Source organism: Sciurus vulgaris (assembly GCF_902686455.1).
Source record: "Sciurus vulgaris genome assembly, chromosome: 2".
Lineage (NCBI taxonomy): Eukaryota > Metazoa > Chordata > Mammalia > Rodentia > Sciuridae > Sciurus > Sciurus vulgaris.
In genome coordinates, this window is record NC_136462.1 from 156,244,714 (window position 1) to 156,316,802 (window position 72,089).

The following is a 72,089-nucleotide window of genomic DNA, read 5'->3' on the forward strand; positions in this document are numbered from 1 at the left end:
TCTGGGCTCCTCACATGCAGTCCCCAGGTCTTGCAGCTGCCCTGGGTATCCTGCAGCTGAGCACATTGCCAGCCTTCTTCTGTGAGATCCTTAGTTCCTTCACCTTTTCAGCTGGCCGAGGATTCAGTCCTCTCCTCCAGACCCAGTACCGCCTCCAAGGAGCATAGGTTTTTGGGAAACACAATTAGGCAACTCCGCCTATTTTGCAGATAAATTCTTCTTTCCTTCTGCCACAAACCTCTGGTGTAAGCAAGAGTGGGACTTGTCTCTCAGCTCAAATGGGGAAAGTAAAAGGGGAACATGTTGGAGGATGTGGAATTCTTGGCTGGGGCTGTGTGGTGGGGTCCTTGTCTGTGAGAGTATTCCTAACTGGTGCCGCCGACCTGGGGTCACCTTCCTCAAGTTCCTGGTTTCCATTTTTATAATTATTTATTTGTTTGTTTGCAGTGCTGGGGATTGAACCCAGGGCCTCCTGCATGCCAGGCAACTGCTATACCGTTAAGCTACATCTCTATTCCACCAGGTTCCTGGTTTGAGGGAGGAGAGTCTCCCAAGTAGGAGGTGATGTTGGAGCCCTGGGTGTCGGTTGAGGTCTGGGATGCAGAGCGAAATGTTTTCTATACAATTGGACAGTTTCCACTGCCTCCTGATGAGCTTAGACATAAGATTAAGAACAGTGCTCCTGACTGTTGACTTTGGGGACTTTTCCTGCATTCAGCCATTTCTTTACCATTCTTTCCTTTATAGATAAGAAAGGAAGTTTTTAAGTCCTTAAGTTTTAAGAAGACTAAGATTTCTAGTTTTTTTTGCGTTTACTCTTTCCTTAGTGCTATAGTGTGGATCTTGAGTGTACCCCAAAGGCTTATGTGTTGAGTGCTTGGTCCCCAGCCTATGGTGTTATTGGGAGGTGGTGGAACCTTTCAGAGGTGGGGTCTAGTGGAAGGAAGTTATGTGGGTGGGTGCGTCCTTGAAGGGGATATTGGGACTCTGGTCTCTTCCTGTTTCTTTCTTTGCTTCCTGGCTGCCATGAAGTGAGCAGTCCTCCTCTACCATGTGTTCTCACCAAGATGACCTGTGCCATCTCAGGCCCAAGCAGCAGGGCCAAATGACCATGGATTGAAAACTCTAAAACCATGAATCAAAATAAAGTATGTTATCACAGCAACAGAAAGCTGACAAAACAGTCTTGAATTTCTATTTCCCTACAAATTACGTACTCTCTTTTAATTGATAGTCACAGTGTTGCTTTGTTTTCTACCTGGGAAATTGCAGAGGAGTTCAACAGAAATATTCAGAAAGTCATGAATGTTGACTCTCTCCCATCTCTGCCTCACCTGGGTCCATTTCTCAGAGGTATCTACTGCTGCCACTATCTTGTCTTCCACAGGTAGCAGCAGGTTCCGAGCCCTGGTCTGAAACTGGATTTGTTTTATCTTGTCTTAGAGATTATTCCATACTATTGGGAGCTGTCTTGGTTTTTAATGATGGCATAGTATTGCAGTGTATGGTGATTTCATAGTTTGTTTAATTAAACCACTTTTAATACAGACTTCTATATTATTTTCCTCAGTCTACATGATGATCTACAAATAATTCTTCATTATTTATTTAATACCTCCATATGTGCATTTTTCTTTTTTTATCCTTAGATATGTTTTCTCTGTTTTGATTCTTTATTTCCATTTCATTATTTCTCCTTTCCTAAAAAGAAACTGTGTGTGTATGTGTGTGTATCATAAGTTAGTCAATTTTCATGGACTGAAGAGAGGGGAAAAAAACACAATATTTTCTGTCCCTGTGTGATCCTTGTCGAGTAGGACAGAATTGGATTGCTTTTATATGACTCCTACTCTCACTGTGATTTTGTTGCCAAATATTTTATATCTGGTATAAATTTATCCTGGAAATTTGTGGGCCTTTCTTGTCAACTCAGAGTTTGGTCTTGTAAGAAGATATAAAGCAAAAAGCCAAATTTCATTATTGACCTGACAGAGCCATGAAATTTTGTGCAGGCAGAGTAAGTAGGGTGACTGTAGTACAGAATAATCTACTATATATTTTATCAAGAACTAATAAAGAGAGCTCAAAGACTCCAACATAAAGAAATTATGAAGAGATGGGAATGTCGATTACCCAGATGTGATCAATTCAATTATATAGTTGTATTGAAATATCACACTGTACCTCATAAATATGTATAATTTTACATGTTAGTTAAAAAAAATTTTAAAAAGGGAATTTTATGCAGTGATAAACACCCTGAGTTTGCCATCACTAGTTAAATGAGTGTGGGCCACTTCTCCTTTGTTGGAGTCTCTGAGTCTTCCTGGTTTCAGATTAACTAGGGAAGTTTGGAGAACCTGCCTTAACTTCAGACTCTCTTGAGGAACTTTTATAAACACCTGGAGAACTTTATAATGCCCGGCCCTAGACATTTCATTGGGTGTGCGTTTAGGGTTGAACATTCCTGGAAATGTGTGACTTTTGAAACCCTTCCCACCTCTGACACCCTGTGACAAAATGCCTATTGTCAGAGGTTGACAATAGAATCAGAGGTCTTGTCAAACTTGACCAACTTAAGCGGTAGTTCCTTACAGTTTTCATGTTTTCTGCCCTGAGTGTTGTGAAATACTTTCTCCTGAGAGTTTCATCTCTGAAGTTTTCCATTGCTTGGCTAAATAAGAAAGTTTGGGATTTGCTTCCTTCTCTGGAGAATAATGAGCTGGAACTCAACTTTTTCAGTGACCAGCAGAGGGATGAACATAGCTGAGCAGCTGGACGGACTTAACTTTCTAGTAACTAGGATTACAGGAGAGAATGGATAGTTTGGGGCAGCATCCCAAGACTGGAGACCGGGTCATTGAACTTCCATGAAAATCTTTTCACCTCTTAATTTGGCTAGACCAGGTGCAATTTCATATTTCTTGAGGTTCGGATGATATCCCAGGTTAGAATCCCACTTTCCTGGGACCTCAAAGGGGGACCTGCTCAGACATTTAGAATAATTCTTCAGCCTATGGTTTCACTCAATGTTCCTTGAGCATTGGTACACTGTGTTGTCCTTCCCTTAGGAGGAGATTGCTTACCACTATAGTGAACATCTTCTCTTTAATGGAAGGAAACCTGCTGCTCTTTCTCAAACCTTCATTGGTACTTTGCCAGAACATTATTTGCCTTCACTGTGTAGTTATATCTGTTCCCACTCTAAGATTATCAGTGTGACAAAACACAAGATACTGAACACAGGGCAGACAAAATTGATGTCAACTATACTATCAACCTGGGGGAGGACACAGTACACTACAAGGACAACAGCACACTGCACAGGGGGTGTATTTGGGCTGGAAGAGGTAGACTTTACAGTGTCAAGAAGGTGAGGGGACCCCTGGTTCCTTCGGGAGGATGTGGTTGGCTTATATGATTATTTCCATGGATTGGCAGAGAACTGAAGCTTAATACTAAGTGACAAGCAAGAACTGCACCTGATCTCTTTGATAAGGAGTGTTGTCTAGCGAGGGATCTTATCCAAGGGAGTGGAGTGGGGAGGGGAACTTGTAGTTAAGTCACCTGAGATCCTTTCAACTTCACCAGATATCAAGGCAGAATACAATACTGGACTCTAAAGGCTTATCCAACAAAGGATAAATGGAAGAAGAGAAAGGAAGAATGGATGGGTGGATGGGTGGATTGACAGGTGGGTGTATGGATGGATAGATGAAATAGGTGGAAGAATTGCAGAAAGGATGGATGATTGGATGCATTTGTTAATACCTCAATCTATGGACCTACATAGGAGTTGAGGGATTGGTTTTTAATCTGCTGTATGTTATCTATGTGAATTTGGATAAGTTACTTAACTTGTCTAAATAAAATTCTCCATCCCAACCCCCATATTGTGAAACATGGATCTGGTAGTACATATCATAGAAAGTATTCTTTTCCTTTTACTTTTTTGGTATAGGGGATTGACCCATGGTTTACCATTGAACTACATCCCCAATACTTTTTATTTTTTATTTTGAGACAGGGCCTAAATTGCTGAGGCTGACCTTGACCTTGTGATACTGCTGCCTCAACCTCCCATATTACTGGGATTACAGGCACACACCACCATGCCTGGCTCACAGAAGGTTTTCATAAGGATTTAATTTAGGGTGGCAGGTGAAGCACTTTGCATAGTGCCGAACAGTGAATATTCCTATTATTCCATTATATCCCCAAAAGGATTTGACCTAACTTTGAAAATACTCACAATATAGGTGTTTGAAACTTCTTATTCAGGTATACTTATTACATTTATACTTCTTTTTTTTATTATAAACAAATGGGATATTGTTGTTTCTCTGTTTGTACATGGCATAAAGGCATACCATTTGTGTAATCATAAATTTACATAGGGTAATGTTGTTTGATTCATTCTGTTATTTTTTCCCTTCCCTCCACCCCTCCCACCCCTCTTTTCCCTCTATACAGTCCTTCCTTCCTACATTTTTGCCCCCCTCCCTAACCCTAACCCCTCCCACCCCCCATTATGTGTCATCATCCACTTATTAGCGAGATCATTCGTCCTTTGGTTTTTTGAGATTGGCTTATCTCACTTAGCATGATATTCTCCAATTTCATCCATTTGCCTGCAAATGCCATAATTTTATCATTCTTTATGGCTGAGTAATATTCCATTGTATATATATACCACTGTTTCTTTATCCATTCATCAATTGAAGGGCATCTAGGTTGGTTCCACAATCTGGCTATTGTGAATTGAGCAGCTATGAACATTGATGTGGCTGTATCTCTGTAGTATGCTGATTTTAAGTCCTTTGGGTATAGGCCAAGGAGTGGGATAGCTGGGTCAAATGGTGGGTCCATTCCAAGTTTTCTAAGGAATCTCCACACTGCTTTCCAGAGTGGCTGCACTAATTTGCAACCCCACCAGCAATGTATGAGTGTACCTTTCTCCCCACATCCTCGCCAACACCTGTTGTTGCTCGTATTCTTGATAATTGCCATTCTAATTGGGGTGAGATGGAATCTTAGGGTGGTTTTGATTTGCATTTCTCTTATTACTAGAGATGTTGAACATTTTTCCATATGTTTGTTGATTGCTTGTAGATCTTCTTCTGTGAAGTGTCTATTCATTTCCTTAGCCCATTTGTTGATTGGATTATTTGCATTCTTGGTGTAGAGTTTTTGCATTTATACTTCTTTAGCAATATATTTTGTCAGGCACAGTGGGGCATGCCTTTAATCCCAGCAGGTCAGAGGCTGAAACAGGAGGGTGACAAATTCAAGGCCAGCCTGGGCTGCTTAGCAAGACCCCAAGAAACTTAGTGAGACTCTGTTTCAAGATCAAATTCAGGGCCTTGTACACTTGCTTAGCAAGTACTGTACCACTGAGCCGCACCTGTTATTTTTCAGATAGTCTATTTTATTAATCTTATTTTGAAGTTGCTATTTTTGTATACTATTTTTGAGAATTGCCTCTCCCAAGGTCATAAAATACATTCTTTCATTTTTAAAAGAAAACTTTATTTTACCTTTCAAATTTCATCTATAACTTATCTAATAATGATTTCTGTGTATCATCTGCAAAAGGTCAGTGTTCATCTCTTTTCCATATGGAGGAACAATTGACCCAGCACTTTATTGAAGAGAACACCATTTCCACATTGTCTTTCTGTAGGTCCTTTGCTGTAAAGTAGGTGGGGCTCGTTCTGGATTCTCTAGTCTTTCTCATTGTTCTTTTATTTTTGCCCCATTACCCCACTGTCTTAAGGACACATGTTTGGCATATACAAAGAACCTGATGAGAAAAAGATGGACAACCAAATAAAAATGGGCTGGTGCATTTTACAGGCACTCGAATTCATTCAAATTCTTCACCTGTAATTGCTGATTTGACATTTGAGGGCTTATGATTCACCATTCTGAAATAGCAACATGTACTGCTTCTATTAATTTATTTCATTTAACTCTTTACCAATGCGCTTTTCACTTTTCTTGTCAATGGTATATGACAAGTCAGAGAGGGAAATGTCTAAAGATTTTGAAGGTTTAGAACTTGGGTCATAAATGGAAACAGAACCGTTGGTGAAGGCAGTGGGACCAAGTGTGGTCTAGAAAGCCGAGGGCATGCAGATGGCTTAGTGCTGCCCCAGATGACAGGTTATATTTCTGTTACAAACTGGAAAAAGTCCAAGTGGAATGCACACGAATTAGTAGATATGGAAACTGAATATATAAGGCATTTCAAAACAAACTATAGCTCTCTTACTTTGGAAGGAACAGGGGACAACAAACCAAAGCGAACCAGAAAATGGGTGAAAGTAGAAGGCACAAATGACTAATAGTTGGTTCTCAATTGTATGCAATAAAAGATTTTTGAATTTTGAATCTAGTGTTACTTTCATTTCCACTGTAAACATCCCAGGTGTGCAAGAAAAATTGCAATCCCCATTTCTGAATTGTCCTGGTGACCATTTATGGAAGATATTTGTAATGCTTTACCCAAGGATTTAAATATCAGGGATAGCATGCAATTGCGTTTAAGATTAAGATAGAAATATTTGGTTACAAATACAGTATGCAATAGCCAGAAGATCAAAGTTATAAATACAAGGTGGGTGGAAAGGAAAGAACTGGGAGTACATGGGTTTATTGGTCAGCTGGGGAATCCAAACATTACAAAGAGGCATTGACATGATTTCTTAAAACATCCCAATTCAGAGCTGAAATATGCCTGTTTTTGTGATATGGCATTCAGTAGGTTCAACAGGAACATTTGACTTTGAAGACAAGTAACCAAGTAACCTTAAAACCAAGTTTTAACTTTAAACCAAGCTTCTAGAAACATCTTAAAACAGAAACTTACAACACTGAAATATGGGTTCTTTCTCAGCGTGTGCGGAGAGATACCTTTCTTGTTCTTTTCAGTTTGGAATATGAGTCCCCAAGGATTTGGGCAACACTGAGTTTTCTGAGGGATGGAGAATGCAGCCAACTTCAACCCTCAAGTGAGCCCTGAGTCACAGTGAATGTGGCGGGTGTGGTTGTGCAGGACGTTTAGCTCTGCATCCCCTCCCCAGTGGTTGTCAGAATTGGTCTTCACATAAGCACAAGCACTATTTTTTCCCAGGTTCTTGAACTTCTCTCTCTCTCTTTTTGTACTGCCTTACATCATTGACTTTCTTTTTTATTTCTCTTTGAAAATTTTATTGGTGTACTCTAATTGTATATGATAGTGAGATTCCTTGTTACATAATTGTACAAGCACACAATATAGCTGTAATTTGGTAAATTTAATTCCCCAGGACTTTTCCTCTCCCTCCCCTCCTCCTTCCCTTCCTCCTTCCCTTCCTCTACTTTACTGAAATCCCTTTCTGTTCTTATGAGATCCTCTTGCCATTTATTTCCCTCTCTAACTTTCAGATATGAGAGAAAACATACAACCATTGACTTTCTGAGTCCAGCTTATCAATCCATTTTCCTACAAATGACATAATTTCATTATTCTTTATGGCTGCATACTGGCTTTAATTTTTTAGAATAAATACTGAGTGGTATAGCTTGGTCATAGGGTGGTTCCATTCTTATTCTTTTGAGGAAATTCGATACAACTTTTTGTAGTGGGTGTGCTAATTCACAATCCCACATCTTCTCCAGAATTTTTTATTTGTTTAGATTTTTTCTTTTTTTATAATATATTGTTTTAGTTGTAGGTGGACACAATACCTTTATTTTGTTTTTATGTGGTCCTAGGATTGAACCCAGAGCCTCATGCATGCTAGACAAGCACTCTGCCACTGAGCCACAACCCTAGCCCCTAATATTTGTTTTCTTGATGACTGACACGTTAATGAAGTGAGATGAAAACTCAGCATAGTTTTGAGTTGTACTTTTCTGATAGCTGAAAATATTGAACATTTCTTTGCATACTTATTAGCTGTTTGTATTTTATTTTGAGGGGTATCTGTTTAATTCATTTGCCCATTTATTGATTGGGTTATTTGGGGGGGGGTGGTGTTAAATTTTTTGAGATCTTTATATATTTTGGATAGTAATCCTTTTTTGGAAGAGTAACTGGCAAATACTTCCATTCCCTAGGCTTTTCTCTTTATGCTTTTAATGGTTTCCTTTGCAAGGCAAAAGGTTTTAAATTTGATTCCATCCCATTTATTAATTCTTGGTATTATTTCCTGAGTTTTAAAAGTCTTCTTGAGGAAATCATTGCCTGCACCTATATGTTGAAGCATTGACCTTATGTTTTCTTCTAGCTGTTGCAAATTTTCTGGTCTAATTTCCGAGTCTTAGATTCACTTTGAATTGACATGCACAAATACTATTTTCAGCTTCCTGGGACAAGGGAGAACATTGACACAGACACCATGGAACTGCTTGGTATAATAGAAAGATGTGTAGGATTAGAGTCTTGAATCTATCCCTACAGGGCATACTGGAAGGGTCCTCTGCTGTAGAAACTTGTCCTCACCCAACAGATAAGCAAATGACATAAAAATGCTTTATACACTGTAAAAAAAATGAACATTTTGTGGTGAATAAAACAGTCAAAGACCAGCAATGTTTCACTTAAAAGAATGGTTATTAGAATATAACGAACACATTGATTATTTTTATCCATCATTTCTTCATTTGAATATGTCTGCTCATACACCAAAAACAATCTTATTTTTTAAATTAACTTTTATTAGTGCATTATAATTATACATAATAGGAATTAATTGTGACATATTTGAACACGCACATAATTCACCAAAAGCATTATTAAGTTGTGCAACAAGTATTATATTAAGCCAAAAATAGAACAGATAAAAAAAAGGTCAGGATCAAGAAAAGAACAGAGACTGATAAATTGATCAACAAGTCTATGAATTTGCAAGGCTATTAAAGAAATATCTCCTTAATCAATGAAATTGGCATGTGTATCAAAACATTAATTTGGTTGCATGTAGCAGAAACAACTTGAATTGAAATAGCATCTTCCCATGCAGAGAGAGGACCTAATTCCACAGTTTTGGGGTGACTCGGAGTAAAGAATCTCAAGGTTGAGAAGGTTATTACACAGTAAGAAAGGAAAGAAACCAGAAGATGGAAAGTTTTTAATGCCCAGACAGTAGTATCTCCATCTCTTGGATCTCTCTATTTCTAATTTTTTCCCCACACTCCCCAGATGCACCTCTGCTAATCACACTATGGGAGGAAGATGGTGCTCCACCTGCAAACAAATCTGCATGTGGCATCCTGATATATCAGGACAACCAACTCCAGAGTCTTGAGAGTGACTACTGGAGTCAGTTTTCCTCCTTGTCACCACAGACCTATCTGCTGTCAGGGTTTATCTTCAGGTATACACTCAGTGGCACCAACCAACACTTGCAATAGTGTGTATATTGATTGATTATTGATTAACTTGGCTTAAAGAACAATCAGACTAAATGTATTACTCTATGCCTATTTTGCTTTACATAATTGATCTTAGCTCCTTTCATTAAAGTATATATGGTTTACTTTATGACTTTTTTTGTTTTTCTTTTTTTTTTTTTTTTTTTTTTTTTGCGGTGCTGGGGATTGAACCCAGGGCCCTGTGCTTGTAAGGCAAGCACTTTACCAACTGAGCTATCTCCCCAGCCCCTACTTTATGTCCTTTACTAGCTGAATAGTATTCTGTAGGATGTGTTCTATATTTCATTTTACTGATCCCCCATAATGGGTATTTAGGCTATTTCCAATGTTTCTTGTTATGTACAGAATCACATTCATCATGCCCCTGTTTATCTTTACATAATTCTAGATTGTAGAATTCTCAAAATGGGACTGCTGGATCAAAGGTATTGTGAATTTTAAATTTTAACAAATATTATCAAATTGGTCCCCAAATTGTTTTGAACGATTAGCAAATCTACCAATACAGTATGAGAATGACTATTTCTCATCACCTTCCTAACTTTGTGTATTAGTAATTCTGTTAATTTCCTCTAATCTGATGGAATACTATCTACTTATTGTTTTTATTTACACATCAAATTGTTGTTTTTATTTCAAGACTAGGGAAATGGAAAATACTTCTACATCATACATATTTATTCTCTATCTGAATTTCTTCAGTAAATTGTTCACTTTTCTTAATTTTCTTAGAAAATTTACACTATTCACACTTTTTTTCCATTTGAAACTGTCAAAGATCTTTATATATTAACGAGCATGGCTCTTTATTAAGACATTGTATATTTTTATTTTTGTTTACATATTTGGTATTATGCAAAAGATTTTTTACCACAAAGTAGTTAATTATATGATTATTCTTTTCTCCCAATTATTCGGATTTTATATAATTTGTTTTTAAAAGAAATGTCAGAGCCTCTGACCCCTGTGACCCTGTCTCTGTGTCAATTCTTTCATTGCTTTGGAGCCAGATCTGTTTCTGTTTCTGTCAATTTTGGTTTATGTACTGACCGCCCTCTTAGAACCTTCTGCCCATGGGACATCTCCACTCAGGGTTTGAGAATGTACCAGCTTTCTTAACTGGACCAAGCTAGTTGAATTCTCACAGTTACTTGAATTGAGTTATTAATCAGTGTGATGTTTCTTCCATCTCTTCCAGTCTAGACAGAGTTGGAAGTCAGGGCCACTGCCCATCAATTATGCTGTAACTTCCCCTGGAAAGGCCAGCTCTCAGTCTGCCTGCTGGCCCCTCCTGAGTCCTGGGCTCACAGCTGGAGGTCCTGAGCCTGGGAACTCCAGTGCCTCTGACCTTTGTGCTCCTGGCAGGGTGAGGGGGACAGGGTCAGTAAATGTGTTTCCCTGCAAGACACAGAAATCATCATTTATGATCTTATCAAAACTAAGAAGCAGCTCAGTGAGAGGAGATGTTGGTTAAAGTGTACAAAATGTCATTTAGATAGGAGAAACAAGTTAGAGAAATCTAGTGCACAACATGGTGACTACAGTTACATGTAATATATTCATGAAAAATGCTGAGAGTAGATTTTAAGAGTTCTCACCACAAAAAGAAAAGTATGTGAGGTAATGCATATTAGCACAATTAATTCAATCAAGCCACTTCACAGGGTTTGCCTATTGAAGACATCATATTGTACATGATGAATATATATGATTTTAGTCAATTTAAATGACTTTTAAAAAGAAAACAGTCAAAAAATTAAAAATCCTAATCTAACTCAATAAACTAAAAAAAAAATTACAACAGGAAGATATAAGCAAATACATTTTCATCTGTAACAAGGAAGAAGTTTTACTTCATTCTTTAGGTTCTTATCACAAGATTCAAAGCAAAGCTGTAACTCATCTCCCTGCTTCTCCTTGAGCTAAAGGAAGACATGTTAAACCATGTAGCTATGGTGGCTGCAGGTATGGTCCCTGAAATGGGAGCTTCCTCCCTCCCTCCCTCCCTCCCTCCCTCCCTCCCTCCCTCCCTCCCTCCCTCCCTCCCTTCCTTCCTTCCTTCCTTCCTTCCTTCCTTCCTTCCTTCCTTCCTTCCTTCCTTCCTTCCTTCCTGACATATATGAAGGAGCTGGGCATAATGGCACACATCCATAATCCTGGGTGCTCAGGAGGCCAAAGCAGGAGGATCACAAGTTCAAAACCAGTCTCGGCAATGAAGTGAGACCTTAAGCAGTTTAGGGAGAACATGTCTCAAAATAAAACATAAAAAAGACAGGGGATGTAGATCAGTGGTTAAGTGCCCTGGGTTCAATCGCTGATACAAAAAAGTTAGATATTTATGAAAGATGGGTGTTACACTATGAAGCAAGAAAGAAAAGAGATATTTTGTTTCCTATTTTTATTTAGTTTTAGGTTTTATTTAGATTTAGGTTTTCAAAGAACCCAGGCAATCTGATCTGCAAGTCTGAATGCCATGGAACTGTTTGTTTCCATCATAGATTGAAAATAATATTGAGAACTATATGGTATTTGGTAACCAGAAGCATGGTCACCCCCCACCTGCATTCTGCTTACTCTAGAGAGAAAGATCTTTTGTTTCAGTATAGAACAAAGTGACTTTGCTTAAGAACATATTGATTTTTCTTAATTCAAATAAGTATAGATTTATGACTCTCACAGTCTAATCATTTTACTTCTAAACTTGCATTGTCTCACACATAAGCTTTTAGGGAATACACTATATATTCAAACCATAACAAATGAATAGGTCAGATCTGTGGAGTCAATCAACCATGAATTGGACCTCTGAGACCATGAATCAAAATAAACGTTTTCTCTTCTAAATTGTTCTTGTAGGTTTTGATCACAGTGATGCAAAGTTGACTAACACCATTTCAGGTAAAGAAACATGAGCAGCTGATGTGCTTCTTGAGGGAAAAAGGAACATGGAATAAGTAACAGAAGAGGGTAATTGTAAATACCAGCTACAACCATGTGACCAAACAAAAATATTGTTTCCTTTCCTTTCTTTTGCCTTTATTATGTAACAGAATCTGTATTGCCTTCATATCTTAGTATTGAAGTGTTGGTAATTTTCTTAAACTTCACAAATTATCAAAGAGAAGGGTAAATATCACTCAAGGATATTACCCACCCTATATTCTGGGGAAGGGTTAATGCATTTTATATATATATATATATATATATATATATATATGTATATGTATATATGTGTATTATATATAATATCATTATAATATATTATAAATGTATATTAGGATATATCAGATATATCATATCATGCAGAATTATGCCCTTGTTATGAAGCTGCCTAATGGGTTAACATGTACATTTTCCTATGAAAATTTGATTTTTGTGGTTTTTTTTCACCTTTTCCCATCGTTTTAACTTCTAAAGAAAATTCACACCTAAATGACAGAGATAGTAACTCGAAGAGTCAACTATTCCAAGAAAAAAGGAACAGGAGAAGTATCGGTTTTAGACCAATTGTTCCTATTCTTTAGATTTACAGAACCCAGAACATCTCATAACCTTTAGATAACATCAGAATGTGTATCAAAGAAATGGATCACTGCAGGATTAATGATTACTTTGGTACCCACCTATCTGTGACTTAAAGTACACTCTCTTAAATTTCTTATATAAGTTCTTAATTTCCAGTTACTAGCTAAGCTGGTCCTTTAGGCTGCTATTTTTTCTAATCATTTAGCTCGCTATTTTAAAGTTCCTTTGCTATCACCACCTTGTCTCTCAAATAATTGATTTGTGTGGTGAGCTGTCTGAGCATTTGCATGGTAAATTTACTGTCTTTATTTGGATACTAAGAAAGGTTTAATATGGATGTTAAGTTGACAGTGTGAACTTGTGATAGTTAATCTTGTGTGTCAACCTAACTGTGCTACAGGATGCCCAGATGTATGATCAAGTTTTTTTCTATGTATGTCTGTGGGGGTGTTTCTGGAATCTATTAACATTTGAATTGGTGGATTGCACTTCCAATGTAGGTGGATAATCTCTAATCCATTCAAGGTCTGCATGGAACAAAAAGGTAGAGGAAGGTGAAATCAGGTCTCTTCCTGATTGCTTGAATTGGGCCATCAGTCTTTTCTCAGAACTTCTGATTTCAGGGCCTCAGGTCTAGAATAGAATTTATACCATTGGCTCTCTGGCTCTGAGGTCTTTGAACTGTAGTACCCGATTTCCTGGGTCTCCAGCTTGCACATGGCAGGTCAGGTGACTTTCTGGGCTCTAAGTTACTATAATACCTCATATAATCCCATACTATAAACCTCTCCTACTGGTTCTGTGGAAGGAACCTTAATATAGATTCAATCATTGATACAACATTTAGCATAAGTAGGTGCACAAATGACAGTGGAGCAGGATAAAATTTAGAATTACTCTGATTTGAATATGTCCCCTCCAAATTCAAGCAAATGACCGTCGTAATTTTATTAAGAGGTAGGATCTTTAAGGTTATTAAGTCCTGAAGGCTCCTCCCTTCATGAATGGGATTAAGGCATTTATAAAAATAAAATCTGTACACAGTGTTCAATTGCCCTTTTGCACTCTACCATGTGAGGACACAGCTTTCCTCCCCACTAGAGGATGTATCATAAGGCACCATCTTGGAAGCAGAGAGCAGCTCCCATCAGACACCAAACTTTCTTGATCTTGGACTTTTCAGTCTTCGGAACAGAAGATACATTTTTGTTCTTTATAAACTACCCAGTCTCAAGCATTTTATTATAGAAGCACAAAACTGACCAAGATAAGAATGCTCTGACTTATGTCCAATAATTAATTCATTTACTAATCACCAACTCTACAGTGGCATCCTGGTGACCTTATGGATGTCCACTTAGGCCACACAGGCAAAGCTATGAAGAGTCTTAGCAGGACATCTTTTAATCTCCTAGACTATGAGAAGTTGGGAAGCCTGTGAGGACCTCATGTCCATCTCCCACTATCATCCTCATCCTTTTAGGAGACTGCCTTGATATGGTTCTTTTTGATGAGGTTTGGGGCCTTTTGCTGCCTCTCATGGGTGCAGACATTGCTTCTCCACCCAACATGGCATTGACCCCCAGGGAAGCCCAAAGTAGTCATCTAGACCCTTTTATGTTGATTTGTCTTGTTTAGGGGACAATAATCTAGGGGCTGGGACCTTTGGGTATTCTTCCTTTTTCTTTGTAAGTTTTTAGAACTGTCTGAGTCTAAAAGTGGCTCATTTTCTTTGGCCATGGCCTTTGCTCTGAGCACCTTTTCTGCCCTGAGATCCTCTGATGAGCCACCTGTCCTTGGCCTCTATCCCCATGAGCCCAGTTTTCTCTGTGCCAACAGTGATGACAGCTTTATCAGAGTTGGCACTGGATAATGCACTGAGATTAGCCCTGACTTCTGATATTCTGCAAGGTTTCTTAGAATTAGGACTTGTCAAAAGTCTCTCTAAATACAGTCTCTTATTTCAAAGTGGGTCCAGTTTCCTTATGAATGGTCTATTGAAAAAACATGTGTGGACAGAAACATTTGCACATTAGTCCAGAGATGTGAAATCCATGCACATGGAGACAAGGCCTCGCTTTCATGGCATGCTCTTTTATGGAGTTTCCTGACTGCTATCTTCAGAGAGTTTGTAAATCTGCCTCTAATTTTGAAGTATTACTAGGTAGCAGTTGACCTAAAACTGCTTGGGTTTGATTTATGAAAAGCACAGAGGGAGAGGCTGGCTCAGTTGATCCCTTCTTAAGTGGAACTTTTACATGCCTTGTTGAAACTGCTTTGTGGTGATCTTGGAGCTGAGCAGAGGAAAGGAAACATAAAATCCAATGTCTGCTCAGCTCTGTGGACACATTTGGAGCTGGATTTGCCTTTATGAAAATGATCAATAATTCCTTCCATGTGTATCTCTTTGATGGGTTGCCGGGCACTTGGAGGGCCATTTCTGCTTGATCCTCACAATGGACAAGGGTACATGAATCATTATGTAAATTATCTTCTTCACTTCATTATGGTTGGCATTGGGGGTACAGTGGATGGACCGAATATCTGTGCCCCCCAATTTCATATGCTGAAACCTAACTCCCAAGGTGATGGTATTAAGAGATACAGGGTTTTGGAGGTGGGTAGGTCATGAGGGTAGAGTCCTCATGAATGGTATTTATTCCCTTATAAAAGAGGACTGTGAGAGTTTTGTTGCCTCTTCTACCAAGGCCATCTGTGAACCAGGAAGCAGGCTCTCACCACATACCAAATCTGTCAACACCTTGATCTTGGACTTCCCTGCCTCCAGAACCATGTGTAATACATTTCTGTTGTTTATAAACTGCCCTGTTTATGGCAGTTTATCACAGCAGCCTGAATGGTATGATAACAGGACATAAGTTACCTTATTTCCTTTTTATAGAAGAGGAAAGGAGGTTTAGGATGGAGTCGGGACCTGCCCACCTGTTCTGGAAGGAAAAACTGGGTCAAAAGGATCTCATGATGATGAGCAGTTTAACTAGATGTGGCCTGACATGGGATCCACACCAAGGGAATAAATGTCTGAGTGACTATTGGGCCAAATTTCTGTCTTTCCAATAAAATTAAATTTTGTCTTCTGTGTGCTGGAAGGTCAAGGTTTGGCATCATAAGAGAGAACTTGATAGCAGCGGGAGGTTTCCTTAGAAACCTCAACAGATGCACTTTAGGGCTTTTTCCTAATTATTGAGGACATCTTAGGAAGAACTTCTGGTGAAAATCAGGCAAAAATGGATTCAATAGTCCTGAGACCAAAGTCAACATCCGTACCAGGCTTCAATGCCCAAAAACGCTTCACCATGCACGAATCTCACTGGTTTAGTGAAGTGGGACAGGTTGAAAGGACCATTTTCATTTTTATTCAATTTTTTGGAGGTACTGGGAAATTGAACCCAGGGGTGCTCTACCACTGAGTTACATGCACAGTCCTTTCTATGTTTTATTTTGAGAAAAGGTCTTGCTAAGTTGCCCAGACTGGCCTCATACTTGTGACCCTTCTGCCACAGCCTCCTGAACCACTGGGATTATAAGTGTTCTTCTGCCTGAAAGGACCATTTTTTAAAAATTATTTTTTGATTCATTGTACACAAATGGGTACAACTCTCATTTCTCTGGTTGTACACGAAGTGGAGTCACACTGTTTGTGTAATCATACATGTATATAGGGTTAATGATCTTTGTCTCATTCTGTTATCTTTCCTTCCCCTCGACTCTTCTCCACCCCTCATTTTCCTTTGCACAATCCATCCTTCCCTGAAAGGACCATTTTTTAGATGAATAAGTTAGTATCTTGCTTCAGGATTGCATTAAAGTCTGTGATTCAGAGCAGGAGTTTATGTTCAGTCACCTCACTGCAAGGCCATTTAGTTGCTTCTTCTTTCCAGGTCTGGCCAGGCAGCCTCTCTGCCTTTGTGGAAATAGGGGGCTGGCAGCACCAATTCATCTTTTTCTTATCTGCCACTTGCACTTGCCTCTCTCTTTTGTTTTGCCTCTCTTTCTTGTCTGTTGTGGTCCACTGGCCTCAGCACTGGGCACATCACTTAGGTTGATGGAAAGGCATCATCCCTTTCCATGAGTGTGATTACCTCCAGGCTGGGCTGGCAGAGTTGTTCCCAGCACAGACTATCCCGAAGAGCCCAAGGAGTACCACATCACTCCCAGAGGCAGCTCTTGCCATGAACACTTTGGAGACAGGAATTACCAAGCACACCCGGGAGATGGTTCTCCTTGTAGCCAGCCTCATTCCACGGGAATCCCTCCATGGAGCCACCATCTCTCCTGAGCTGGACATGCATCATGATGGAGCAAGTGGGTAAAAAAGAATTGGGGGTATCAATAGCTTTGTGAAGGCATGATTTATAATTATTAATTACAAAACGATGGCATTTTGGTGATTTTTTAATTAATCTTTTAACATCCTGTGAGGAAAACAGCAGGGACCTTGCAGTCAGGAGGGTTCGATTAGCCCCTGCAGAAACCTACACAGGCACAGTGCTCAATTCACCTTCTCACTTGCCACATATCCTTAGATCACATACAGAGTCTTCCTGTGACTCCTTATGGATGGGCCGAGGGTGATCTACTGTACTTAATATTTGATCATTTAAAATCTACAACATTTAATTACTTGTGCATTGGGGCAGAAAGATAACAATATCTCAGAACAACCACAGCAAAATGACCCCATGGAAATGCCCCACACTCTGTTCAACCCCATCTCTTGGTAGACAGTCTCTGTTCTCTCTCCCTGATCCACAGGGTGACTCTCCAGGCAGACTGATCCTGTCAACACTCAGCTGCTCTTTAGAAAAACAGCCAAGGACATCCAAATATAACTGAAACCTCAGGAAGAGTTGGATGACACCACAGTGACCCTCACCTCTGATCGCCACACTTTCTAGAAGTTTTTTTTTTTTTCCCCCTATTCTTATTCTCTCATTTTAAAAAATCTCCCTGAAACCCATGAGATCTTATAATGGAGAACAGTTGGAGATGTTTTTGCATAAGCCCATATTTCTATGTTGGATCCTCAAGCATTGAGAGCCACTAGGCCACATGACCAGGAATTGCTTGTGCTGTACAATGCAAATAACCTTCTTCCATACCTGTATCCATTTTCTATCTCCTGTGAGACTTTTGTTCACATGGTGAGTGTGGGATCAGAATATCCAGGTCTCAGGTGAACCTAGCCTTCAGTTCAGTGGTCCTAGGGAGGATCCTTCTGCTCTGGTCAAACCACAGCAGGTCATGTGCATTCCTGCCCCTGGAGTTGGGGGTTGCTCCTCACTCTTAGTGTCCCAAGATCTTGGTATGGTGTATCTCATGGAACAGGCCTGTACTGTATTCATTCAATGAACAAAACTCTTTTATCCCAAATCACAGCACAAGTGGCTCACTACTTCCAGGCAAGGCCATTCAGTGAGAACTTGGGGCCAAGTTCCAGCCCAGGGAGCTATCACTGAGATTAATTCATTAGCAGCAGAGCCTGTGCCCATTCCAGGTCTGGCTTCTTACCCTGTGAATCATGCTATGAGACCAGGAATCTGCAGTGGTGGGTTGGAACCACCCAGGGTATTTTTGACTAGGACAATGGAATTTGTAGTGTTCCCTACAAAACTTAAATCCTTAAATCAATCGATGTCTCTCATATAAGCTCTCTCTCTCTCTCTCTCATACACACACACACACACACACACACACCACTGCTACTATAAATTCATTTCTACAATTAATAGAATGTAGCTCTTATGTGGGAAGAATAAAAAATTGTCTAAACCAGTGGCTTAAACTTGAGAGAATATCAGAATCCCTTGTGAGCTCTAATTCTTAAGCCCCTGCCAGGGTAAGTCTGAAGCAGCACCAGGACTTGCATTTCTAAGACATTCCCAGGTGATGTTGCTACACCTGTGCTGAGCACCACACTTTGAAGGCAGGTGGAGTAAACTCACACCTAGCACCTGGATGCCTCAAAGCCTCAACATCCCTTGACCTCAACACCAAAGAACTTTTGAGAGAGGAGTCAGCTCCTTAGAGTAGATTAGAAATGAACAATCCAAACATCATGGATGGGTTAAAGACTTGAAATAGTATAAAATTATGTTTCACAGGCTTAACAGCAAATCAACCTTTTAGAATATATTACAAGACCAGTAACTGAAGCCATGAGTCCTCTCCTGTTAAGAAACAGACCAACAAGAAAGGAAACAAAAGGTGGAATTGCCCTTTAATCCTAAGATTTGGATTTCTAGAAATATCTGTCCAAATAACAACTTTCATAACCAACATGAAATATAAAGAAACCATTTGACCCATCTCAGTTATCACAGTCACCAAGCCAAGCCACAGTAAGATGAATCTGAGTTTTCCAATTTTGGAAACTTCCAGAAATGCTATTTGGATTAATTTTTATTTGGGAGTTGGCTAAAATTGTCCACATTCTCAAATACCTCAGGATAAACATTATAGCATTGCCATACAAATCTGTATTCCCTATATTAGATTCAAATAGGCCATTTGGGGGACATGAAAATTCATTTATTACTCCGCAAATATGCTTACACACAAACAGTTAAACTTCTATTTCTTCCATATTGATCTCAAACTAAATTTCAACAATTTTTGAAATTGCATCCCACTGTATTTCCTTCTTCAGTTACATACATAGTTCAATTAGTATTTCTTTGACATCCCATACAGAATAAAGAACAGAATATTTAAAATGATATCTTACTTCTTTGTAAGAAGCAACAGAAATTTAACATTTTAAAGCATTGGAGTGCATCTGTAATATTTTCTCTATACAGAATATGTTTTAGTGCAAACAAATAAACCTTATTGTCTATCATAGCTTGACCTTCAAAAGTTGGGTATACGGAATGCCTGCAAAATAAATTACCATATATTTAAAATAGAAGATTAGAACTGATATAAAATCTGAGGAAAAACTGCCCTTGTTGATAACTTAAATTTATCTGACCCTCATACTAGTGTCTGAACTATTGAAATTTTAATTCTTTTTTTTTTTTTTGTGGTGCTGGGAATTGAACCCAGGGCCTTGTGCATGCGAGGCACACACTCTACCAACTGAGCTATCTCCCCAGCCCTAAATTCTTAACAATAAGTTCAAGACAATTGAATTTGTGCTTGCAGACACTGATAAACTAAAACAATACCTAGAATAACAACCAAACTTGGATTTTGTTCAGGCATCCACTCCTTCTTTAGGGGACCCAGAGGTGTGGCCTCCACCCCAGTGGGCGGGGAGGGGGAAATGTGCTTCATCCAGGATGTTGATGGGAAGCTTAGTAGTCAAGGCAATGAATTGGGGTGGGTACTGATCCAGTTCTGATCAACATGTCACAAAGAGATGGCTGTTGAGTCTTCTAGAAGAGTTCTTCTCATTCTTCAGGAGCCATGTGAAGGGAAAGTCTATTTTTGTCCCTGGACAGTGGATGTTAAATGTCCAGAGGGGACTCCCAGAGCAAGTAGAGTCATCTTGCAGCTATGCAGGAAGCCAGTCTGGGGTACATCCAGCTCTTATAGGGTGGCAGAGCACAGAGGGAGAACATGGGTCCTTCATGACATCCCTGACTGTTAACTCACCCAGATGTGCCATATACTAAACTTCCTCTAATTGGATCTAATGAATTGTCTTATTGTTTGTGTCTGTTGGAAAAGTTTTCTTTGCCTGTATTAAGAAAAAATAGCTGAGATAAAATTTGAAAATTAGAGATTTCAAAAAAATCAATATTTCATTTTCTTCAGTTCGTTTTTACATCACATTTTAAAAATAAGCCATGAGTTAAAAAGTTTTTTGAAAAGATCACTCTATTATTAAAATCCTCTGATCTATGAGTTTTTCTGTGTTGAAAGACACTCATGTGTCCAGTTTTCCTACAATGTGTCACATACATATGTGCTTAATTGGCTATTCAACACTGGTCGTGTTTATTTCCAATTTATCTCACATTTTTCTCTTAGTGTTCTTTAAAGTATCAAGGGAAATGGGCAGTAAAAAGCATGTCTTGTATTTACGCCGACACATGCCTAGATCATTTGTGGTAATTGAGACCCAATGAGCTACAAGCTTTTCAAAATTTGTGACATAAGCATGTTTCACCCAGCCAGAAAAATTCCCTGGTTTTGAACCTGGGAATTGAATCATTCTTGAATTGGACACATGTCCCATACAATTTCTTTTGTTCACTGTGCCTCTTTTCTCTGTGTTTACATGAGCATGAAAGATGGATTTTGTTTACCTCCAGATGTTTTCCCATGACCAACTCCATGATAGCAACCTGATTCTAGTGAGCGCAGGGAATCAAGCCTGCAAGAGTGTGGACAGGCTATCCCCATGCCTGAATTTTCAGTGACTCTTACAGTTTTCAATCTTTTGTCTACTTCTTAAATCACACTAACCAAATTCTGTATAGTTTGGTTTTTGCTTAGAAGCTGTGGTCATGGTAGCATTGGCAGTGGATGGTTTGCCTTGTCTAATATTTATTCTTGATCCTGTTAATGATTTATCATATTGTAATATAATGTAATATAGATGTGGTTGACTGCTTCTTAGGATCCCTCAAATGGACTTGTTGGGGTGGACAGGTTCTGATAACTCTAGTCGTCACTTCCTTTCTCTTCTTCCCATGAGCAAAGAAAGACCCTCCTCATTTCCCACGACCAAGATTCCAGTCCTTACTACCAAAGAAATCTTCAACTGTGGCCACAGTCTTAATATCAATATTCCCTTAAATATTTATCAGTGATGTAAAATGTCAATTACTGAGTCAGTATCAGGCAGGAAAAGAAATGGGATGCTTGACTGGAAGTGAAGCAAAACTGGCAACAGCTAATCCTCAAGAGCATGGTGCCTCCCAATCTTCTAGTAAAGGTTGGTCTGAACCAATTGAAATAACAGAGACATGCTGTTTGCCAGAGTGATTGAGTTTGTCCCTGTCAATATGTCAATAGGCCTGGTGCCATTTCTTTCATAAGGAAAGCTCGAGGATGGGCATAGCTCTCACCTGGTGCCAGAAGGACAGGAAGGGAAGTTAGCTTGGCCTGTCCTAGCTCATCCAACAGATATATGGAGAAGCAAAGATTTGAATAGGGCAGGCCACTGGGAAGGGAGAGGATGAGGACAAAGTGGAGTATGCGTTGGCTTGGTGGAAGTAGAGGAATATGCTTTTTTTTTTTTTTTTTTTTTTTATTCTCCCTAGGATTGTCATTGATTTTTACCACTCAATCATCTCATGTCACATCTTTTTGGAAGTTGAGATTGTACCTTAGCCTCTAAATTATACCATTTTTGGTAAATTATTACATTTGTCATTTATCTATGATAACTATGGGTCCCAGATTTTCTAGCATGGACTCAATTTTTTCTCATTATTTCTCCAAGACAGTTTAAATTAGCCTTATTGTTGCTTGCAAAAATATAACCCCTGAGTTTTCTATGTAAATGAGAGGAAAATCCCATGCAAACCAGTTTGAACCATAAAAGACATTTATGGGCCATTATGCCTATAAAACCCAGAGAGACCAGAAGGCCCTATCATGTTGGTTTTATTTAATCATAGCATCAGTGATACCATCTGTCCTGTTCTGGGGCCTATCACCTTCTTCCACAAAACAGTTCTGACCTTCATACTTACAAACTCCACTGTCCAAAGGGGTAATGCTTTTTTCCACAGGTCCTGTACTCATGTCTCATTGGTACAAACTAAATTGCATGTTCATTCTTGAATCAGCACTTACAGGGAGAATGGCCATGGGGAGGGTGAGGGGTGAGAAGGTTGTCCCCATGGATTGAGGTCAGTCAGATCCCTATCCCAATACTGTATTCCAACAGAGGACAGTGAAATAATGCTGAAAGAGAGAGAGACAGAGAGGCAGAAAGTGACTTCAATGAATGTATCCAGTTTTGTGTCTTTCCAGGCTTTGCCTTGTGGGTAGAGCTTAGTATGATGCAATATTCCCTTTTAAGACAACATTAATTTTTGAGCTCACCCATTCAGAAGGGTCAGTGATATTTACAGCTCTGCATTGACCTTCCCTTGGGCCAAATACAGAGCCCCAGGTCTCTGCTCCATCTCTTGACTATTCCCAGGTTCAGAAATTTCATAGGTTTTCTCAAAGCACAGACAAATCTACAAGTGCACTTCTCACACATTAAAGCATGAAGGGAACAAAGAAATGTGAGACACAGAAGCCAACAAGCTGGAATTGGCTTAAACCATGCAAGACAGAAGAGAACCATGAACAAACAAGAGCAAGAAGATGACAGTTTGGAAGGCAAATGGAAAACAAACACTTCACTTGAATAATTCTGGGGTTGATGCTCTGCCCTCTTCTAGGTCCTTCTTCTAGGGCATTATGCACTTGTATGTTGGATGAAGTTTCATTATCTAATGTCAGCCCACATGTCAGTATTTTCAACCAGCATCACTGAAAACTTCCCACTTAAACAACGTCTAAGCCCAACTTCTACACATGTCCCAGAGGTAGTTAGGAGACCCCAGGTTATCTGAATCTTTGCGTTATTCTCAGGGTCAGAGATGGGGCCCATATTGGCACCTCTGTTTCCAAGAAAGCCCAGGGCTTCCTGTAAAGTGAGAGCCATACATAGTCTCAGGGATGATGTTGTGCAGGTCACCTGCATCACAACCAGTGAAAACACTTTTGTATGCTTACTTTGCTTCCAAAATACATTCCATTTCCAGTTTCAAAAGTAATACAGTCACTGTGAAAAGCACAGAAAAGAAAAAAAATATTAAGTCCACCAAAACAGAAAAGTTCTACCAAAAGTTTGGTGCATTTTTTCTAGTTTGGTAACCATCCATGCTTGTTTTTTCTTTCCCTACCAGCCTTTCAAACACAGTATATGCAGAGACAAACATTTTCTAAGTGTATTTTATCTGCTTTGTTTTCTCCATTTCCCAGTGGTCTGCACACCACTGGTACAAAGGACAAAGGTACACAGGACAAAACTTTCATAAACACTTCTTACCTGGTGGCGTATTATCTAAATGTGTGAATGAACCACAATGGTCTCAGACATCCTTAGGTATTTGTAGTTGTTTTTTCTATTTTATAAATATTGTTCCTTATGCAGTGCACTTCTGCATTTCAGATTTTCTTAGGATAATATTCTCAGGCATGGAATGAATTTGGTGAGTATTATGATTTACAAACAATTTTTTATTTCAAGGATCCTGTTCCTTAGGGAAAAATTCCTTTAGAGTCAATTCCTAAGTTGGAAATTTGCTTGCTAGACGAGATCAATTTGATCAAAGTCATAAAAGTTCTAGAAATGCATATTTTTCATTTGCATAGTCTTTGGAGATGATGACAATTTGTCATTTATGATTTATGGTTGGCCCTTTTACAGAATGTCATGATGTGAATAATGGTACACATTATCTGTTTCAGATTGGCAGTGGCAACTTCACCCATCTCCTCACATCCTCCGTGACTCTGGCATGTTCATGTGCACAACACCCAGCCTTGCACACACACTTATACCACGTGAACACACACCATGTGACAACTCCACACATTCACATTTACTAGGATTGCCAGATAAGATATAGATGCAGGACACCCAATTGATTTGAATTTCAAATAAACAACATATAATGTTTTACTATATTTGTGTCCCATGGAGTATTTGAAATATTGCTATATAATATTTGGGGGCATAATTGCACTAAAATGTTATTTGCTATTTATTGGAAATTCTAATTTAACTGAGTGCACTGTGCTTTTATTTATTCTTGCTGGCAACTCTAACATTCAAGTATCATACATGTGGTCACTCACATGTGCTCACATAAATGCAGACATGCTCAAACACACACACACACACACACACACACACACACATTTTTTCCTTTCTGTTGCACAGTATTTACTCTTTATCATAATATAAACTGAAGCAAATTATGGTGCAATAATTGGATACACACTTTTAAAATAATTGGCTTAATAACTAATAAGCAATTACTAATGATTCCCATGTTCTATAGGCAACCTCTAGTATAATGCAATATTCTCTTTTTGATTTTTAAAATAAGATTCACCTTTGAGCTCACCCATTCAGGAGGGTCAGTGGTATTTAGGGTCTTGTATTGACCGTACAATAATTTTCTCATGCATTTAGTCATGAATTTTAAAAAAGATTACTTAAGAGTGTTACAAATCAGTCCCACTGTGATTAGGATTCTAATGTCCAAGCTGAGTTCTGAATTCTGGCAGATGGCAGTTTTCACAAAGGAAGCCAGCCACAGGCTGACTGCAGACAGCCCCAGGCTGCAGGGGCCCAGCCCCTGCCAGGCAGCTTTAGATCTCCCTGTAAACACTTCTGCTTGCACTTCCTAAGATCTGGGTGTGTTTATTTTGCAGAAAGGGGTCTCTGCCCATTTGGCATTTGTTTGGAAAGGATTGCCTCTTTGCTTGCTTTATAAAAATAACCTCCATTTTTATGTAACTGGGCTGACCATCAATTCAGAGGTGGGCCTCACCTTTTCCTGGGTGTGTTTCTGGAAACAGTTTGGAGCCTGTCCAGTTAACTGTTCTTGTGCACTGTCTTTAGCTTGATCTCTGTGGATGGTGGCAGCTCCACAGCACTGGTTATCCCCCTCTTTATTCTCCCCAGAGCCTGTGGGTGTGCTAAGAAAGCAGGCGACCTTGGTTTGATAAATGAGTGAATGAGTAAATGAATGAACAGGAGACTGGATTGATTGTAGCCTCTTGTAGCTCATGATTCTCACCATGGAACAGTAGCATTGTGTATTTTTTTTCTTTTTTTGGTTCTGAGATTGAATGCAGGGATGCTACTACTAAGTTATATCCCCACTTTTTTTATTTTTTGTTTTGACACAGAGTGTTGTTAAGTTGCCCAGACTGGTCTTGAACTTGACATCTTCCTGTCTCAGTCTTCTGAGTTGCTGGGATTACAGTCATGTGTCACTGTGCTTTGCCAGAGCAGCAGCATTCTTATAGTCCAAATAAATGATCCACCATGATCAGGTCATTCAAAAAATCTCAGCCAGACTCAGAAAGTCAAGGGTTGAATGGTTTTTTTTCCCCCTCAGGTGCAGAAGGTAGACCAAATAAAGGGAAGGGGGAATTCCATGAAAATAGAAGAGAGATCAATGGAGTCGAGGAAGGGCAATAGGGTGGGTGAAAAAGTAAGGAACACTGGAATGAAACTGACCAAACTATCATATATATATACATATATATATATATATATATATATATATATATGAATATGCCATAGGGAATTTCACCATTATGTATATTTATAATGCATTAAATGTTTAAAAAATTCTAAAAAGTTGAAGAAAGACCAGTAGGACAGAGGAAAAGATCCAGGGAGCAGAAGGAGAAGAGAGAGAGGGCAAGTTAAAAAAAAAAATTAAATCTTAATTTTACATATAATTCCAAGAATAGCTCGGGAAAGATTCCACTTGCCCCCTCCTTGGTATATACACTGTGTTTTTCAGCATAGCAGTGAAGCAGACCAAGAAGCAAACGGACACATTCCCAAATATTTGCATGAAATAGCTCACTTAGAGGAAATAAAGGAAATGAAAAGAAAGGAACCACAGCCTGATAAAGCCAGAGGCATTTAGAGAGCCTGCAACTGCAGGGATGTAAGTGAGGGATGCATATACCCTTTGGGGTTTATGAGTGGTTAAAGTAGTGTTCTGGCTTTTCTTAGGACTTGTACAGTCATACCAGCTAGTGCCAGAGGAAAATTAGTTCCTTTCCCTGGAGCTCAGCCTTACACTCCCATCAATCTGAAGGAATTGAGCATTTGCAGAGTTGACATTGCATGACTGGCAGTCATTGAGCACAGAACTTTTTCTTTGCTCCAGGAGCATGCAGAATTTTCCAGACACTTATTTGATTGCCTCTGAAGAGCCTAGTGTCAAGAAATGCTATCTACAGCCCACAAGATTGAAAACAGAGATAACCCAAGGCACAAAGAACAGATCCAGCACCTTAGCCCCCAGGCACTGTCTGGGTGTTCAATGTGCCCTTCTTAGGCATTAATGCCAGAATAGATGACTTTGTTCAAACTAATGCACCCCGATATCTAAACTCTTCCTGAAATCCACATCTAATTATAAATGTGGTTCTTTTGCCCCCCAGGAGAACTCCTACCAGGGAATTTTTCCTTGTAGAAAAAAATTCACCCTTGCCATGAGATCACACTTATTTCTGAGAAAAGACAATTGTTTTATCATAGGAGGAAGGATGTTGGAGGCAGTAGAGGACAATTTGGTTTTCGTATTTAATTGCTGATATGTTTTCATATGTGTACAGAATAAATCCACTCATCTATGAACAGACTTCAACAAACATGAGCCATCTCAATCATTTGTAATTTTGTAAAAATAGAAAAGGAGAAGAGTCCTCAAAGAGGAGAAGACTAACTTACTACCCCTTCTGGGTGGGCCTCATTAGTTACCTGCTTCCAAAGGGCAAACTGTAAGGAAAATGAATGGCTTTAGAGTGGTCAGAGGTAAATGTTAGTCACAAGCTCTAATTTGACTGAGTACCCTAAAACTCATGTTTTGGAAATTTAGTTCCTCAATTTATTTGATAATGGTCTTTGGAGATCGGGCCATTGGGAAGTAATTAGAATTAGTTGAGGTTAGGAAGATATGTTCCCTATGAGGGCATTAGTGGCTTTATCAGAAGAGGAAAAGAGACCTGAGGTAGCATGCTTGCTGTCGTAGCATGCTTGCTGTCGTACCATGTGATGCTCTCTGTCTGTTATGATGCAGCAAGAAAGCCCTCAATGGGTGCCAGCATCATGCTCTGGGATTTCCAGAACTGTGAGTTAAAGAAGTTTTTTTTCTTCACAAATGACTTCCTCTCAGGGATTTTATTGTAGCAGCAGAAGACACACACCAATGAGAAGCTATGCCAACAGTGTGTATGCTTGATATGATGTGAAGAATAGGCTACTTCCTCTGTGTGGCCTTCATTCCACCCCAATCCCCCTGTCTAACCATGTGAAATATATTGACAAACCCAAACTGAAGTCCATTCTACAAAATGCCTGACCAGGACTCCCCAGGACAATTAAGGTCATCAAAAATCAAGAAAATATGAGAAACAGTCACAGAACAAAAGTGGCTAAAGAGACATGATGAGTATTTGCCATTTGCTATTCTGGGTAGGATCCTAGAACTGAAAAAGGACACCAGGGAAAAACAAGTGAAATCTTATTAAATCTGGATTTAGTTAACAGTAATGTACTGAGGATGGGTCCTTAGTCGTGACACATGTACCCAGTAAAGTAAGATGATAACAATCAGAGAAAACTGGGCAGGAGCATCCAAGAACTTTCTGTACCAGTTTTGTTATTTTTTATAAATCTAACACTCTTATAAAATGAAAAAAAAAGTTATTTAATGAAAATAACAGTAAAAGAAGAATGGCTCTGGTGTAGGAGGTATACCATACCTGTACTTACAGGTATGTGTTTTAAAGAATTTTTTAAAAAATCAAGGCTCTTGGATTCTTTCTGGGCTCTAATAGACAAGAGGGTTTTGAGGAGGCTAGGGATAAAATGGTGATTTTTTTAAAGACAAAAAAGCAGTTGTTTTATGCTAAAAAATACAAACTGCAATATCTAGTAACAAAAGAGTATGAAATTGAGCTCCTTGATTGTTTGTTATATAATCTTGAGTGCTAATAGGCCATGATCAGTTTAGCACTTAGTAGAAGGGTTAGGGAGCAGCAGTGCTAATCTCCGAGGGTCAGTGTGAACCTTTGCTTAAACATGGTATACTGATCACCAATCTTTGTCTTCACTTCCTCCTCCAATTACAGAAATGGTGGTTAAAAAAAGGTTAAAAAGAGTATACTAAGTCTATAAGGACAAAGAAAACAAAGAGGGAGGCATCCATAGAATGATGCTTTAGATGAGAAGTGGCTAACATTGATGAAACATGTACCACTCTAAATTCTTTCTATATAACTCATGAATGAGCTGGTAGTAATATACCCAGAATAACAGAACATGTAACCATGGAAAGGAGTGGCAACAGGAAGTAAGCCTATTCATTCTTCAGAAACCAGTCAGAGAAAGTTAGGACAGGGCTGCAGAATCCGGCTGTAGAACCTGGCTTAGAGGAGAGGATGGTGGATACCTTCCTGGTCTCAGGTTTATTAGGGAAATCCTCCCTCCTCTTCAAAGGCAGAGTATGGTCTCTGGAGATGTCACAGGATAGATTAGGATTCTGGACACATAATGGAAGGTGAGGACCAGGTCCAGTACTGAAGACAGGGAGATTCCCTGAGACCATTCATCACAAATAGTGGGACCATTTCCCAGGTCTTTCCCATGAACTGACCACAAAGTCCTGTGGTCTCAAATGTGCTCCCCAAAACATGAATCTGAAGATTCCTTCAAGAAAATAAACTCCAAAGCACTTATCTAGAGAAAGAGCTCTAGAGAAGCCATTCAACCAGATTGTTATGGACTGAATTCTGTTCTCTCTGAAATTCACATGTTGAAATCCAACCCCTACAACCTCAGAATGTGGTGACATTTAGAGACATAGCCTCCAAGAGATGATTAATCAAAATAAGGCAGTCAAGTAGTCCCTTATATCTAACATGACTACTGTCTTTGTAAGAAGAGAAAATTTGAACCCAGAGACATCAAACACACACAAAGGAAGCATCATGGGAAGATAGAAAGTATCATCTACAAGTCAAGAAGAGAGTTTTCAGAAGACACCAACTCTGCTAGCACCTTGAACTTGTACATCTGTCTTCCAGAACTGTGAGAAAGTAAATTGCTGTTATTTAAGCCAGCTATTGTGGAAGTTTGTTGCTGCACCCCTAGCAGGCTATTATAGGTATATTGACCTTTGGAAAGTCCAATGATGCTGCCATGAATTCTACTAGTTAACAAACCTTGCCTACATTCATAAACTAGGGGCTATGTTTCACTGGGGCATCAGGATAATAATATCTTCATAAAATTAATTGGCCAAGTATCCTTTCTGTTATAGTTTTTTAGACAAGTAGTAACAGAATCCAGATTGAAGGGGAGGAGGAAACACAGACTTACCTCTTAAAAAGAGGAGAGCAAAGAACTTGGGGGGCATATTTTAAGACTACTGCACTTTCCTACAAAAATATTAGGCATCCAAGTTTCAATTTAAAATGCATTATTTCAGGGAGTGAGCAGGAAAAACATGGGGTTACTCTTCCATTAACAAAGTAATTGTTTCAGGAACATTTTAATGATAAAATATACTGTGCTTTCAGAATATCAGGTTAAATCTTTTTGGGTGAAGGGAGAAGGAAGAGAGTCATCTCACTCTATGCTTTATCTCCATTGTTTCTATGGGAAATGTTCTTTGAGTTCCTAAAACAATATACAACAATAAAACAATATACAAACAAACTTTTGTAATCCAACCTTTTCTTTGTTTGTTAAATTTCTTAATTCTGAAATTGAAAAAAGTCAGTGGGAATTGTAATATAACATAAAGCTGCTCTCCCGCCCTTATGCTGCAGTCATTTCCCCGCCTCCCAACTTCTTGTCAGTCTGTGAACATCCTAGCTAGCTATTGGTTCAGTGACTGCAAGTATCCTTCTCTGTTATTGGTCCTGTTAGCCCACAGAATTTGACTGTTTAAGGATAGCTCCCTGCCATTTTCTCTCTCTTCTTCTCCTCACTTTCATGCTTTCTCTCTCCTACTCACTTTTCTTTTTCTCTCTCCTCACTTTTCACACTCTCTCTTGCGTATGCCCTTTCTCTTTTCCTCTCATTTTCCCTCTTACCCTGCAGGGAGACACTCTTTTTGCTTCATAAACACTCTTATGTGAATTCCTGTGTCCAGAGTGGTTTCTGGGTTCTTACAGGAATAAGCCATAGAAAGTGACTGGCAGGACCCATTGGAGCCCGAAAAGGAATCAGATGTGAAAAAAGTGGTGATGGCTGCATAGGGTATTAAAAGTGTCTGAAATGCATGTCCCCGAATGCCAAGGCTGAGCTGTGCCTAGGTCCGCACCATTCCTAGATGAGAGACAGCTGACCCAACTGTGTGTGCTCCCCCCCAGCTCATGCAGCCAGTGCTGGAGTCTTTCCTTGACAGAGTGCAGTTTCTTGGTGAACCTCAGTTCTCAGTTTTTTATTAGTTTTGTCAATGGTAGAGCAGCTCCATGCTTTCCAGAAGCTCAGTGAGATTTACAGAACCCTACACTCACCCGTGCATACAACTTTATGGTGGTCTCTCTTTATTGGACTGTTGTCAGTCCCTCTTACTATTGAATTTTGGTTAAACCACTTCTAACAGTGTTCCTTGCCAGGCAGGATGGTCTGCTCAAAGGTGGACAGTGGTTTACACTTTTTAAGAGTTCCAGATTTCTATTTTTTTTTTTTTTGACCTCTCCAGTTGGCTAGTGTTGCCTTAATTGCCCTGTTTGTCTAATGTTCAAATATGCTAGTTTTCTTTATGGCCTGACACAGAGGTTAACAGTTTGAAGTTTGCACCCTCATTGAGGATGGCCTACTGGAATGTCCCTGTTTATCTGACCTTTGATAGTTTGACTACTGTCATTGGCTTCTGAATATCTCCTGATAATACTTTAAATGTCTCCTTTGTTTTAGCTTTTTTCACCAAGAGGGTATGACAACTTTGTTCCTCTGCCTTCTACCACCTCTGGATTCTAGAATATTCTGAACATGATGATGCTGGTCCTCATGGCAGCCTAAAGGATGGGCACAGGTTTAGGTACTTTGGCATATGGAGAAAATTGAGGGGAAGCTTACGTAGATCAGAACATTAATACAAGCAGCTCCCCACCCCTACCCCTGTCCACTCTCCTCTCAATTCCTATAGTTCCCATATAAGTTCCCTACTCCAAACTTTTGATTTGCTTTTAATTGGTACCTGGACAGCTTGACTGCATTGTACCATGTTTACAGAAGAGACGGGTTATGTATTTTAAGGGCAGTCTGCTACCATTCACAGGATATGTTCAGATATAGGGACTGAACCTTTTCTTTGTGCCATGGACTACTCCTTTGGTCATCTGGTGAAACACGTACAGACCCTTTCTCAAAAGAATGCTGTTATGTGCTTAAAATAAAATATGTAGCATTTAATGAGAAATGAATTCCACTGAAACACAACCACTCAACTACATAAGCACAGAAATCTACATGCCCTTTTAATTAGTCATCAAGAGCAGTTTCCCATGACAGGTGTCATAACTTCTGTGATTTCATGGCAGTGGAAGCATGAATAGTATTTTAAGATATTTAAATGTATGACATGATATAAAAACATCTCTGATTTCTATTGAAGATAAAGTCACAGGTCATGATAATAGAATCCTGGCTTGTTGCTTTGATTTATGATGAAGGAAATGCCAAATTTCAGCTTTAGGTTAGTAAAAATGAAGATGTGACTTTTTCCCTTCTTTGTTAGTCAACTTTCCATCACCATAAAAAACACCTGAGATAACCAACTGTGCAAAATAGACTGTGACACCTGTGGTTCTGAGCAGTTACAAGGAGGAAGGTGATCTCTGGTCAGGTCAGCTGGATGCATCAACCAACAAAAGGGAAAGAGTAGTGGGATGACTCAGGCAGGCAGCTGCTGAAGGACCAGCAAGGAATAGCAGAAGCAGACCTGGAGAAGTCACATGATGGAGGAAATGCTGAAACAGAAGGCAGATCTTCACACCAAAGAGATGGGCAGTCTTAACTGATGACAAAAGCACAGGAGTGGAGCCGGGAATTAGAATGTGTTTTAGTCAGCTTTTCTATTCCTGTGATCAAAAGATCTCATAAGAACAACATAGAGGAGAAGAAGTTAACTTGTGGATCACAGTTTCATTGGTCTCAGTCCATAGACTGCAGACACTATTGCTCTGGACCTGAGGTGAGGCTGAGTATCTTGGCAGAAAGACTTGGAGGAGGAAAGCAGCTCAGCACATGGCAATCAGGAAGCAGAGACATTTACATTCACCAGTCACAAAAAAACATGCCCCAAGGACCCACCTCCTCCAGCCACACCCTATCTGTCTGTAGTTACTGCCTAGTTAATCCATATCAGTGGATTAATGCACTGATTAGGTTAATGCTCTCAAAGCCCAACCATTTCACCTCTAAACTGTCTTGCATTGTCTTACACATGAGCTTTTGGGGGAACATCTTACTTTTAAACCATATCAGATTGCAAGAGGACAGTAAAAAAACGATCCAAAGAAATTCCAAAGAGAGAGAGAGAGAGAGAGAGAGAGGTATGAATTATTCTGTTTGCACTACTAAAGCAAAATACCTGAGGCAAGCTGACTTTATAAAGAAACGAATTTTATTTAACTCACAGTTCTAGTGGTTCAAGGGCAAAGCACCTGCATCAGCTCAGCTCCGATGGGGGCCCTCTGTGTGAGAGCATCATATCACAGTGGATCACATCATGGTGAGAGCATATTCAAAAGGAAGAAATGGCATTTCTAAATAGGAATCCAGAGAGCCATTTAGGGTCTGGCTCTTTCTCTTTTCTTTTTTGAAGATTTGCTCAGAGAGAGCTCTGGGGTCCCCTGAGGGCAGCTTCTCAATCCCCTAACCACCTCTCAGGAGGCTCCATCTCTCAGAGTTTTCACCACTTCCCACTTCTCCACACTGGAGACCCAAGGTTCTAAACAGGAATCTTTGGGACACAAATCCAAGCCATATCATCAGATCCTAGGAGACAAGAACCGTGTAGAGGAGAGTAGCATCTTGGGGAGGAAAATTGGAAGTCAGAAGGGTCCAGAACCTATTAGACAGCTCAGCAAGTATACAGGTGGAAGAAGGAAGGGGGGAGACCTGCTACGGCAATGGGAAGTATGTGACTAATGACGATGTGTCCTTACCAAAAAAAGTGAAGAAAGCAGCATACAGGTCCTAATCAACTTCCTGGGCATCACTGCTCAGAGTTACTTGCTGCTATAAAACCAGGAGGGGACTTTGTTATGCAGTATGTTTGGGAGCTTAACTTGTCCTCAGTTTTCTAAGGAGCATCAGCACTTACTGTGTCCCGCGGAGATCGGTCTGCAGTTGACAAATCATTACTCTTATCTTAGGACTTTCAATCAACAGCACATACCAGAAAAATTCTCCAAAATAAAATTGACACTGGGACAGTAGTTGCTTTTTCCTTTTCCCTGATCTCCTTGAGTCCTTACACTAGAACCTCCTACAATTTATGATGGTACAGAAACTTGCACTGAGCTTGGCAGCTGCTTTCACAGCATGTGTGAAAAGCAGGTTTTAAAAAATTATCTTTATAACTCATTTGTTCTTCTACTTTGGGTATTTTCAGGAGTGTTAGAGTGACTGTAAATATGGTCATTTAAAAAATGTAATAAAAAATTTGAAAGTATAATAAAAATTTTCAAAAATGTGCAACAGTTTAATAAAGTGATTTACATAGAAAAAATAAACTAAGTCCATTCATGAAGATGTCTTTGGTTAAGAATCATAACTACAAAATTTTATATATATTCAAAGGTTTTCTGTATATTCATATATACAGAATATACATACATTTTTATGTATAGTCATATATATCAAGGGAAAACCTTTTGAGAGAGGTGTGAAAAGCCATGATCAGGAACTTACATTGAATGTACCACTTTTGCATTTCAAAGTATCAGTGCTATGTGAGAGAAAATCATCAGGCTCAAGCCCACAGTATCTTGGGGCCCCAACTGAGTGTTCACAAGTCCTGAAGTTCACTCCAACACTAAGTTTGAGAACTGCTGTTACAACAAAAGGAGGCGGAGTTCATGCACAAATGACTGGCTTTCTATTTGAGGAAACTGATCTTGAACAGATCATAAGCCTATCTCTGTTACCCTCTGAAAATTGGCCCCCCAGTGTGCTGGAAGATGCAGGGTGAATGAGCAGTGTCGTATGTGGACGGTGCTCTGCTCTCCTGGAATTGCCTTTCTGAGCTGTCCGTGGTAACTTGGGTCCCTCTGGGGAGAAGAGAAGGGTGTGAAGGTAGCTGGTTGGTTCTGCTGCTGGGGAAATAGGGCTAGAAGGGCTTCCACTGATGCAGCTAGAGTGGGAAGGTATCAGCTGGTTAGACCTTCACCGAAGTGTGCTGTGTCCCCCAGAGGAATGAGCCACAGCTGATACTCGAGATGCGAAAGGGCCTGGAAATAAGTGTGGAGGGAAGGGTGTGGATGGCCATGTGGGCTCTGGGCCTGTGCCCGAGTTCCTCATCCTGAACCTCACCATCCTCCTGTGGGACCTCTAAAGAACCCACTAAAATTTGCTCCAATCAACAACTGGAAGGAAGCCAAGTATTTTGCAGAGTATGTCTTTAAAATTTCCCAAATTATGGTTGTATTTCAGTGATTGAGAAAAATGTCCTCATTTTTTTTCCTATTTTGATCTTTCTGGCTTCTTGACAAGCCCCAGCTGTGACTACAGCCAGGTTGGCTCAGCAGCATCCCAGGACACTGGTCATAATGTTCAACTGCCATCTTCCCTGTCAGCACCCCTCTCCATCCTCAGATGCTGACCCTGTCCCCCAATGCTCTCACCAAAGCTCCATGCCAGATAATAAAGTTAAGATGCACATCAAGTGAAATTTTTTTTGCACATTTTTATGCCTTTAGTAAGTGTCTTTTGAAGGTGCCACATTCTTAACCCAAAGGAAAGTAGTAACTGTCACACAAAAAACAGCAATGCTGACATTTTATGCAAAGCCTACAAGTCAACCACAAGCAATAGCCTTCAAACCTGAGTTTTCATAAGGTTAATTGTGACTGGCAGATGACCACCAATGGCATGAAAATACACTTAATTGCCTTATTGTCAGTTACACCTGGAGTTACTGTCTAGGTGTGATTTTGTAGCCCTGCCTCTCAAGTGCCCATCTCTTGGATCCACCATCAGCCCAGGTCCTATATATGATGGTGTGGTGAACACATTGTGATTTTCACCCTGCTGTACAGCCTTGACTCCCACCCCTAGCGATAATGTTGATGTCTACCCAGCTCTGGGTTCCTGTCACTGTGTCAACGTAACTTCCCTTGGCTTCAGTGTCTTTTCAACAGTTTGCATCTGACTCTTCAGAACAACCCAGAGACAAGGGAGCCAATCAACATCTCATGCCTCCAGGCATTTATTTCTCCCCTGGGTGGCCCCTGACAGTGTTAGTGCTGGAGTGCAAAGTCTCAAGTCGGGACATAATCTGAGGCAGCCTTTCCCTTCAGATTTCCTGGGAGTATCAGATGCTGCTACCTGTGTCATCTTAGTCTGAAATCCACTGTTACCTGGCACCTCCACTCCTCTGCCCCAGTCCTGTTTGCCTCACTCCCTTATGAGGCACACATTGCCCACAAATCATGTTCTCAGGCTCTTCTTCTGGAGCTGCCAACTTGAGTACTTCAACCCCTACCAAATGGAGCTCATTAACCCAAGAAGGCTCTATAATTTTATCTGCTGGGATTTGGCTGTTAGGACTCCAGGAGATGGAATTAGTTAGCTGAGCTGTACAGTTGTGTCTGTGCTTAGTCCTTGCCCCCTTGCCATAAAGTCTGCAGTCTTAAAAAGTCCCATTAGCTGAGCTCCATAAAGTCTGCACAGTAAGCCTCATTAGCTGCATCCTGCAATAAGCTGCATTGACTGAGACCTAAATGAGTCTGTTTCTTGCAACAAAAAAAGATCTTCCTAGAGCAATCTGCACAGGGACGGAGTCTGTTTGGGAACTGTGGGGTCTAGGTGCTCTTGATCCTCTGCCCTGATTTGGTTCACCTGAAGTTCTGCAAGAAGATCCTGTGCATGCTGACGTCTGCCAACTCCAGGTGACTGCCTCTTTCTGAATCTCTGCTGGGATTTTCTCCAGCACCTTCACATGGGGAAGATTGCTGCTAGGAATTGTCTTTATCCAAAATGGGATGTGAGTCAGTGACAAATACCCCAACTTCTCTGTTTTTGCTGGAGCAACTTGGAGGGAGTATCCATTGGTTGGCACCCAGTCTTATATGGCAATAATCTCCCTCCTACTTCTGTGTCCCACTCACCCCACTTGCTTTCAGTGCTTCTTTAAGATCTCTCAACTAAACTACCTGCAACTAAGTTACCTTCCAAATGAACCCCCTGTAACTAATCTACTGCCCAACTCAATCACCAGCATCCAACACTGACTTTGGAGGTGATCCCAACTGAGACAAAAGGGGCTTCATTTTTCAAAGCAGGGTGGGAAATTCTCTGAAGCACTGGGGTAGATATTGACTCTACTACTTTCTAGGAAAGTTAGAGAGTTTGGTTGGTAACAAACGTCTCTTTTCCCTGGCTCCTCTCTTTGCTAACTCTTTAGTAAGTCCAAGTCTTATTTTTAAAATACATTTCATTTATCGTTTGAAGGCACAAGAAAAAGTCTGTAAAGCAAGTTCTAGGGCTAAATTTTCAGGAAGCTTTTAACTTATGAAAAGCAAATTGTTTTTCATAAGAGTAGATATTTATTGAATACTTACTATGTGTCAGGCATACTGTCAGAATTTATACCTGTGAACCCATTTGTGGTAGTTGACTTTGTGTTGTGATCAAATTACCTGATGAGAACAACTTCAAGGAAGGAAAGTTTAATTTGGTTCATGATATCAGGTTCAGTCCATGGTGGGTTGACTCCATTGCTCTGAGCTCAAAATTAGGAAGCACATCACGTTGGAAGAGTGTGGTGAAGGAAATCTCCTTTCTTTTTCATGTTGACCAAAAAGCAGAGAGAGGAGTGGAGGGACCACAAGGAAGATGTACCTTTCCAGGGCATGTGCCCAGTGACCTACCTTCTCCAGTCATGCCCCACCTGCCTACAGAAACCACCCTGTTAGTCTACTCAAAATAGGAAGGACTTATTAGGTTTCTGCTCTTACGGTGTAATCATTTCATCCCCGAACATTCCTGCATTAATATATGAACTTTGGGGGCATACCTCATATCCAAATCACAGCACATTTAATTCTCACAAATACTAAGCCTTCCTATTACCATGAGAGACGTGAGCAAACGGGCATGGAGAAGTCAAGTAACTTGCTCAAGATTGCCCAGGTCATGAATGTGGAGCCAGTCTAGGAAGTGTAAACCAGAGCCCCTCTTCTCAGTCACCTTTCCATACTTCCTGCCTAAGTGGGGCACTGGACATTTGGGCAAATGTTCCCATAGAAACTCAGGCAGGTTCTTCCCTTCTGTCAGTGTCTCCAGTGATCCTCACTGCCCAGAGAGTCTGACTCCTTGCCCCCTCTTGGCACAGGGAGGCTTGCCAGAAGAGTGTTTATCATGTGCACTTTGCTGTACAGCCACTTCCAGCACTAATCAGCCTCCTGCTGATCCTTGATTGCCACCTTCAGTCTTGGCTAAGGGTGGTTTCACTATCTGAAATACTTCCTGCTTTTCTGCACCTTGGGCCACAAACTGGCAGCTTAACAGAGTGCCTTTTATGGCCAACACAATGTTTTAGATATTTAAAAACTAGTTACCAACTTTTAAGAGTTGAGTAATTTTACATATATACATAAATCACCAGCCTTCTTGGGAAAAATAAGTCTAAAATTGACATCATGTAGTCCTTTGTGTCCTGGTTAGAAAGGACATATAACCTGCAGTTGTTTTCATTTTCATCTCTCCTTGTCTTAGGTTGGGACAGCTTGTGTGTCCCCTACTGGGCCATCAGTATTTGGTATCTGGTCTCCTTATTTTAAGCCAACTAAAGACTTACCCATCTTAAAGAAGATTCTCATGATGTGATAGCAGAGACTTCTTCTAACTTTAACATCTCACTTACTGCACCTTGATTCTGCATCACCTACTGAATCTGCCTTCTAGTTCAGAGAAGTGTACAATGGTTTCTGCATCTGCCTTACTCTTCCCTCCATTGTGAGAAACTCTCATGTGTGGAATCTAGGTCATTTGCTGCTTCTCAGCTTTCTGTCACTGTGATAAAATACCTGAGATAATCAACTTAAAAGGAGCAAAGGTTTATTTTGGCTCATGATTTTAGACCACAGCTGGCTCAGTCAATTTTGGGCATGTGGTGATGCAGTATGTCATGGTGGCAGGAGTGTGTTGTGGAGGAGGCTACTCACCTCATCATGGCCAGAGAATAAAAAGGGAGAAAGGAGCTGGAATCTGAATATCCTGTCCAGGAGCATCATGCCACCAATACCATATCTGCCTTTCACTAGAGCTCACCTAATGATTCCAGCACTTCCCTTAGTTCCATCAGCTGGGGACAAAGCCTTCAACACAAAGACCTTTGGGGAATATTTAAAATCTAAACCATTATATTCACCTTCTGATACTCCCAGGATGCTGCATACACAAGGAGGTCATGAAACTTTTGAAAGAATCTTAAATGTCTTCTTGACCCACAGCATAACTGAACATACATTGAATTGTTTTGTATCTTTGTTTAAAAAAATCAGTTGGGTCTATTTTTATGAGTCTTTTTCTGGGTTCTCATTTCAGTTCCATTGCTCTATATGTTTAACCCTTTGCTACTTATTCTGGTCATGTCATAAAGTAATTTGACCCCAGTAGACTTTTACCAATTCCAACCTACTCCACTCAATTTCCCTATTCTATATATTTTTAGTCTTACAAGGATGGCCATTTGATGTAATAGACATTGCTAAATGTCTATCACCCTCTCCATCCACTTCACCTTCATTCTATTTCCTTGCTTCTTATTTCCTTGAGGAAGCAGATGTATTAGAAGGAAATTACATCTCTTCCCCACCAGCATGGGTACTGACCACCTATATGTGGCTCACCTCCTCTCCCTTCTTTCTTATTGCATTTGATACCCTGCTGTGAACTCAGTCCAGCTCTGTAGCTTGTTGATTGCATCTTATGTCCTCACATATTCGGGAATATTTTCATTCCAATTCTCCCTTCTCCTTCCTGATTCACCAAAATTCCCCGTCATTCCAGTCAGCATAAAAACATGTAATATTCTTCCCTTAAGCAACAACCACACACACAAAAGAACTCCTGTAGGAAAAATTATGAAGGACTTTGTAATGGACGAAAGTTTTCTGAGTGTCTTTTATAGAAAATGAGGCATTGGCCAAACATACCTTTTCTGTTTATTCAATTCATTGGTGACTCTGCACTTTTCATTGATTTTGAGCTATTTGATATCTATAAGTAGTGGACAACTGATAGCAATGAAACAACATTTATTCATACATACAGCATTTATTCAAATTCTGCTTTGTGTAAGGACAATGAATTCCCTTCCCCGACAAAAGCCAGTTTCACATCTATTTGTGTGTTCATTTCTGCATTCTTGATGCAGACATTTAAATGTAGTAGCTTGGATTCTTCTCAGAACCGGTGGTGATGCCTTCCTTCCTTCCTTCATTAATTAAGGAGTTGAATAGAATCTTTGATGCATGCTCATTTTAGATTTATGTGAGCCATAATTTCCAACTTTAAAATTATTATCCTTTAATGAATTATTAAGTTCATGTCTCCCTGAAGCTACTGTACCACTTTTCTTGCTTTTCTTTCACTAACTTTCTCTTGAAAGTGTTGTCTGTATTTGTTGTCCCCATGCCCATACTGGGTTGATGTAAAGAAGAGCATTGAGTATGATTTCTTACATGCCTGAACTGTGGGCTGACATTTGAACTAGTCTGTGCAGGTATGTGTGTCATGATGATGTCATGGCTTGTTATAATCAATAACAACATAAAATCCTCCATATCAGGTCTCTTTGGACCACTCAGATGCTAGAGTAAGTACAGAAGGCTCTTTTAAACCACTTACTTGACAGAGTAAGATTCTTGCTGTTTTCCACGTGACAGAGAATGCCATGGTGGGAATTTAAATTTTATAGACCCATATTAATCTAGAGCAGCATTTCTTAGCCTGGAGACTGATGCTTTGGGCAGGATAATTATTTGTGGTAGGGAGCTGCCCCTGAATATTGAAGGATATTCAGGAGTATCCCTCCGTGGTTGCTACTTATTGGATGGCAGTAAGTAGTGTATTTCCCCCAACCAGTTGAGACATCCAAAAATGTCTCCAGATCCTTGCTGAATGCCCTTTTGGGGGCCCAGATGAGAATCATTGTTCTAGAGTCTCTAGATCTGACTGCTATTATAGATTTGTTTCATTTGATTTATGCATAGAGCCAAAGGGGTCCACAAAGAGCAGCTACCTTCCATGGCAACTGTGCCAGGGGCATCTATGCAGCATTTCTACAGTAATACCATGCAGTTGAGACAAGTCAGGGAGCAGCAGCAGCTCTCTGGGTGATCTGATCCAGCAGCCTTAGGGCCTCTGTGGTTAGAAATGTTTCTTTGTTGTCTAACACAATCTCTTTGATTAAAAACTAAATTGTCTTCTTTTATTCTTTGCCCAGTGTTGAAACACAAAGAGGAGCCGTTTGAATTCAGAAGCACGAGGTAAACATGTAGACCCAGCTTAGACTCTGACTAGTTTATTTCACCAGATTATCCTATTTGGAAATCAATGATCTTATTTTTAAAATAAAAAAATTGATGGACTGAAGTTTGGAGCCCTAGTCTCTACCCATTAGGATTGCTTCACATATACTTCCTTTTTGCCTGGGCAGATTTCCAGAGCTCTCATTTCCTTCCACCAGCCCTGGTCTTCATGGTATTTCATTACTTTTTCCCACTATTCTCTCAGGACTTTTTAAAGCCTCAACTTTTCTAAGAGTAATTCCCCAAGGCTGCTACCTTAATAAATGAATCTTTGCTTTCCTAGCCTAAGAGTTCTAGATCATTGTGCAGTCTAATACACTAGCCACTAACCACAAATGGTTATTGAATGAAAACAATTATGATTAAATAAAATTAAAAATTGAGTTTTCTTTCTCTTTCTGTTTTTTCCACTTTCATGAATTGGTTTTTGAGAGTTGTATTTTTTCTAGGATTTTTCCCATTTTATATATGATTCCAAATAAAAAGTAATTCCAAATAAAAAATTAAGTTCTTAAATTGACTTAGTCAGGCGCTCTGTGGCCACACATGGTTGGTTACTGTATTGAACCTCATAGATATGGAAGATTGGTGATAAGCAAAAGTGCTCCTGGACAACTTTGAAAGCTAAGTATTTCACTTTGTCCTCACAGGCTTGGACACATCTATTTTATTAAGCTAAGTGTTTTCATGCATCTATCATTTTTAACTTTTCTTCCTCCCACCCATACATCACTCAATATTGAATAATTCTTGGATACTTGACTTGTGTTTTTCAGCTTCATGGCATAATTGCTAAATTTAATCCACTAATTAGAGGCAGAGTGTTAATGGACTGAACCACAAATGTTTTTCAGTTGAGATAGTACAAGGATCCCTCCCTATACAACAAAAGAGAGCACTGAGTGCTGGTGTCTTCTTGGCCTTTATCCCTCTTGGCAGAGCATCATCGTACGTGTCCTCAGTGGAGACCTGTGAGGTTTATCTTCAAGTTTTCCTAAGTATATGATTGGGGAAATGCTCTAAGCACTTCCATTATTTGTGAGTACCCCTTTGCACAAATCAAAGAATGCTCTATTTCCCAGATTCCAGACAGTGCCAGCAGGCTTATCCAGCATTTGGTGTCTTTTATTGATGCATTGCAATTATATAACATAGTAGGATTCGTTATAGTACATTCATTCATGTGCATAACATAATTTGATTATCTAATTTTCAAGTACCTTCCCTTTCTCTCCCAATCTACTTGCTCTACTTTACTGATTTCTGCTCTATCATCATCATCATCATCACCATCATCATCATTTTATTTTATTTTATTTTTATTTATTTTTTTTGCAGTGCTGGGGATTGAATCCAGGGCCTTGTGCTTGCAAGGCAAGCACTCTACCAACTGAGCTATATCCCCAGCCCATCATCATCATTTTAATTAGTGGTTCATAATTATATATTGCATATATATGGGATTTGTTGTGGTATATTCATACATGGATGCAGCACAAATTAGTACATAATGTTCTCCAGTACTTCCCCACACCCTCTCCTCCTCCCTCCCTCTCAATCCCCTGATCCTCATCCTTCTGAGGTTGCATGTCTGCCTCCCATCCTCTCTGATGTGAAAGGAAAACTTAATTATTATCCAAATGCCAGTTCAAGTGTCTTTTATTCTCAGAAACTGAATTTCCTATCTGTTCAGGGGAAATAATAACACAGTGTAATAGTGGGAATCAATTATCTGAGCATGTTTATAGCATTTCCAGCACTGAGTCCAGCTCTGAATAGATGCCCAGAAAAGAGCTTTGCTCCATGAATCAAGTAGAAATTGTCACACTGTGTATGGTGGTGGCTCTTTCATATGATGATTTTCTTCTTTATTGGGTTATGAGCTCAAAAAGAAAGGGGTGCTTCTCAGATGATTTAGTGGGGTTCATATATTTAGAACACTGCTTTCAGATAAATATTTACTGAAAGGCAGATGATTGCATAGTTAATTTCTGGCATCAAAATGTATATTTATTAAATAGAAAAAATGGACTAATAGTCTCAGACTATAGAGGGACAATTTAGGGAACTAATATTTAATTTATATTTATTGTATAACTATATGGACAAGAAATATAGTGAAAAAAAGAGAAATGTAACTTCATCCATGCCCATGGTAAGAATAAACTTTAGGCATGAGAACACCCTTTAATCTTGGTTTTTAAAACTGAAATGTGGTTATATTTTACGGAGTTCTTTTGTGGAATGAAGAACTCAAGAGAAGCCAGGGCCAGCAGTGGGTGTCTGAGGTCTGCTCCCAGGCTGTGGCTTGTTTGGGCGTTTCCTGGGGAGTTTTAGTGACTGTGCCATTGGTAGCTTTGGTTCTGAGTTGCAGTTGATAAAGGGCTGTCTTAATTACATTTTGTTTTTCTTATAGAATATGATAGTGGGAGAACAGTGGAGTCAGGATGACTCTGTCATAACCCAAATCTACCATTAAAGTGTCACACCCAGTCAGTCATTTGATCACTTGGGCTGCCGTTTCTTAATTCAGGAAGTGGGAACATCACCCTCTCCGTTCCAATGTAGGAGAACAATCACATGGAGAAATGCATATGGAAAGTAGGAAGGTGCTACAGCAGTGTATATATACAGCTTTTTCCTTTGAGCAAGTACCATAACTTCTTTTTATTTCCATTGACAAAGTGAGAATGATCATTTTTTATTCCTAATCTTTAAGACTATGAGTAGTATGTTTTTAGGGAAAAAGGAAAAAAAAATCAATTTGATGCTAATTAGTAGGCAGTAGAATCAGATGTGGCCAACTCTAAATTTCCAATCTCTACAAATACTAACACTTCCTATTAGCTTTCTTTTGCAGGCAACAGAACTGAGATGTAGCAGTTAATTTGAATTACCAACTTGATTGAATTAAGAGATGCTAGTGATTAGAGGCTTCTGGGTGTGCCAATGAGGGTGTGTTTAGGGATGATTGGTATGTGGTATGGCAAACTGAAGAGGAGACCTCCCTAAGTGTGGGCAGCACCATTCAATAGGTTGGAGGCTTGAAAGGAACAAAAGTTAGGAAAAACAAAGCTCTATTCTTCTTGAATGGGTTCTTGATTGCTGCTTTATCACCTGAGGATATCAGGCACTCACTCCTTCACTCTTCCAAAGGGGACTCTACCAGTGATTCTCCAGAGAGTTTCCAGAAGACTTTGATCCCAGACTTGGGTAGCATCATTGATCCCTCTTATTCTGAGGTTTCAGCATCTTGGATTGTGCAGGTACTGGTTCCTCCAGCTCTCCAACCTGCAGATGACCATCGTAGGCTATCCAGCTTCTGGTTGTATAAGCCAATCTAATAAATCCCCTTTTTATAATCATACTTCCTGTTGGTTCTGTTTCTCTAGAGCACCCTGACTACTACATGAGGTTAGAAAATGAACTAAGAGAACCAGTCGCTTCAGAAAATGTCTGTTGTGCCAGAGTACTAAAAAATATTATTCCTAACTATGAATCTTTTGACACCTTGAAAAAAATTAGTTTGTTTCAGTTCAAAGCTTAATTTTAAAAAATTCTTCAATTGATAACTACCTAGTGCCTATAAAGTCTATTCCTCATACTAATTCTCTTTTAATAAAACAATTTTTTAAATGTTGACAGACCTTTAATTTTATTCATTCATTTATATGTGGTGCTGAGAATCTAACCAGTGCCTCATACATGCCTGGAAGTGCACTACCACGGAGTCACAACCCCAGCCCAGTCATAATAATTTTCATGCTTTTGTTTTAGAGTTTGACCAGGCATAGTGGCCATTCATTTGTAATCCCAGCTACTTGGGAACCTGAGGCAGGAGGATTTTGAGTTTGAGGACAGCCTCAGCAATTTAGTAAGGACCTCAGAAACTTAATAAGACTCTGTCTTAAAATAAATAAAAAAGACTGGGGAGGTAGCTCAGTGGTAAAGCACCCTTAGGTTTAATCCCCAGTTCTAATCAATCAATCAATCAATCAATCAATTAATAAGTCTGGCAAGCTAAGAGATCTTTGGAAAATGTGTTCAACTTATTTGCATCAAAACAATAAGAAGATTGAATAACAAATTGATAAATGTCATGAAGATTAAAAACATGTATAGCTGACGTGAGGGTGTGGAAATGGGTACTCATGGAGTTGGAGAGGGAGAAAATGACTACATCCTCTCTGGAGGGTAAAATGTGAAATGTGCTCTTCTGCTTTTCCAATTTGTGTTAATCACAGTTCTCCTGAGGAACAGAACCAGTAGAATATATATGAAGAAATTTACCACGTGGCTTAAATGACTAGAAGCTGAGTAATTCTATAATGTCAATCTGCAGGCTGGAGAACCAGGGGAACTGAAAGTCTCAGAACAAGAATGACCAATGATACAGCCTCAGTCCAAGGCTGAAGATCTGAAAGCCCCCTGGAGACATGCAGATGAAAGTTCATATTTGAAAGTTGAAGAATATGGATTCTAATATTCACAGCAGCAAAAAATGCAAATGCCCATGAGGGGCCAGTTGCACACACATTTTCCCCTACTTATGCTTTTTCATTACATCTGGGGCCCCAGCTCTTTTCAAGGCAGGTCTTCAGCACTCAGTTCCTTGACCCACATGCCAATCTTCTCTGGTAACATCCTCACAGACACCCAGAAGTGTGCTTTACGAATTTTCTAGGCATCTCTTCATCCAGTCAAGTCGACAAGGTTAACCATCACACAGTTCCAGACACTTGCTTCAAGGGAACATCAGACAAGACTCAGAGCTGCCCTTGCAGCTTGGTTATCATGGCAGGAAACAACAGAACTACGCACCAAGGTGGGGACAGTAAAATGATTTTGCAAATATGCTGTAGGTTACAATGAAACCCACAATAACAGGTATTTATACTTCATAATGGGGAAAGATTTTGAGATGTAAAATCAACATAACAGGATAAAAATTATGTTTAATGCCTCTTCTGTAAAATCTTGCCTATAGATACATAGGAAGAAATATATGTTTAGATGAAAAGAATGATGTTTTTTCATCAAATGACAGTAATGGTTTGCTCTGGACCAAGGACTTTCAAATGGGGTTTTACTTTTCTGTTTATGAGTTTCTTTTTAAAATTTTAAACAAGTGGTTACTATGTTATTTAAAATGGAATTATGTTCTTTTAATTTTAAAAATGTGAAATATTTGGTAGTTTGTAGTATAAAGCAGGAAGGAGAGTTATCTCACAAATATTGTTTCACAGTAAGAATGTGTATTACTCAGGGTAGTCAGGGCTCTCCAGAGAAACAGACCAATAGGAGAGATTAGTAGGTGGATAGATGATAATAGATAGATGCATGCATACACACATACACAGATGAGATGTGATTAAGGTCATTGGCCCACTCCATTGTGAGTGCTGAGAACCTGCCTTCTACAAACTACAGAACCATAGAAGTCAGTAGTGTAACTCAGTCCAAATTTAAAGGCTTCAGATTTGGGGGAGCTGATGGCGTAATTCTCAGTCTGAGACCAAAAATCTGAGAACCCAGGAAGTCCAGGACACTGGTTACAGGTACTAGAAACCAAAGGCCAAAGAAATTGAATTATAGGGTATCTCTGCTCAGGGGAGAGGCGGGGAGGAGAGAGAGAGAGAGAGAGAGAGAGAGAGAGAGAGAGAGGGAATTAATGAGAATGAACTTCCCTCTTAGTCAACTGGAAGGTGCCCACGCACATTGAGGGTGGATCTTCCCCACTCAGTTCACCACCACACCAATGATCTCCCTGGAAGCACTTTCATATATATACCTGAAAATAATGCTTTTTCAGTATTATGATTTGGATATGATGTGTCTCCCTAAAATTCTTTTGTTCATGCAGGAGATAAAATAATTGCATTATGAAAGCTATGACCTACTCAGTGAATTAATGCATTTGATAGATTAACTGGATGGTAACTGTAGGTAGGGAGTAGCTGGAGGAATTTAAGTCACTGGAGGTGTGACTTTAGGATTTACATTTTATCTCTGGCTCTTTGTGCTTCTTTCTCTCTGCAACCATATCTCCTCCCTCCACCAGGCCCCTCCACCATGATATTCTGCCTCACGTTGGCCCAGAGCAATTGAGTCAGTCAACTATGGACTGAGACATGTGAAACTGAATCCAAAATAAGCTTTTCCTCCTCTAAGTTTTTATTGTCAGGTATTTTGGTCACAGCAATGCAAACCTAGCTAACAACATCAATTATGTAATATAGTCAAATTGACCCTGGAAATTAATTATTAGTGCATATGTAAAAAGTATATGGGTTAAAAGATCTTCTTTAAAGATCTTTGAGAATCATGGCCACTATGAACTAAATGTTTATGTTGCTCCTAAATCTGTATATTGAATCCTTAATCCCCAATGTGATGATACTTGGAGGTGGGGCCTTTGGGATGTAGTTAGGTGTAGATGAGGCTATGGAGGTAGAGACCCATGATGAGAGTAGTACCTTTATAAAAAGATGACGAAGTCAGAGTGTTCTCTGACTTTGCCATGTGAGCAGAAAAAAAGGTAGTAGATTGCATACCAGGAGGAGAGTCCTCGCAGAAGCCAACCAGGCTAGAACCCTGGTCTTAGACTTGAATCTTCCAGAACTGTTAGAAATAAATGTGTGTCATTTTAGCCACACACTCTTCAGTATCTTGTTAGGGCAGCCCAAACTGACCAACAGCATCCAGGCTTCCTTCCCCACAACCTGGCTCCTGGATGATTGAGATAATACTTACATTGGAGACCAAGGCTAGACCAGTGGTAGCAGGGAATCCTGCGAATCCTTCACATCTAGGATCTATGCATGGAGAGCAATGCTTTTCCTTTTAGCAGGAGGGAAGAGTTCGGAAACATTATTCAAGAAAAAGATGCTTTGCTTTCTTTAGTCTGACCTTGACTTGCAAATTGCCTGACTCAACCTCCAGTCCTCCTTATAAGAGAACCTAGGACATAATATAATAAGATAATTGAATGCCTCATTCCAGATCAGAAAATGTCACCAGGACCCAGCCAGTCTGGGCAGTTCCAGTTTTATAACAAAGCCTAAGTGGTTTCCCTATCTAAGGAAAAATACAAGACACCAGAAATGCTCATTTTTTTAATTTTCAAAAACAGTGCACTCCAGAGAAATGCAGGCTGGAATTGGAAAATGTCTTGTTTCCCTTCATCATACATATGAATATAAACTTCAGATTCTTAAAGAATATTTCTCATTTGCTTTTTTTGGGGTGGGTATATGGTCCAAATGTCAATAACTTATTAGATTTCTACCCTCTGATTAAACCATCAAAAATATCTTCCCTTCATTAATCCAGTTGGCATGCACTGTGTGGGCTCAGCTGGAAGAAACATCAGCCATAGCATTGAGTTCTGGGAGGAGTAAGGTAAAAGATCATTTAAAATGGAAACAGAAAAGAAGAATACAGCAGGACCTGTAAATGACACAGGCCTTTTCCCTGAGGTGCTCTTTCTTTCAAACAGCAACAAAAACAAAACAAAACATAAAGCAAAACAAACAAAAAAATATATGTGGAAAAGTTTCCTTATGAATTTATTTAAAACCACTTCTCCTGGAAGAATACTGTTGCTGTAGAAACTTTGTTTCTATGGCAGGATTCAAATTTGGGGGAACGAATGATATCGGGTGCAGAGAAAAACCCCATACCTTGAAAGCTTAGCAAGTTCTTTCCATTATGAACATAGACAGCAAACCATGTTAGAATTAGCAAAAATTTTTGGTTTTTTTGTTCTGCCATGAAGATCACAGGTATTTTCATATTACAGAGTAGTCATTACATCATCCTTTATACTCACCAGTGCTTCAAATTCACTGCTACATCTTCATTTTTTTTTTTAGCTTTTAAAGAAGATTGATTATTACTATATCACATTTCATTGGGAAGTACTAGAGAATAAATCCAAGAGTGTTTTACCACTGAGTTGCATCCTCAGTCCTTTTTAAGTTTTTTTTAACATTTAGAAGATAACTGCACCATATTTTTTATGATCTCTGACAATTAAGAACTATTTTTTTCTCAAAATTATAGTCACTTCTATAAGAAAGTTTCTAAAAATTTATTTATTTATTTATTTATCTATCTATCTATTTATTTATTTATTTATTTATTTATATTTTTGTGGTGCTGGGGATTGAACCCAGAGCCTTGTGCATGCAAGGCTGAGCTATATCCCCAGCCCAAAATTAATTTATTTTTTATTTTTACAGATTGCATTTGGTTTGATTTTGAGCTAGGATCTGGCTAAGTTGTGAAGGGCCTCTGATCTTGAACTTGCAATCCTCCTGCCTTGCTTCCTGAATCTCTGGAATTACAGACTTTCACCACTGCTCCTGGCCTATATCACAAATATTAAAAGTATTTTGACAAATGGAATTTTATATCATGTTTCCTTTTGTAATCTTGGGCACAGTTGAAAGAATTATTCTGAGAGGATTATGTAGGTTTACCTATGGTCCTTAAAGGTCTTTGGCATAATAGAGACCCAAGGACCAAGCTGAGTGTCTGAGAAAGATTTGTGGCCCTGGGCAGGTCACTGTTTCTAAAGGCAAGATTTATTTTAGGAAGAGAAGTGTGAGCCTAGTTAGAGTAAGTTTACACTTGCTATTTACAAATAAATCAACAGGTCCAAATCCACTGCCTTCCTTATCATCCCTCTTTAATTCACTGCCCAAGACTCTGATTTTCTTGGTTTTCCAAAGGTGGTATAGTGGCCACCTTGCAGGTCATCGTGAAGTGCTGAGTGGTTAATAGTGCAGAATTTGCCATCTGATAGACAAGGTTTTAGATCAAGTCACTGCCACTTACCAGCTGTGCAGTGGGTGTGCAGTGAGGCCAATCTGTTCACTTGTGAGTGTGCAGGTTTGAAGAACTTAACACTTCTCCAAGTCGTCTTGCACATGGTTGTGGTTAACAAACAAATGGAGTGTGCAGGTGGTGGCTCAGTCTCAGATAGCACTTCAGAGGACACCTACGTGGTCTCTCCCTTCCTGAGGTGGCTCTCTAAAGACCACTAAATGACTTTGCAGGACCATTTTCTTTAATCTCTTCTCTGTACCTTTCAACCTTTCTCACTGATGTCAGCACTCAGTGAGCTAAGTCGAAAGGATTTTATTTTAGGGTTGGAATGTGTCCTAGAAATCACTTTGGAGTGCTTCCCAGCACCCATTCCGTTATCTCCCATCCACACTACCCCTATTTCTCTCTGCCAAACTCAGTTAGAATTTGTAGATGAGATCAGTCATCTGACTTAAGCCAGTTATTGGCTCTGGGACAGGCATGCAACCTTGCCTACACCAATGAGAGTGATTCTACAACTCTTCTGGAGGTCGGAGAACAAAGATTTTTCTCTCCTCTGGACAGAGTGGTGTGAAGAGATTAGAACTGGAGCAGCTGCAGCCATATTTTTTCTGCTGTGAGACAAAACCTTACACAAACCATGGAGAACAGAGCCAAGAGCTAAACAAAATCAGTCCCTTGACCTAAGAGCTCCTGATGAATCCTGTCCTGAGTTACATAACCAAGTCAGTCTGAGTTGGTTCCTGATGCCTTAGTGGAAACATCTGACCTATTCATCTGACCTATTCATCAAACTATGAAGAAAAGAAAAATGACATCTAAAGAATATTATAGTTTGACCAGGGCCCACAAGGTGCTTGCTGTTTACTGAGCTGGGATGTCTGAATCCTGGCTTAGTGTTTTCTCCTGTTACCACTTTCCAAAGTCAAGAAAAAATAAACTAGTGACTCAAGAAAGTCATCTCCCTCCCTCCACATTTCACAATTTGATGACATTAAGCTATTGACACATATTTTTGTGGTTTCAGCACCATCTGAGATAAAACACTGCTTTTATGTGTTTGAACCTTTTAGAATGATTTTTTTAAACAGTTTGGCATTAAAACTGATGAAAGATATTGATGCTGTGTTAACATTAAAATCTGCATTTTTACCACACACATGCATATACACACAAATGTTGAGGAATGATTTAGAAGTTGCCCTATGTGTAAGAATCCTGGTTTTTAATACAGTAGTTTTAGAAAACAAATATGGTAAATAGTTGACTACACAAAATTGATGTATGAAATGCCATGTGGTCTTAAAAGCTTAAGAAGGATGGGCACATTCCTATTCTTGAAGCATTTTCCTCCCAGGTCGCTGGTGGAGAACTTCACAAAGTTTCCATATCACGTTCAAGGAACTGGCTAAGATATCACAGGCTTCTGTGAGTATACAAACTGGTTGGGCTTCAAGATCGAGATAGTTTTATATGAAAACAATCTGTATAAAATGTCACTTGAAAGAAGAATTTCTCTGGCAAAAGACTAGACAGAAAAAAAAAGCCCTCTACCTAATGAACTTAAAATGAATGAAAAGATTTAGAAATTCTTAGAAAAATATTTATTAAGTAATGGACCTCCCCTCTCGTTATTTTAAGGGTTTAAATATATCTTTAATGTGACATCTATTGGCATTGAGTCATAAGCCAACATTGACTAGATATACAAAACTCTGGAAATTCCCCAAATTTCTGGAAATGGTTTTTACATATAAAAGATACTTTTAAAAAATTTTGAAATAAACTTAGACTTACAGAAAATTTCCAAGAATAATATGAGAACTTCCTGTATACCTTTCACCCAGATTTTCCAAAAGTTAACATTTTCCCACATTTGCATTATCTTTATCTCTCATAAGCACATGGTTTTAGAAATTATTTCAAATTCTTTGGGGTAACTTGCAGATGTGAGCCTAATTTTCTTTCTCTTTATTCTTAAATACTTCAAAACTACAAGGACATTCTCTTAACCAAATATAATGATCAAAATCAGGATTTAATACTAGTATGATATTATGTGTAACCTATAGATCTAATTTAGATTTTGCCAACTGGCCTAATTAAGCTTTTATTGGCAAAAAACAAACAAACAAACAAACAAACAAACAGTGGTTTATGGTCCTATCAAGAAACTTGAATGTATCTTTCAATCAGAAACTGCCAATTGTTTTCATTCATTTTAGGTACAGGTTTGATATTTTGTAGAATGTTCTTGAAATTGGGTATGTATGACTTTTCCCTGTGTTTAGATTCAGGTTACAGGTTATGGGCACAACCAAGACATCATTGTGTTCTCAGTGTATTATATCACTGATGCACACAAAGTTGATTTGTCCCAGTATGGGTGATAGTGATTGCTTGGTTGATACAATGTCAACTTTTCCCTTTTGTTTTTGAAATTGATAGCTACCTTGTGGAGAGATGACTGAAGATTTTACAACTATCTTGTTTCTCAATAAAATGTCACTCACTGGTTTTTAGAATCCAATAATAAACCTTAAATTAATCCATCAGGACTGTGATGGGGAATAGTTTACCTTATTTTATTATTTTTTTGCTTTGTTTTTCCCTATAGGCTCTATGTTCAAAATAAGTGCATAATCCCAAATCTTCTCACCAAAATAACTGTTACCAAATTAGGCAGAGTCTTCCATAATTGTCTTCTCAGTAATCTTCCTGACCCATCCTTAATCTTCTAGATTCTTTTTAACTAGGAACAAAATATTCCGGTTACAGTGTAAGTCAGAATTGCAGTACTCCTCTTTTCAAACCCTTAGAGGCACCACATACCTCAGACAGCCCTCCCCTCTCCGGGCTCCCTCCGTCCTCACAGTGACTCCTTCTCACTATGATTCCCTTTCTCCACAATGGGCTCCTCTCTTCACAGGGCTCCCTTTCCTCTGGATGGCTCTTTTTCCTGACAACTCCTCCTTCACCTTATAGTGTCTCCTTCTCCTCCTCACAGTAGCTCTCTTCCTTAAACTCCTGTCCTCCCCTGTTGTCCTCATGGTGCCCCCTGCCAAAGGCTCCTCATAATGGCTCCCTCTTTTCACAAGGTTTCCTTCTCCTCACAATGGCTCTTTCTTCTCACAGTGGTTTCCCCTGACCACCATGGCTCCCTCATCTTACTGTAACTCCTCCTGATTGGTTCTCCATACTTATAGTAGCTTCCCTTCTCAGATCTGCTCCACATGCTTCCCTATTGTCCTCACAAAGGCTCCCTCTCCTCACAAAGACTCCCTCTTTTCACAAAAGCATTTCCTCTTCACAACTCCCCTGCCTCCACAGCTCCCTACTGTCCTCACAGTGGCTCACAGTGGCTCCCAATGACTCCTAATAGCTACCTAATGGTCCCAGTGACCTAGTTCCCCTTAGGTCTTTCACATCATCTCTCCTACCTCTCTTATCTTTCTACTTTATCTCTGTTGATTTTTTTAGTCCATGCCCAGGATAGGCTGGCTCCTCTTTAGGGACTTTGTGCTATTAGTTCCCTCTGCCTGGAATAGTATTTCCCAGATACCATTATGGCTCACCACCTCACTTCCTTCAAGTGCTACTCTGTTAGTGAGGACTAGCTTGAGCTTGTATTTGAATTGAAGCTCCATGCACACTTTTTCCTTTATATTGTGCTCACCTTCTAAACTACTATGGCAATTATTTACGTTCCTCTGCTAGAATACAAGCTCCATGAGGTAAGAATCTATGAACTTTATTGAGCCAAACATAGCTAGAATAATACCTGCTACATGGCAGTTGCTAAAAAGTACTTGCAGAATGGAAGAGGTGCATGGAGTAACATCATTTTTATTATGAAAATGGTTTTAAAATGATAGAATACTAAAATGTTTTTCTCAATCTATTGGGTTTTCATTCTCCCTAAATTATTTCTAAAATTTCTTGTTTCTGTCACCTCAGCACTTCTCTTTAGACAACTCCTTCCTCTCCTGTATTTTTAAACACAAATGTCTCTCCACTCTCTTCTGCATCCGTATCTCCAGTTCAGTACACACTCCAGGCTCCAAACTCTTGTATTCCACAGCCTCACAGGTATTCTCCCTGGATCTTCTCAACACCTCTTAGGTTCTGCATGGATGAACCCAATCTTCATCATCTGTTTCTCAAACTTATTTTTTATTCTGTACTTTCCATGAGGGTAATAGTCATGGTGATTCTCCGATGGTCACATACAGAGAGGAAAGTCTGCCAATTTTCTTTGTTCCTCATCAAACTATAGAGCCTTGTGATTATCTTGGAACCTGGATCTAAAAACGAAGGAAGTTGTCATCAGTCAAGGTCTGAAGATGCAAGAGGAGTGATGATCATGGAATCTGGAGACACAGTCATGTGGAGAGGGCCTCACCCTTGAGGGAAAGATGCCACCAGCTCAAGAAAAAGTCACAAAAGATGACCAACATCTTTCTTCCGGCCATCTCTCTTCTCCTGGGATGTTCACCATTGTTCAAATTCAGCTGGAGCAAGAGGGGTAAGGGTCTGTTGATGCAGCTTCTCCAGGCCAGTCTAAGAGAGCAGAGAACAGGGGGAGATGTCTCCAGAGGAGAAAGCAGAGGACACTTCATTGTCCTTGCCCACTTCAGCCTGCTGCAGGAAACATAATGTCACTACTGTCTGCCTTGGGGCAGGATGTTTCTGTACTTGAGCCCCTTGGCTCTTGGTCTTACATTTCCAGTCTCATTTTTAGTAGCCACTCCTTGAGGATGTGATATCCTTTACTAATTAACCTCACCTCTACCTCTTCTAAGGAGGTCTAACTTATTTTCTGTTGAGTTTACATGTTATATATAACAAACATTATATAATTAAACAATAATAATTATATATTATCACTTATTATTTTATATTATATAATTTAAAGCATATTTATATTTAAAGTACATTTCAAACATGTTTCTGGCAGGTCGACCCCAATATGGCCCGCAATTATTTCTGCCTGCTAGTGTTCATGTCCTTGAGAAACTTCCTCCTAATTTTGTGGAAACTTATAACATGGTTCTAACCCGTAAGATATGGCAATAGTTATAGGACAGTCCTTGGGTGAGTAGAGTATAACGATCATGATTTTTTGTCTGTTAGAAGAACAACCCTGTTGCATGCTTTGATGAAGCAAACTGGAGTCCCACATGATAAGATGAGTGACCTCCAGTCAACAGCCAGTGAGGATCTGAGGCCCTTAGTCCAACTCTCAAATGACAAGAGTTGTTCCAACAACCTCATGAACTTGGAAACAGATCCTTTCCCAGTCTTCAGATGAAATCCCTGCCCAATCCCATTGAAGCCTTGAGAGACTCTGAGGCAGAAGATCCTGCTAAGCTGTGCCTGGATTTACGATCCACAAAAACTATAATATCACAAATACCTGTTGGTTGAAGGAACTATGGTTGTGGCAATTTGTGCTACAGAGATAACTCATTCCATTTTATTTTTCTCCATGTAAAAGTGCACTGACTAGGAGTGAGTGACTGGAAGTACGCTAAATTCATTTAACTTCATAACCCTACAGAGGTGGCAGGTAATACTATTACATTATAGATGGAAAAGCTCAAGGGTAGAAAGTTTCAGTCATATTTAGAGGCCAAAGAGCCAGTGCAGGAAGTAGGGTTTGAGCTGAGACAATCTGACTCCCAGGTCACACAAACGATTGCTGCATTCCCTGTCTGTTCTTGATCTGTTAATCTGTTTTCTTTCCATGGCTGACTGCTCCCTCCTAGGGGGAGAGATCCTTGGGAGGGACCCTCTGGGATCCTTGGGAGAAAGGCTTGTGGGCATGCAGCACTTATCTCTTGCACTTGTGTTTTGTAGAACCGCTTTCTCAGTACCCACATACTAAAGGCAATCAGCTGAGTTCGTCTCATGCGTAAACAAGGTATATTTTTGTTTATGGAGCACAGAAACAGGCACAGAATTTAGAACTGTTGGTTGAGTGTTCTCTTTGCTGATCCAGGACAAGGAAAGACATGGAAGGTCAATTACACTCTGCTATGTTTGGATAACATCTGAGTGTATCCCTCAAGGACTCCTGTGTTAGGAACTTGGTTCTCATTGTGGTGATAAGAGGTGGCCAGAACTTTAATGGGCAGAATCTAGTAGGAGGTTATTGGGAACACTCCATAGAAAGGAATTGATGTCATTCTTGTGGAACCCTAGTTATTTCCCATGAGAGAGTTTTTATTAAAAAAAAAAAAAAAAAAAAAAAATCAAGCCTGATCCCTCCCTGCCTGCTCTGGTTTCCTGTGTCTCCATGGATTACTCCCTCTGGCAAGTTGTCCTGCTATTGTGATAACATTTGCCATGTGGTCCTAACCAGAGCTATGCCAGTGCTGGTGCCATGCCCTTGAACCTCAAGAACTATGAGCTAAATAAGACTCTTTTCTCTATATATTACTCCTCAGGTATTTTGTTTTAGTAAGGGGGAAGAAACAATAATGTCTCATTTAGAGGTCATATCATTCTGTAAGGAGAATTTTGAGCTGACAACAAAGGTTATTGAAAACAAGAACCAAGATCAAGATCAATTAGTGATATCTGCCATGGAGCCGAGAAGGGCAGCAGCGGCAGAGCACCACACACACCCCAATCACTCTAAGAGTTGTGTATTTATTCTCATTTTTTATCTTAATTGTGTGAATAACTAGAGGCTATATGGTAGTACCATCCTTTACTTCAAAGTTAAAATAAAAGATCTCTGGTCTTGCATTGTGAAGATTCCTCAAGAGAGAGTGAGGTCAGCTTCAGGTCTGAGGTAAAGAATTGAATGAAAGTTAAAACTTGGTTTGACTGTGTGATACCAAAATCTCCCAAGGAACAATGAACAAATACTTCCTTACAAAAAAGCAAATGTTCAAATTGAATAGGTTGAACTCTTATGTCTGTTTAAATAGCATGTTTTCATAGTATCTGTAAATTATCAGAGTTTCTTGACTGTAAATATTTTTCCAACCTCACTACTTCGGATTAGGTGCTTTATTTTTGCCACAAAATATCACATAACACTGGGAGGCTGCCATGGGGCTTAAAGAAATGATTATATGCCCACAACCCTTGCCATCATGTCAATCCTTCTTTCCTAAAATAATTCAAAAAGCAAACATATTTTTAGCTAACTACAGCCCGCCCAATTATTTCTGGAAATGGGTAGTACTGAGTAGGAAATGGAATGGAATGCTCTTATTTACAAATATCTTCAAATGCAATGTTTTCCCAAATGCTAATTGGTGGTTCAAATCTCTCTCTCTCTCTCTCTCTCTCTCTCTCTGTGCAGAAAATGAAATTGCATTTTTTATATAGCCAGATGTCTCCTCTGATTTTTACTTTCCAACAGTATCAGCATACTTTAAAAAGTTTGCTCAGATCTCACCAACAAGGACTCTAATGGTCTCAGACATTTTATTACTTTAAGAATGGATTAATTCCTCTGTATGCAGAGCCACACCTTAAGGTCAGCAGAAAATTGATCTTTCTCTGTGAAACATTTTTTTTTCTCCTCTTGTCAATGCCTTCACTAACAAAAAAGGTCAACAACTGGAAGGTTTTTGTTACCCAAGTCATGATCTACTTTTCTCCTAGGACTTCTCAGAGTATGTATCTGGAGAATTGCAAAGGAAAACTAGAATCCTGTTGTCTTTCCACATGGATAGAAGGAGGTAGAGAGCATAGAAGTGATTGAAACCCAACCCCACATCCTCCCAGACTCATCATCCCACATTGTGCAGACCAGATTCTGAGAGTGCCAACTGTTGGTATTTGAAACTATTCTGAAGATCATTTCCAGTTTCCGAAGCCTACACCCCTCATGGGAGGGGCCACTGGAGGGTTAATATTCTATAGGAGAAGTCTTAGTCAGTGTTTTAGTCAGCTTTCTGTTATGTTAACAAAATATCTGAGATGATCAACTTAAAAAAAAGGTTTACTTTGTTTATAGGTTTGGAGGTTTTAGCACATGGTCAGTTGCTTTTGGGTCTGTGGTGAGGCAGTTATCATGGTGGGAGTATGTGGTGATGCAATGTGCTCACTTCATGTCACTTGAAAAGAAAAAGAGAGAGAGATGAAAACGAGGAGCCAGGGTCCAATACCCTGATTAAGGGCCCATGATCATTAGGCCCCACACCTAAAGATTTTATCACCTTCCAGTAGCATCAAGCTGAGCCCAGGTATACTGGTGCACACCTATAATCCCAGAGGCTCAGGAGTCTGAGGCAGAAGAATCACAAGATCAAAGCCAGCTTCAGCAACTTGGTGAGACCCTAAGTAACTTAGTGAAACCCTGTCTCTAAATAAAATATAAAGAAAGGACTTGAGATGTGGCTCAATGTTTAATGGCCCCTGGGTTAAATCCCTGGTTAAAACAACAACAACAACAACAACAACAACAAAACACACCAACAGAAACAATAGCTCAAGCTGGGGACTGGGCCTATAACACCTGGGCCACTGGGGGATGTTAAAGATCCAAACTATAGAAGTCAGTAACTGAGAAAATTTGGTGAATGAATTCTATCACTTCTTTGTACCCTAAACAGGACCCCTGGGAGGTGTGCTCTCTCTGCTCTTCCAGATGGCTACAGGGGACTGAGCCACAGCTGTATCCTACTCAAACATGTTCCCTCTGTGAGCTTCCTGCTTCTACCCAATTCACTCACATATTCCCCTACTGGTGTTTCCTGAAGTTGCCTCCAAACTAAGTGCTTGAAGGTCTTGACTCCTTGTCTTGGGAATTCCAGGGGAATCCTTTAACGAGAGCAACGGTATACTCAGGTAAGTGCTAATTCCCAGCCCATGTTTTTCCCAGGCAGAGAAACATACAGAGAGAGACCCCCTTATTTTGGTGTGTGTGTGTGTGTGTGTGTGTGTGTGTGTGTGTGTGTGTGTGTTACTGAGAATTGAACTCAGGGCCTTTGCATGCTAGGCAAGTGCTTTACCACTGAACTACATTCCCAACAAGATATGCTTACTCTGGAATTTTTATTTCAAACGCCCAACAGGCTTCAGAAGGAGGACTTGAATTATTTACTGAACAGAGATAAAACTGGTTTCTCTCAGGTGGTATGACTCACATATGCCTGGACTTTTTCTAGGTGACCTAATACATTTGACCTCTTATAAAAGTTCTACATGAGAGCAGAGGGAGAGATAAAACCTATAAAACATAAAAGAACTTCCTTCTAATATCATGCTAGGTGAAATAAGCCAAACCCCAAAAACCAAAGACCAAATGTTTTCTCTGATATGAGGAAGCTTATTCACAATAAGGCTGGGAGGGCAATAGGGAAGAGCAGTTACTTTATATTAGGTAGAGGGCAGTGAAGGGAGGGGAGGGGTATGGGGTAGGAATGGTAGTAGAGTGAAACAGACATTATTACCTCATGTACATGTATGACTGCATGACCAATGTGATCCTGTAATATATATCATAAAAATGAGAGATTATACTCCATTTATGTATGATCTATCAAAATGTATAAATATATTCTAACAAATTTGAACAAATAAAAAATTAATTAAAAACTAAAACAAACAAACAAAAATAACTTCCTTCCCAAAGTCAGAGAAATGTAAATAATAAAATGGACCCACTGATCTATGTCCTTTGTTAATATCCTTTGAGGTATTACTAAAAGCAAGAAGTTTTCTGACAAATAGAAAGTACTGGACATTTTAAAATACCCAAGAGTCCAGTGTGTATGGTGAGATCTCTGCTCAGCCCAGCAGCAGTAAAATTCACTCGAGATTTCAAAGAAATGTCTCCATCAATTACATATAGGAGCCGGATGGTAGACTTTGATCAGACAACTACAAATAAGCCTCAATAAAAATCAAGATTCGTGTGGATCTCAACTGGTTTTACTCACTTGAGGCATCATAATCTTGACTGTTGCAGTGCAATATGATTCTGTTGAGCTTAGAAAAAGTCGGCAGAAATATTAGCAAAAGCAAGTTTCTTCTGCTTGGAACTTTACATAGATTTTAAAAATTTGATGAGGCTCAATTAGCTATTTATGAAATGTGGATTTTATACATGTTTAAAAGAATGATCTCAAAGTGACCTTGGCCAAATGATGGACTAGGTAGCTCTTCACCCTTATTCCCTATGAAAACATTAAACAAATAGCAATGCACAGAAAAACATATACTTGTGAGAATACCAGTTATGAAGCTGTAGCAACCAAGCATCACCTAACCAAGGAAAAGCCATGCTTGTGTGAATAGGAAATGTGCTGACATTTTGCTCACCTTACTGCATCTGCCCCCTATGTGGTTCCATCAGAAGGAGTGTGGACAGAGCTCCAATGGCCTCTCTAGACCTGTCCTTGGGGAGTTCTTACCCCTCCTTAGCTTCAAAAATAGTGGAAATTTCCTTAAAACACATTCCCTATTTCTCCTCCCATTTTTAAATAGAGCATGTGTATGTACACACTACACTCACACACACATACACACACATCAGAACTCCTAAATGTAGGAAGCAAACATTGACAGAGTTGACTATAGAAACACAGTTCAATAATAGTATGAAACTTCAATGTTATCACTTTCAATAATGGCAAAAAATATAGAAAGAAGGTCAATAAGGAATAGAGGACTGAAACAGCATACAGAACAATTGGACCTAATAGACACATAGTGGACCTATCCCTACCCATGGGGGATATATTATAAAACCTCACTAGATGCCTGAAACCACAGACAATACCAAAATCTAAACATATTATGCTCTTTCCTATATATGTGTACTTGTGATAAAGGTTAACTTGTTAGTTAAGCTCAATTAGAGAGAAGCAACAAGATAAATTAGAATAATTATGATAATATACTGTAATAAAAGCTACACAAATATTTCTCAGAATATCTTTTCCAAACATTTTATTGTATAGTAACATTTTCAGACCATAGTTGACAGTGGGCAACTGAAATTGCAGGAATGAAATTGTGAATGGGGAAGAATACTGTACATAGAACTGGAAAACAGCAGAATTCACATTTTCCTCAAATATACATGGATGATTATCCATGAAAAGCATACATTACATCTTGAAACAACCTTAATAAATTGAAAAAATTGCAGTAATACCAAGTATGCTTTCTGGTCACATTAGAATGAAACTAGAAATTAATAGCAAAAAGAAGATAAGAGAATTCACAAATAAATGGAAATCAATCAACAATATTGTTGATTTGCCTTAGAAAGCTAGAAGAGGATGATCAAAACTAAACACAAATCTAGTAAAAGAAGAAAATAATAAAGATTATAACAGAGACCAACAAATGGAGAATAGAAAAATGATTCAGAAAAATCAACCAAACTAGGAGTGATTCCTTGAAAATATCAACAAAATGGACATACTTTTGGCTATATTGATTAAGGAAAAAAAAAAGAAGAATCAACTAGCTAAAATTAAAAATGAAATATGAGACATTACAATTGATTTTTCAGGAATTTTTAAAAAATGTAGCAATGCAGGCTTCCATGACTGGATTATGAAGAAGAAGAAAATCTGAACAGACATCAATATTAAGGGGACTGAATCAGTAATCACAGTCTCCCAGGAAAAAAAAAGTACACAACCAGATGGCTTCTCTGGTGAGTTCTCCCCAAATCTCAAATATTTAAAGAAGAGTTGAAACCAATACTCCTTCCAAACAATTAAAAAGATGTGAAAACTTCCAAACTAATTTCTTGAAGACAACACTCTGACATCAAAGCCAGATGGAGACAGTAGAAAAGTACAGAAAAATATCCTTCATGAATATTGATGCAAAAATCCTAAGCAAAATACTAGTGAACACAATCCAAAAACACGTTAAAAGGATTGTATCCCATGACCAAGTGGGATTTATTCCTATTTCAACAATGGTTCAACATATGAAATTCAAACAATGTAATACACTGTATTAGCACAATGAAGGAACAAAACCCTGGAAAATCATCTCAGTTGATGCAGAAAAAGCATTTAAGTTCAACATCTTCATTACTTAAAAAAATCACTCAACAAACTAGGAATAGAAGAAAACTACCTTATCATAATAAAGATTATATATGAAAAGTCAACTGCTAAGATAGCGCTCCACAATGAGAGACCAAAGACCCTTCCTTTAAGACAAGGGATTAGGATGGCAGGATGGAGGGCCCCGGGTGCAGGTTGAGCTTCCCCTCTCTTTTGGTGGAGGGTATTCCTTCTTGAATTAGAGCCCACACTGAAAACAAACTCTCCATAATGCAGACAGATATCATGGTCATTCAATAAAGCACTCTCAAAATGCACACAGCCTCTAGGGTCACAGAGTTGCTGCTGCTTCATCTTTCTTCCAATTCCAGAGCACTTAGCAGAATCCCTGTCCATGTCTTATTACTGGCTGCATTATTTTTCTATAATCTCTCAATTATATTTTAAGTGGCCTAAAGCAAAAGTCATATTTTATACCTGCTTTTGTGATTTAGATCTGAGGGGTCACCCAAAAGCTTATGTGTGACAATTCAAGAATGTTCAGAGGTGAAATGATTAGATCACAAGAGGCATAACCTAATCCATAGATTAATCCACCAATATGGGTTAACTTGGTAGAACTGTAGGCAGGTATAGTGTGGTTGGAGGAAGTAGGTCACTGCGGATGTGGACTTTGGGGTTTATATTTCGTCCCTAGTGAGCAGAACTCTTTCTCTGCTTCCTGGCCATTACAAAATGAGTAGCTTTCCTCATCCACATCCTTCTGCCATAACATTCTGTCTTGCCTTGGAGGCAGAGCTATGGAGTCAACTGACCATGGAATGAACCTTTAAAACTGTGGGCCAAAATAAACCTTTCCTCTCTAAGTGACTTTTGTCAGGTCTTTGGCCTAGTGATGAAAAAGTGAACTAAAACACCTACTTTATAGTTCTCTCTCATCTAGCTCACTGAGGGACATGAAGGTTTAACAGATGGATACCTGTTGCTTGTTGAACATAAAAAGAAATGACGCAATGACAACTTTCCCCTACAAATGCACTGATAGAATGAATTAATGAAATTAAAAGAGTGAAATGAAAAAGGGAATCCAAAAATCAGGAAAGGAAAAAAACAAAATAGCAAGAAATCAGAAGGAGTATAAAATGTAAGAGGAAATTGAAGTTTAAATATTCACAGTGGAAATAAATTTGTGTGTATTTTAAATCACCCTATTAAACTGTATAGATGCTCAAATTATATTTTAGAATCAAAGCAGATTGTTTCACTACTTATGAGAAAAATACTTCATTATTTGTAATATAAAATACAATGATAGTAATAGAAAAAGTTACAGGTAAAACTTTATTGGATCGTTACTACACAGGAAGCATTTTTTCAAACACTTTAACATACACTATTTCAACTAGGAGTGAGGGATTTAGTTCAGTGAGTAACTGGTCACAGTAATGCCAGCATAGCCAGGGAATTGGGAAGTTGAACTTCAGAGACTTGACTATTAATCGTCATATATCATATGTGGGGATTGGACACTTACTACTAAGCTACTTCTCAAACCCTTTCTAAATCGTGAGACAGGGTCTCACAAAGTTGCTGTTGCTGGCCTCAAACTTGCTATCCTCCTGCCTCAGACTCCGAGTTGCTGGAATTTCAGGTGTGTGCCACTGTGCCTGGTGTTACCATTAAATTTTTAAAATGAAATAAAGATTTTAAATTACTATGGTTTAGATTGAATGTGGTGTTACCCAAGGGTTCATTTATTGGAAACTTGGTACAAATGTGGTGCTGTTGGGAGTTGGTGGGATCTTTAAGAGGTAGAACTTAGAGGGAGGTCATTCAAGGTATTATCTTTGGAAGGAATTAAGGGAGTTCTCCTGGTACTCTGGTTGACTCTCAAGAGAAAGTGGCTATGATAGAGTGAACAGGACCCCTGAATCACTCTGTGGCTTCCTCTCTTGGCATGTGATCACTCCCTCTTGCACATGTTCTCTCATTGATGTCATCTGGCATGATGTGACACAGTCAGAGATGGTACCATGAAGTTTGGACTTTTAGCCTCTAAAATTCTGAGCTAAATAGACCTCTTTTCTTCATAAAGCGCTAGTTTCAGGTATTGCATTATAATGACAGAAAATTGACATACAGAAATTGAACAAAGGAAGTAAAAGGATGTACAAAGAAAACACCACAAAAACAAAGTAGCAGCACCAATATTGATATTTCATAAGGAGTCATTTAAAGTCAAAGGTAGAACTTGCCGAGAAAATGCAATGCTTAGAAATATGTATGAATATGCTCATGTATAAATAAATATTGGAGAAGCATTGGCAACAATGAGCAATAGAAATGTAGGGAGAATTCCATAAAAACATGATTTAAGCACAGTGTTTAACAACCCCTTTAGTTGTAAGTAAATGTTTTGCTGAATTTTAAAAATTCAAAGCATTTTGAGAATTGCATGAGCACACACCACTTAATAACTCTATTTAGCATTTTTATTGATCAGAGAACACAAATTTTACAAATACTCAAGTAACTTTAGCAAAAATTGATTGTTTTAGAGTCAAAGGAAATATCAGTAAATTTCATAAAAGTAGAAGTCTGTGTTTTCTAATCATAGTGTGCTTCGAAAGAAAGTGTGCTAGTTAATTTTAAGGGTCAACTTGAATGGGTCACAGAGGCCCAGATGTGTGTTTAAACATTTTCCTGGGTGTGTCTGTGAGGGCTTTTTGGGAAAGGGCCCTGGTTTATGTATCAGGAATACCCCAAAAGCTCATGTGTGACACAATGCAAGAAAAGTTCAGAGGTGAACCAATTGGATTATGAGAGTCTTAATCTAATCAGTGCATTAATCCACTTGAAAGGATAACATGGTGGCAACTATAGGCAGGTAGGGTGTGGCTAGAGGAGGTAAGTCACTGAGGTGTGCCTTTGGGGCTTATATTTTTGTCCTTGTTGAGCAGTGTCTCTGCTTCCTGATGGTCCTGTCCTGAGCTGTTTTTGTCCTCCATGTTTTTCCACCATGATGTTCAGCCTCACCTTGGGTCCAGAACATCAGAGTCATCCATCTGTGGATTGACACCTCTGAAACTGTGAGCACCATATAAGCTTTTCCTCCCCTCACTATTCTTGTCAGGCCTTTTGGTCACAGCAACAAAACAGCTGACTAAAGCAGAAGTTAACAGTTGAGTTGACCCACTGACTAGAGCACTTGGCCCTCCCCAGGATGGGTGAGCACTGTCCAAACAGAGGAAGGGAGACTTGGCTCTCTGTTTCTCTTTGCTTGAATGCTCAAGCTGGAGTATTGGTCTGTTCCTGTCCTCAGGCTGGGGCTTCTATCTTTGGCTCTCCAGGACCTCAGGTCTTTGGACTCAGATGGGAACTTGCAACATCGGCTTCCTTTATTCTCAGTCCTGTTGGTTCTGTCTCTTTGGAGAACCCTGAGTGATGCAACTAGAAATTTAAAAAAATATCCTTTCCTCCTTCCACCAGTCTAATCACCTGAGGTTAGAAATAATAACTTAAAAATAGTCCTTAAGTCAAACTGGAAATAACAACTTTGGAAGTTACAGACAATGAAAACTCTGTATCTAGGCCCAACAATGCAGCTAAACCAGGGTTAAACATTTTTATCAATGGAGAAAGATGTTTAAAAATATAGTCACTAAAAGTTACTCAAGAATGCAGAAAACATACAACAAAATGAAGCAAAGGAAGTTAGAGAGAAGAATTTATAAACACCGAAGTAGTTGTTAACTAATTTAAATTTAAACAGAAATACTCATATAAGCAAGCAGTAGGATAGATAAATAAAACCAAGTGCTGCTTCAAGGAAAAGACCAATATATAAATCAACCTCTTACACGTCTGCTCAGGAAAAACGTGAAGTGCCAGAGCATGCAACACTGCAAAGGAGTCAAGAAACAAGGAAAGACATAAAGATTTTCCTAAACAGAGTGTTCTGTAGAGATTTCTTCCAAAACATACAGATGAATTTGATGCTTCTTAGGAAACCATAAATTCACCAACAGCAGAATTAAAAAATGAATAGAACAGACACCATAGCAGAAACTGAAAAGTTTCTAAGTCTTTTTTCTTTTATTTGTACATTCTAGCTATTCATAATAGTTGGTTCTTTATGGCAAAATCATACATTGTGGAATTTAATTTACTACATTTCAGTCACCAGCCCCCCATTTTCTTCCCCACATACCTCCCCCTATTCTCCTTCCTCTACTCTGTTGACCTTCCTTTCAGTCATTTATTTATTTATTTATTTATTTAAATATATATTTTTAGATGTTGATAGACCTTTATTTTATTCATTTATTTATATATGGTGCTGAGAATCTAACCCAGTGCCTCACCCATGCTAGGCAAGCACTCTACCACTGAGCTACAACCTCAGCCCTTATTTATTTATTTTTGATAGGTGCTTTATAGATATGCTTAGCAGAATTCACTGTGGTCTCTTTATACATGCCACACAGAATAATTTTGTCAAATTCATTCTGAATTTCCTCCCCTTTCCTGTGCCTCAATCATCTTCTACTTGATCTTTCCTATATATTTATGATATACAATTCCCCCTTTTAATTTCTAAGTTTGTAAGGTTTGCAGGTGGAGAGGTCAAAAGTTACAAGTTAGTGGGGAGAGAATAGATTAAAGAAGGTCAAAAGTGGACTCAGTAAGACCAGGTAGTTGACTCGTAAGATAATCATGAGAAAAAAGTCAATGTCTTTCAACCAGACTTATGTAGGGAGGAAATGAAGGAAGGTTGAAAGTCATTTTTTAAGGGCAAGATGGATGGGCAAGAGGACTTGCTTGACCCTACACAAGTGGATTGTCTACTCACATTCACTGCACAGTTTTCTGGTCATTCTCTGTGCTCTGTTGTGATAGAAAGGGACAAGAACCTTGCCAATGAAATGGGTTAAGTCAGGTGAGGAGTCCCGTGTCCAGTCTCACTTTTGCCTTTCTCTAAGTAGACAATTTAGAGCAACAGGAAGTCCTCAGGCCACTTCCGAAAGTGGTTTCTCAATCATTAATTTGTTCTTTGCCAAGCTTCACCTTAGTCACGTGTGATTGAATCAGGATCCTATGGCGACAATTGTCTTATCTGGACATAGAGTTTTAGCATTTTTTAGTGGGGAAAGAGATTTAGTACATACGCTGGGGATTTGCTCAACTGAAAACATTTTAGAAGTATTTGAACTTTGAGGGAGTCCGTTTGGAATCTTCAGCCCTATATTCTATTATCTTAGTGTCTGGAAGATGGGTACTTCCTTAGTCTGATGGCTGAATCCCACATTGCCTTCCTAGAGGGCATTGGTGAACTCCCAGAATGTCTAGAAGGGACACCACTGGCAGCTCTGATTAGATTTCTTGGTTTAATAAATACTACTTGAAATTGTCTTCTGATTAGCCAGAAAGACAGACAAAGATGTTGGAAAGTCATCCTTAGAGCTCTTGGACTTAAGTTGTCAAATCAACATGAAAAATTCACAGGCACCTTAAAGGCAAATGATTTCCAGTTTGTAACTTGGGAGAACTAGTGAGCCTTAACTTGGGGCTAGGAGCCTGCCACTTTTGAAGACATTTCAGTCTGAGAACTGGACCCTGGGACATGGCAGTCCACCTAAGGACAGCCTGTGGGCCCTCATGCCTGTTAGCAGCTGGCTTTTCTCTGATGACAGCCTTTGCCTTCCACTGCAGACAGTAAAGTCAAGAGGAAGGAACAATTTAATGCAATGGTGGAATGTGATTGAATGGTAGGCTCCACTCTTCCTTGAAAAGAGTAGGAGAAAAAAGAGAAAAAAAAAAACTGATCAGCATGCCTCCCCACCCCCACACTGCATTGCCAGGAGAAAGAGGCAAAAAGAGAGTGATAGAAGTTAGCAGACAAGAAGGGAGAGGAGAGGGGAAGCAGGGGGTGGCGGGGGGGGGGGGGGGGGGGGCAGGAAGACTATGTAGTTAGTTCTTGGATGTCCTGGTGTTGGAGTCCAGACAGATGGGGACTCAGGTCACTGTCAGGACACAAGGACTAACTTTTCTGACCTCAGATCCTTCATTGGTAAAGTGAGGATAATGGAGTATGTCTCTCACAGAACTGTTCAACAGTGGAATGTGTGTAAAGTTCCTGGCACATGGCCAAATATGGAGAGTCTTTTAAATGAGGTTGAAATAAAGGTAGATTTTGAGGAAAGTTTCACCACTTAGAAGATGAAGAAACATGAATGCCCAGGAAGACAGCAGGAAAGGATGTGGAACTCTTTTCCCCTCTTCCTTCCCAGGTGTAATGAAATGTGCTTATGCTTTAGAAATAGGCCTGGCTCAAAATTTCCTCTCTGTTCTGGGGAATCTTGCAGACTTGGGTGTGTGATGTCCCACCTCTGGACCTCCACCACTTGCTGCTTTCACTCTGAGACCATAGTTAACTAAAAGTTCTCTGGTGGGTCCCTTTGGGTTCTCCTAGGAATAATTGAGGCTGGCATGACCATAAGAAACCTGTTCCTGTTCTTTCAAAGAGGCCATTTTTTTTTCTCTCAAGGAGTTTTCTTTACTGAGTTTTTATCTGAATTTGTTTTATTATTATCTGCTGCCTCTGTTTTCCTCTCCTGCCTACTTCCTGCCTCCTGCTCACCTTTAAAAATTTTTCTTTTCTTCCTCTCAGCCATTACTACTATGTTAATAAGTTATATGCTATGATATTGGGAGGTGGAACTTTTGGGAATTAATTAGGGTTAGATGAGGTAATGAGGGTGAGGCACTCATGATGGCATTTTGCAGCTTTATAAGAAGAGGAAGAGAGCCAGTGCTGGAAGCTTGCTCTTTTTCACCATGTGATGCCCTGTGCCATGTTGTGATGCAGCAAGAAGAACCTCACCAAAAACTAGAACCAGGTTCTTTAATTTCCAGTCTCCAAAACCATGAGGTAAATAAATCATCATTTTTTATAAACTACCTGGCTTTGGGTGTTCAATTATAGCAACAGAAAATAGACCAAGACATATTAAAGCATATACTACTAACATTTTGAAATGCTAGGCTTAAGTGGAACTAGCACACGAGCTTCAGCCAGATGTTTGGAAAGTTAGTTGTTCATCAGAAAGTTCACTTACTCAACAATATGACTCAACAAGACAGTATTTTGCAGTCCTCAGGCATGACTGGTAATGGGTTCAAGAAAAATCAACTGTGTCTCAGGATCTGACTAGATTCACTGCAGAATTTACCCATCTTTTTACATGAGCTGGAAATATTGAATTTTTGTAGGCATCTATTTTATTTTTCTTCAATTTAAAATTACAAGTGGTTAAAAAAGAACAGCTGGGTGCAATGGTTCCTGCATGCAATCACATTGTCTATCTTTTCTTTATTTACAGAAATTAATAGTTGATGAAAGACATTGAAAAACAAAAGCAAAGACAAAAATCCTCAATTTTGCCACCCAAAAAAACCTCATTGATGTGATTTTTTTTCAGAAAATTCTATACATATAAAAAGAATCCAGTGGGGTATGGTGGCACACACCTGTAATCCCAGCAGCTGGGGAAGCTGAGGCAGGAGGATCATGAGTACAAATCCAGCCACAGCAAAAGCAAGGTACTAAGCAACTCAGTGAGACCCTAAACAAAATATACAAAATAAAATATACAAAAGGGCTGGAGAATTGGCTCAGTGGTTAAGCACACCTGGGTTCAATCACCAGTCCCAAAAAAAAAAAAAAAAATGGATGCTTATTGTTTCCAACTTTATTGTTTGGGATAAGAGTTTAAGTCCAAACTATTTCTACTTTTTTCAATTTTCGGTGGATTCACAAGTGGTCTTTTGTGGTAAATAGTTCATTTTCTGTCATTAGAGATGTATTCTAATAGATGTCCACCAGTTAAATTTTATTAATTATTTTATTTTGATTCTCCACACCATGTTCTCAAAGTGTGAACCCAGTACCACTGGCCCAGCAGCATCAGAATGACCTTGGAACTTCTTCTTCTGCTTCTTCCCCAACTAACTGAAGTCTAAGCGTTAGAGTGGGGCCCATCTATTTGTGTTTCAGCACAGAGTAGGTTCTGAGGGTAGCTTGTTTCAGAACTACAGCTCTACTTCCCTCATTATTTGTGAATTTGCATCTACTTTATCAATTATGATATCACAAAAATGTATTAGCCTCACACTATCTCTGGTTTTGTTGATTTATTCTTGAAGTGCCTAGAGCTTATGATTTATGATTTTTATCCCTTGTTATACAGTGCATAAAATGCAGTTGCATTATCATTGTAACCTTATATTAATACTCACTATTCATTTGCTCTGGTTTATTGCTTTCTGCTATAATTTTAGCCTTGCATAATATTATTATGGTGAATGCTAGTATTCTTTTTATTATCATTTGCTTATGTCTTTATCTATTCTCCCCCGGCTTCAGTGCTGGGAATTGAACCTAGAGGTACTCTATCACTGAACTACATCTCCAGATCTTTTAACTGTTTTATTTTGAGAAAGGTTCTCATTAACTTACTGAGGCTGGCCTAAAATTCGTGATCCTCCTGCCTCAGTCTCTTAAATAACTAGAATTACAGGTGGGTACCACTTCTCCCAACTCATGTATTTTCTTTTTATTTGTCCCTCTTACATGTATCTCATTCCTTAAGTCTTTCTTCTAATAGGTATGTTACCCTATCTATCTGCTAGTGTTATTTCATCTTAATGTAGTGATCAAACATTACATTTTATCTTTTGCATATTATTAGCTTAACTTTTGAGATTTTTTTGTTTAAAATGTATGCTGTATGACTTTTCCTTTCTTTTCATCTCTGTCTTTTCTTTATCTTTTTCCTTCCCTTCCTCTTTATCTTCTTTTTAGTGTGTGTGTGTGTGTGTGTGTGTGTGTGTGTGTTGGCCCTTTGGTAACCTATAAAATTTACAGAATATTTTTGCATTGTCTTGAAGTTGTCCTTATTCATGTCAGACTAAACTTTCCATGTCTTGATTTAAGAAATGCAGTTACTTTCTATAGATTTTATCACAGTTTTTGCCTTTTTTTTTTTTCTTTTTTTTTGCTTTCATTTCTTCTGTAGCTCCCTTTGCTGTGGCAAAGTACTTAAAACTTTAACTTGGAGAGTTTAAGAAAAGACTCCTTTCTTGTTTGGTGGCAGAAAAAGAACTGGAAGGGAGTTTCTCAGTCCACCACACTGACCAGGATCCACCAGCTCCAGAGCACCGATTAGACTGGCCCCAGCCTGGCCTGCTCTTGCTGGCAGTGTACCAATACCACATCTTCCCTGTGAGAAGAGCTCAGCCAAATGATGTAATACCTCCATTTGATGAGTAAATTGCAGTTGTTAATCTTATAATTTCCTCTATTGATTTAATCTACCCTTTGGCATGCAAAGTAAATAAACAGTTTTTAATTCCAAATGATAAATGTGGAAAGAAATTAGAGTCCCTTGTAGTGACATTAATCAGGTCCTTAGAGAAAGGAATGATTCATGATCATGCTGGCTGGAAAAATGTCATTGTGGTTGGTTCATTTTACCAATTTGGTCTAAGAAATGCCAGCATACCTTTTTTAGGTTGCTATGGTCTACTGGAAAAAAAAAGTGGGTCTTAAAACAACCTAGAACTAAATTCTTTCTGATATAGCTGTCTAATACTCACAGATCTTTTTTTTCTTGTAAAATTTCAATTAAAATCAGCCTAACTTCTCTGAGTCAAAATCTACATTTCCCCAAATTTTCTCATTGCTTCATTTCTCCTCTGGCTTCTAGTTCATTAGATAGTACTTTGCCTTTCCTTTTC

General features: G+C 39.2%; 1 long non-coding RNA gene across 2 annotated transcripts; it reads left to right on the plus strand.

The window, feature by feature from the left end:
- The first annotated feature begins 5,187 nt into the window (after nt 1–5,187).
- LOC306651634 lies at nt 5,188–56,132 on the plus strand. 2 transcript variants are annotated; one of them, XR_013761160.1, is made up of 4 exons: nt 5,188–9,398; nt 12,277–12,318; nt 54,569–54,817; nt 55,426–56,132. It is a non-coding gene; the product is annotated as an uncharacterized lncRNA (long non-coding RNA). The 2 variants fall into 2 exon arrangements; XR_013761161.1 differs by lacking the exons at nt 5,188–9,398; nt 12,277–12,318 and adding an exon at nt 35,599–41,418.
- The last annotated feature ends 15,957 nt before the right edge of the window (nt 56,133–72,089 follow it).